At 37.0% G+C, this 57,343-nt stretch overlaps 5 protein-coding genes across 5 annotated transcripts; 3 read left to right on the top strand and 2 right to left on the bottom strand.

Annotated features, from left to right (window-relative positions):
* Positions 1-1,863: 1,863 nt before the first annotated feature.
* Positions 1,864-19,076, bottom strand: LOC131021556 (BTB/POZ domain-containing protein At3g49900). Its single transcript, XM_057950789.1, has 10 exons — positions 18,641-19,076; positions 18,294-18,345; positions 17,846-17,916; positions 17,595-17,684; positions 15,182-15,475; positions 13,937-14,922; positions 13,773-13,842; positions 12,612-13,133; positions 10,552-11,023; positions 1,864-2,231 (listed from the first exon to the last, which is right to left on the bottom strand). Exons 6-10 carry the CDS (start codon positions 14,095-14,097, stop codon positions 2,194-2,196), a joined length of 1,263 nt encoding a protein of 420 aa, XP_057806772.1. The 5' UTR covers positions 14,098-14,922; positions 15,182-15,475; positions 17,595-17,684; positions 17,846-17,916; positions 18,294-18,345; positions 18,641-19,076; the 3' UTR covers positions 1,864-2,193.
* Positions 19,077-21,550: 2,474 nt separating this feature from the next.
* Positions 21,551-22,369, top strand: LOC131021552 (60S ribosomal protein L26-1). The gene has a single exon (XM_057950787.1). The coding sequence runs from the start codon at positions 21,763-21,765 to the stop codon at positions 22,201-22,203; it is 441 nt and encodes a 146-aa protein (XP_057806770.1). The 5' UTR covers positions 21,551-21,762; the 3' UTR covers positions 22,204-22,369.
* A 2,963-nt stretch (positions 22,370-25,332) lies between these two features.
* LOC131021551 (mitochondrial outer membrane protein porin 2-like) lies at positions 25,333-27,716 on the bottom strand. The gene is made up of 6 exons (XM_057950786.1): positions 27,507-27,716; positions 27,351-27,418; positions 26,492-26,602; positions 26,306-26,392; positions 25,991-26,199; positions 25,333-25,873 (listed from the first exon to the last, which is right to left on the bottom strand). Exons 1-6 carry the CDS (start codon positions 27,553-27,555, stop codon positions 25,567-25,569), a joined length of 831 nt encoding a protein of 276 aa, XP_057806769.1. The 5' UTR covers positions 27,556-27,716; the 3' UTR covers positions 25,333-25,566.
* Positions 27,717-35,096: 7,380 nt separating this feature from the next.
* LOC131021553 (protein BRICK 1) lies at positions 35,097-37,064 on the top strand. Its single transcript, XM_057950788.1, has 3 exons — positions 35,097-35,443; positions 36,487-36,662; positions 36,769-37,064. The coding sequence occupies exons 2-3, from the start codon at positions 36,530-36,532 to the stop codon at positions 36,894-36,896; spliced, it is 261 nt and encodes an 86-aa protein (XP_057806771.1). The 5' UTR covers positions 35,097-35,443; positions 36,487-36,529; the 3' UTR covers positions 36,897-37,064.
* Positions 37,065-39,261: 2,197 nt separating this feature from the next.
* LOC131021546 (calcium-transporting ATPase 2, plasma membrane-type-like) lies at positions 39,262-43,718 on the top strand. The gene is made up of 7 exons (XM_057950780.1): positions 39,262-39,721; positions 40,236-40,290; positions 40,362-42,304; positions 42,377-42,535; positions 42,606-42,777; positions 42,847-43,148; positions 43,229-43,718. Exons 1-7 carry the CDS (start codon positions 39,548-39,550, stop codon positions 43,475-43,477), a joined length of 3,054 nt encoding a protein of 1,017 aa, XP_057806763.1. The 5' UTR covers positions 39,262-39,547; the 3' UTR covers positions 43,478-43,718.
* The last annotated feature ends 13,625 nt before the right edge of the window (positions 43,719-57,343 follow it).

The raw sequence follows: 57,343 nt of genomic DNA, 5'->3' as shown, positions 1-57,343 counted from the left end.
CATTTTTTAGACAATTTCACTTCAAACTATTGATATAGTATATGATTGGTGATTTCATGTCACTTACAATAATATATTCCTAAATTTATACCACTTAAAAAAAAATATTAACTCATCACAATTACATTATTTTTATATAATATATAATTTAATACTAATATAAATAAAAAATATAATAATTTTTTCTAAAAATAAAAATAAAAATTATAATATCTAAAAAAATATAATACCCGTGCATCGCACGGGCAAAATACTAGTATTCTCTAAAGTTTAGGATTTTCTTTTTCTATATATAAAATATAATAAAAATTATACCTGATGGGTGTTAATTTACATTGATATAATTAATAATAAATGTATTACTTTTTGTTTATTTGTGATATATTTTAATTATTATGTCATTATTATATTTGTTAAATATTATTCATTATCTAAACATGTTTTAAATAAATAAGTTATCAATTTTTTACCGTATTGAATTTTTTCGATTTTGGTAATACCGATTATTTTGGTATACCGTTAAAGTGCGGTATACCGTGAAAGTACGGTATACCAAAATTCAGTAAGGTATACCGAAATAAAGGTACGGTAAAGGTTTTGTATATTCTTCATACCGTACTTAAGGTATACCGAACTAAGGTATACCGTAGATAAAGGTAAGGTAAAGGTATGAATTTTCTCCACACCGGAGGTAAAGGTAAGGTATAAGGTATGGTCGATTTAATAAGGTATACCGTACCGTCCCACCCCTAATCAATTCATGTCCTACCCATTTTTAGTACTCCCTCCGTCCCACTTTAATTGGTACACTTACATTTTTTGTTTGTCCCACTTCAATTGACACTTTCTAAAAATAGCATGTGGTCTCTACCTTCTCTACACACATTAAATAAATGATCCCCACCCACTTTACACACTCAACCCTTTATTCTTAATCTCCGTGCCCAAAGTAAAAGTGTCAATTGAAGTGAGACGGAGGGAATAATTATTTATATATTTTTTAATTGGTGGGTCTCAATAAACAATACATTTTTTCTCCACTCAACTAATATAATAAACAATACACTTTTTATTAAAATCCGTGATTCCTCCCCTGAGTAATGAATTAGTGGACGGAGGAAGTAAAATGATATACTTTAATAATGACATGCTAACGGTAGAATATTTTAAACTAAATATATATAATAACAATTGTGTCGACAATTTATCGTTAAGCATGAAAACTTAATGACAAAAGGTCGTTAAATTTCCTAGCAAATTGCGTCTTTTCTTGTAATGTAAAAGTTACATAAACATTTGAAATTAGGGTTAATGGTAGTCTTTACCCTATTTGAAAGACAAAAATAAAAATATACCAACTATAAAAGAAATGTATAAAATGTACCCATTTTAGAATTGAAAGGACCAAGATACCCTTAAGAGAAAAAGAAAATACCAAACAAATCCCCTTGCTCGCCACGCTCGACATCTCCACCTTGCTCGACAGTTCAATGCTCAACGCCTTCGCCTCGCTCGACGGTTCTTAGTTGCTCGACACGCGATGCTCGAGGTGTCGAGCAATAGTTCAATTTGAACTATTGCTCGCCTTGCTCGACAGATTAATGCTCGACGCTTGACGCCTCCGCCTCGCTCGACAGTTCTAAATTACTCAACACGCGATGCTCGACACTAGATGCTCGACACCTTGATGCTCGACAGTTCAATGCTCGACGCTCAACACTTGAGTTCTCGATGCTTCAGTGTCGAGCAATGCGCGAATTACAAATAAGGGTAAAAATATCATAAGTGAGTATATTTTATGTTTCATCTTTCAAAAATGGTATATCTCATTTTGTCTCGAAATTATCTATATAAAAATTCAAATAAAGTAATAAAAAAGACAGTTGATTTCTTTTCACTTTTAATTCACTACTACATTAATTCTACTGTAATCACAAGATTGAAATAGATACTGAACTGAAACTAAATGCATAACAATGACCTCTTAATAAAGTAGATGATGATATGTAGTGAAAATCGTAGGTAGTTAGACTTGAGAGCGACTGCGCTTATGAAATGCGTGATCTTTTCTTATTATCACTATATCTTTCTCTCCCAAAACATCACCATTTCCAATCGCCTCTTTCCTCTCAGACTTCTTCTTCTGCAAGCCGAACGCGTTCTTCAATCCGTTGATCAGCCTTCGCCCGAACTTCATCTCCGACGGCACCTCCGACGACAAGTCGCGATAACTTGATGTGTGTATTTTAGTTACTTAGTTTAGTGCGTGTTTTGCCGTGGTTTCATGTGATTTTGCATAGTTTGCAATGCTTTGGCGCAGGAATTCGAGGAATTGAAAGTCGAGGCTCGTGGATGGAAGAGATGGTGGAAATTCAAGAAATTATGAAGAATTGCATGGAAGATGGAGGAATTTTAGAGATTGGGCTTGAAGATAATTGTTCCAAATTTAATTAAGTCCAAAACTCATTTTTTATTAAGTATTTTTGGGTTTGATTTTTTTTAAGGGCCGAAGCCCGTATAGTTAAGGTTAGGCGGTAGCTTAAGGGAATTTTAATTCCCTACTTTTGTTTCCATAACAGCCGCGTATAGTATTTTTATGAGATTAGGACTCTTATTAGATTAGGATTCTTATTTTATTAGCAATATACCTAGCCGCATGGGTGGACAATTATTATTAGGTTTTACTTTTGATTAGTTTTTACATACAATTTAGAACTCAGCCGCAACTTTTGATTTCTAATATAGGAGTTGACTTTTGTTTTCTTATTTTTCCATGCATTCCTTTACTTTTCATGCAATTGATTCCATACGTCCTCTTTAGCAATTAAGTACTTGTTTTAATTTCATGCGAATTAGTCATTAAGTTTCATAGTTCAGATTGTTTTAATTCTTGCTTGGAGATTGAGAAGATTGCGGCTGGACTGGAATCAACCTTGGAGCAGACGAGTTCGTGGATTGGTTCAAGGGTTTATTTAATTTCTTGCGATTTATTTGTTAGCTTTCGTTCTATTAATTATTTATGTTTAATTTTATTTGTTTGATTGTTTTTATTTTAAGCATGAGTAGCTAATTCTTTTAATTCGGCGAGAATAATGAAACTCTAATTTAATGATCTGTGAGACCTAATTGGTTTAAAATTGATTCCTATTAATTCCGATTAATTTCTAGGTTCCAAGATAATTCTGATTTTATTTAAGCCTGATCAACTTAAGTTTAATTGGATTACAGTCAATTAGTTCCTGCCAATCCGTAATTGTTGGAATTGGACTAATTAGTGATACAACTACCATGTTCGTAGGGGGAATTAATTGGTATATTAATTATTACTAGCGTCTCTAGGATAATTGGTATAAATTGGGTTCCTTTATCTTAATGCTATTAGAATATTAAATCTAGGTCTGGCGTCTCCAGCTAGGTTATATTTTAATAAGGGAAATAAACAGGTCTGGCGTCTCCAGCTGTTTATCGACACAGTAAGTAGGAATTGGGGTACGTCCGTTGCGTTTCACGGTATCCTATAACTGGTTGGTTGATAGGGATTGATTAATTATTGCGTCGAGGATCAGAGTTGAATTAGAGTGGATTTATTTGAGCCGAATTACCCTTTTCATATATTTACTTCAAGCGTATTTTATTTGATTTAATTCTGCATTCTTAGTTAATTAATATTTTCTCAAAGTTAAGGCGTGGTGGCATCACCAAAAATTTAATAGATTTAGGGAATTGAATGATTTTATCTGCTCTCTGTGGGATCGACCCTGCTTATCACGATACTAATATATTTTGATAATTCTGCAGGAATTATTTTGGTGGGATACGACGTCCACCAAATTGGCGCCGTTGCCGGGGAGCGGTGTTAATTAATTCTTTTCCCTTTGTCTATTTTTCTTTTTTTTTTATTTTCTTTGTTTATGAGTAGATCGTCCAAGCCAAACCTCCTCTTTGATAGTGAAATTGAGAAGACCGCGAAGAAGCTAAGGAAGGAGGCGAAGGCGAGGAAGCTACTGGATCTGCTGGATTCGCAGGCTGACCTTCCCGTTCGACCGGAGCAGTTTGTCGAGGAAAAACCCGGTTCTGTCGCTGCTGAAGAGGTTCCGTTTGCCCAAACAGACCACGACTCAGAGACAGAATCAGACTTTGAAGAAGAAACCGACTCAATTTCGGTTGCAAGTACATAGAGCGACATGGCTGACGATCCTAGATTGTGTGATCTCTCCAGCCACGAGGCCGATGACCCACCCACTCCCATTCAGATGCCGGCAGCTGCTACCGGTATTGAGATCAAGCTTGGACTGCTTAATGTTCTCCCGAAATACTATGGCAAGAAGGGAGAAGATCCGTACAATTTTTTGAGCGAATTCATCAAGATTTGCAAAGTCCAGAAACGCCCCACGGGGATTACGGAGGAGCACTTTAGATTGGCGGCATTCCCCTTCACCATGACAGCAGAGGCGAACTCTTGGTTCGCGAGTCTTCCTCCCAATTCTATCACTACGTGGGCAGAGATGAAAAAGCTATTCTTGGAACATTTTTTTCCGCCCACCAAGACGAATGCGCTGAAGAAAGAAATTAGTGGAGTGAAGCAGGAGTACGACGAGTCATTGAGCACCTACTGGACTCGATTCAGGAGATTGGTGGACAGTTGCCCCAACCATAAGTTTTCGGATGGGGATTTGCTGCAGTACTTCTATCAGGGGATGACCGTGGATACTAAAAACCTTGTGAATTCATCGAGTGGAGGAGGGTTTTCCCAGAATACTGTGAGTGAAGCCAAACGATTGATTCAGCACTTGGTGGATGCAACGAGGGAGTATGATGAGCCACGCATTCAAATGCTCAAGAAAGCTGCGCAAGCAAGCTCCTCAAATTTGGATGACAAGTTCGAAGAGAGATTGGGAAGGATAGAGAGAATGCTAAGCACTGTGGTGGAGAAAGTGGCGAGCGCTGGACAACCGACGGAAAAACCATGTGGAGCGTGTGGAAACTTTGGTCATACGAGCTTGCAGTGCACAGGGGGTGAGGAAGAATATCAAGCTCAAGCGAATTCTTCCCACAATTTTTACAGCTGTGACGCGCCACTGCCCCATTTGCCCAAACGGGACCAGTACGCGAACAATCATAATGCTCCTTGGAGAAACCATCCCAATTTCCGATGGAGAGATCCCGAGCCGAAGCAGCCGCCAGCGATGCAGCAGCCACAGCAGCAAAACTACCGTCCTCCACATCAAAGGACGGGGTATCAAGCTCCACAAGCTCAGCAACATCCTCCCGAGAAGCAAGGCAAGTCGCTTGAGGAGATGATGGCGGATTTGATCGGCAACCAGCAATTTCTGCAAAATAATGTGCAACAGCTTCAACAATCCCAAGCCGAGCAAAAGGTGCAGATTGAGGGGCTAGCCCGTCAGATGTCTCAGCTTGCGACATCCGTGAACCAACTCAAGGGCTATCAAGGTAAATTACCATCACAAGTCCAATTGAATCCAATGGAGAACGTTAACATGATTACTTTGAGGAGTGGAAAGGAGTTGAGTGAGCCCACAACCCAGAATTCAAAGGGGTGTCCGAGCAAGGATTTTGGAGTCGAATTCAGCTTGGAAAAATTCGAAAATTCTGGAGCCAAGGTGGATTCTGCAATCCAGAATGCAGAACAGTCCGGTTTGGCCAAACAGAACAGTGAGCCGACAGTTGAGCAGAAAGGAAAGGGAGCAGCAATTGAATCCAACGAAGAGGAGCAGACCAAGGTCTCTAAACCGTTGAGCTTACATGATCCCAAGGTTGCAACATCATTCCCTTTTCCAGGAAGATTGGCGAGGAAGAAGTCGGAAGAGGAACTCATCGATTTTGTGAAGATCTTCGGCAAACTTGAAGTGAATCTTCCATTCTTGCAAGCACTGAAAATTCCTTCCTTTGGGAAATTTGTGAAGGAATTCATAGCTGGAAAGTCCAAGGCAACTGGAAAGATTGTGATGGGCGAGAACGTTTCAGCTGCACTCAAGAAGGAGTTACCAGCCAAGTGCAAAGATCCTGGTATGTTTTCTCTTCCCATTTACATTGGTGATACTAGGATCGAGCATGCTATGTGTGACTTAGGAGCGTCTATCAATGTTATGCCTCTCACTGTTTATAATAGATTGTCGGGTGTAGAATTGGTAGACACTAGAGTGGTCATTCAGTTAGCTGATGGGTCATATGTTCATCCTGAGGGTCTTCTAGAGAATGTTCTTGTAAAGGTGCATGATTTTGTTTATCCTGCTGACTTTTATGTGGTGAAGATGAGTGGTATGCAATCGAGAAAGTCAGCTGGTGTTCTGTTAGGCCGTCCTTTCTTAAGGACCACTAGGGCACTCATTGATGTTTATAGTGGTACTATTTGTTTGGATTATCATGGAGAGAAGTTCACTTTCAATATTGATGATACCATGAAAAATCCTCTTGTTGTTAAAACTGTTTGTGCCACTAACATTACTGACCCTTCTGTCCAAGAACATCTTGAGACTAAATCTGTGCAGGACAAGTTGGAACCGACCTTGATCAAAAGAGCAACTGGTCTTGATGCTCGTGGGATGAACAATGAAGAAGTCAAAGAATCTACCAAGGCTCTTCATGCTCACTCGAAATTGGCAGATTCTGGAAATACGTTCTGTTTGCCCAAACAGGACAAAATTCTTCATGATGACCCGAAATTCACAGGTTCTGGACATACGGTTCGTTTGCCCAGACGGAAGCCACGTTATAGAACTCTGCATTTTAATGTGGAACCACCCGACTTAAAAGATAAATGTGAGGAGGAGCTCCGTTTGGAAGCCTATAATACCAACATGGGGTATGCAGATCTAATAGCGATAGCTTATCACAAGCATCGATTCTGGAGAACATTTGAAGTCGGTGAAAAGGTTCGATTCATGCTTGGAAGGCAATGGATAGGTCCTTTTGAGATACAGTCTGTTTGGCCAGACGGACCAGTGGAGATTAAGAGTTTGGCTACGGCAAAGACGTTTGTAGTCAACTATCACAAGTTGGAGCCATATTGCGATGCATCTCATATGACAACAGTGGAAGAAATTCCATTGTCACCTCAGACGAGATTCTGATTGCATCAATAGTCGAGCCGACGACGTTAAATAATGGCGCTTATCGGGAGGCAACCCGATTTTCTTTCCCTTTGTTTCTCCCGTTTTGTTTTTCTTTTTCTTTATTTCCGTTTCGTTCAGTTTTAATTCCCTTTCTTTAGATTTACTTTTTGCTTCAGTTTATTAAAAAAAAAAAAGAAGGGTGCTGCTGATCGACGGGAACGTGGATGCACTACAGGAAAGCCTCACGAATTTGAACGCCACGATCAGACAGGAGCTGCGGCGGCAGCGCGCACGGTGATTCCCTTCCTTTTTCTTGCTTTGTTTTGCTTGTTCTTGCGTTGTTTTTATGTTTTGTGTTTCGTTGTGTGTTTTCATTTTCCCTTACTTATGCTTTATTTTGTTTGCTTGAGGGCAAGCAAAATCTAAGTGTGAGGGGGGCGTCTTTGAGTTTGTGTTTCGTTGAGTCAGTTTTTTATGTTGAGTCTTGTGATCTGTTAGCCTTAGGATTGTTAAATTGCTAGTGATGAACATGCTGCTGAATTGAATTTTTGTGATGAACTTAAGATTTGATGCTTGAGAATTAAGAATTGGAAATTGAAAATTCTGTGTTTTATTGGATGACATTTGGGATGACAAATAAGAGCAACAATGAGTAAAAAGCCACATATAAGTGAGAATTGAGCTGATTAGAGTAGAGCACTCTCTACTATTTTTCTTTTTTGAGTGGTTTGTTATTCATGAAGTTGTGATATGTTGTGAGTCATTGGTGATGCATGATAGAAGGCACTAGGGTAACCTTTTGGCCTGCTTTTGAATTCCTACCTGAACATTAACCCCTAGTGAGCCCATTGCAGCCTTGACCTTGTTCTTTGTTATGAGTCACTAAATAATTAAGCCAAGGCCTGTTTTGGACTCTCTCTTGACCCTATTGTGCATGTTGAATTTGAATTACGTCCTATTGGAATTCTGGAGGAAGTTGCATCTGTCTGCCCAAACAGAATCCATACCGAAAAGCATTCTGAACCATGGAGTATAGGATCTGTTTGGCCAAGTCAGTGACCGTTGTTGATGGATGGGCTATTATTTCTGTATTGAGCTGAATTGTGAAATAAATCTCTGTATGTGGTTTGAAATATGTGAATGAAAGGTGCTGAAAAAAGTGCAGAATAAAAGAAAAAGAAAAAAGAGAAAAAAAAAAGTAAAAAAATTGCACCAAGTTGAATTAGTTGAGCATACAGTTGATTGTGATGATCTTGTTGCCCAAGGATGAGTTCGTGTTTGTTCCTCATATACTTAGTATTTTTGGATGTGATTCAGTTCTAATATGCACAATACTTGATCTTCAATGTTTGAGCTTAGGACCCTTAGGATCTTGCCTACATCATTTATAGTCCTTAGCCCCATTACAACCAAGGAGAAAAGTCCTTTTTGAGTTACTGTGTGACCACGACATATCACAACAGATTGGATCTTCCTTCTTGAGTGTGAAATTCCAAATACATCTTTGAGAGAAGAGCGAATCTTGAGAGGAATTTGTTGTTGCTTGATTTGGACTGAATGGACAATGAAAACACTTGTTTGATATTACCTCTTCTTGATTCAAGAGCTGAAAATTGATTGTGAGTTGCATGGTTTGATTTGGCAGTTGGTTTGTTGCTAGTGTTTGATGATTCTTTAGCTACAGTTTCTGTTGAGTTTGTCGTTGTAGTGTCTTCGTCTTTCCTGTTCTTTTTCCGTTTCGTCGTTGAGTCCGTTGTTCGTTCCTTGTTTTAGAGTTTAAGTGTCGTGTCAAGGAAGGGAGTTGCTTCTAGTGGCTGAATTGCACCTTTAAATTCTCTCTTATGTCATACTTGAGGACAAGTTTGAGCTAAGTGTGAGGGGGTTTGATGTGTGTATTTTAGTTACTTAGTTTAGTGCGTGTTTTGCCGTGGTTTCATGTGATTTTGCATAGTTTGCAATGCTTTGGCGCAGGAATTCGAGGAATTGAAAGTCGAGGCTCGTGGATGGAAGAGATGGTGGAAATTCAAGAAATTATGAAGAATTGCATGGAAGATGGAGGAATTTTAGAGATTGGGCTTGAAGATAATTGTTCCAAATTTAATTAAGTCCAAAACTCATTTTTTATTAAGTATTTTTGGGTTTGATTTTTTTTAAGGGCCGAAGCCCGTATAGTTAAGGTTAGGCGGTAGCTTAAGGGAATTTTAATTCCCTACTTTTGTTTCCATAACAGCCGCGTATAGTATTTTTATGAGATTAGGACTCTTATTAGATTAGGATTCTTATTTTATTAGCAATATACCTAGCCGCATGGGTGGACAATTATTATTAGGTTTTACTTTTGATTAGTTTTTACATACAATTTAGAACTCAGCCGCAACTTTTGATTTCTAATATAGGAGTTGACTTTTGTTTTCTTATTTTTCCATGCATTCCTTTACTTTTCATGCAATTGATTCCATACGTCCTCTTTAGCAATTAAGTACTTGTTTTAATTTCATGCGAATTAGTCATTAAGTTTCATAGTTCAGATTGTTTTAATTCTTGCTTGGAGATTGAGAAGATTGCGGCTGGACTGGAATCAACCTTGGAGCAGACGAGTTCGTGGATTGGTTCAAGGGTTTATTTAATTTCTTGCGATTTATTTGTTAGCTTTCGTTCTATTAATTATTTATGTTTAATTTTATTTGTTTGATTGTTTTTATTTTAAGCATGAGTAGCTAATTCTTTTAATTCGGCGAGAATAATGAAACTCTAATTTAATGATCTGTGAGACCTAATTGGTTTAAAATTGATTCCTATTAATTCCGATTAATTTCTAGGTTCCAAGATAATTCTGATTTTATTTAAGCCTGATCAACTTAAGTTTAATTGGATTACAGTCAATTAGTTCCTGCCAATCCGTAATTGTTGGAATTGGACTAATTAGTGATACAACTACCATGTTCGTAGGGGGAATTAATTGGTATATTAATTATTACTAGCGTCTCTAGGATAATTGGTATAAATTGGGTTCCTTTATCTTAATGCTATTAGAATATTAAATCTAGGTCTGGCGTCTCCAGCTAGGTTATATTTTAATAAGGGAAATAAACAGGTCTGGCGTCTCCAGCTGTTTATCGACACAGTAAGTAGGAATTGGGGTACGTCCGTTGCGTTTCACGGTATCCTATAACTGGTTGGTTGATAGGGATTGATTAATTATTGCGTCGAGGATCAGAGTTGAATTAGAGTGGATTTATTTGAGCCGAATTACCCTTTTCATATATTTACTTCAAGCGTATTTTATTTGATTTAATTCTGCATTCTTAGTTAATTAATATTTTCTCAAAGTTAAGGCGTGGTGGCATCACCAAAAATTTAATAGATTTAGGGAATTGAATGATTTTATCTGCTCTCTGTGGGATCGACCCTGCTTATCACGATACTAATATATTTTGATAATTCTGCAGGAATTATTTTGGTGGGATACGACGTCCACCATAACTCAACGAAGAAACGGAGCCGACCTGGCCTCTGGCGACCTTGCTGGCGCCGTCGGAGCTGAAGCGGAAGCTAGCGGACCGGCCCGAGTCGATCCGGTTCTTGAGGGTCTCCGGTTCGGCGAGGAGCTTCCTCATGCCGCTGAGCTCCTCCTCAAGAGTCTGGATGCGCGAGGTCGTGGCGGTCATGACGGCCTTGAGCTGCGACACCTGACGGAGAGCTGCATCCCTCTTGAGGATGGCCCCCAGGGTGGCGGCGGGGCGGGGCTCCTTCTTGTCGCGGCGGTCGGCGGCGGAGATGATGGAGTGGCGCGTGTTGAGCTGCTGGAGGAACATGGCTTGGACCACGAAGCGCAGCGGCATTCTGGGATTCTGGACTGCGTGCATCAACAGCTTCGCTGATAAGATGCTGCAGTCTATGTAGTTGCACATTTGAATCTTCTCCTCCTCCGACAACCACGCGATGTTTTCCTGCACTAATAAATCACATAATGAGTTTATATAAAACAACTACGTGCTTTCATATTGTCAAATAAAACGGGATCGGATCACAAAGATAAAAATGAGAAAAGTAGTTATTTTTCTGCACAAAAACTTGGGTACAATTGGGTGTACCGTACAACCGAATTGCACTTGCATTCAGATCCTGACCCGAACCCTCATTATGATCCAAATCGTGTAAATGACACTATTCTGACTGCGGGTGTAACCCTACGGTACATTTAATTGTACTCAAGGCCACCTATATTTTTTGGCTTAATTATTGTCTTACCTGATTGTGATTGTGAATGGTAGATGAAATGTGATGAATTGACGACTAAGAAGTATTTTGACCATGAATTGTAGGTCAAATAATGTGAATTTACGACTTAAAGCATTTTGGTCAAGAAATCACGCATAAAATAAGATGCATTCAAGACTAAGATCACTTGTCTTGAATTGTGAGCAAGATAAGATCAGTTCATGATTAAGAAATTTCTTGATTATAAATTATCACTCCTGTAGTCTCATTACAGATGTTTTATTATTTTTAGGCACAAAGATTAATAAATGCAGTAGATAAAGTGAGTTGATAAAGAAAGATAAATAAATTGAGATTTATAAAAGTAGGCATAAAGAGAGAGTAAGTGGTGGACCCATTAGTTAATTAATCTCTTAATTATTTGCCAAAAAATAATGAGACATTTATAATGGGACATCTCATTATGGAAATGTCTAAATTAAGACATTTGTAATGAGACGAATGTAGCATATTAGTATTGTAAGAGTGATTATTTTTATCTTTTTTTATTTTAATTGTTATTTTTTATCTTTACGCTTACAAATTAGTTGTTTTACTAATTCACACTCGTATAGTTATTGTAATGAATTAGATAAACACTAATTTCTTTGAGTAGATAATTAGTTGGAGTTTAAATTCGAAAGCAGATCGACATAATTCTATTTTTCGAAACCAGATAAATTGAGACAAACCTTGACATAGGACCTATTTTAATTGTGTGCGTGTGTTAGCCGCCAAAAGGTAAAATGGTTATTAACGTCTAAAATCAAATCAAAATTTTGAATTTAAGTTCATAGTAGCGCAAAGGTCATTTGACTTTCAGCTAGACAACCTTCCTATAAGTATTTTGAAATTGAAATAACATGTGGAGGTGATTTGACTTTCAGTTAGACAACCTTCCTAGAAGTATTTCGAAATTAAAAAAACATGTCGAGGTCATTTGACTTTAATTAATTACTTTCACACATGGAAGGAAAAAAAATTATTTGATCATTTACCTACAATCAGTTCATGGTATGTATTTTATCATTAACAAAATTATTTTCTCCATCCCATTATTATTGTCACAATTTTTTGGACACCAAAATTTTAAAAAAATGTAAAGAATAACTAAAAGTGGTAGAAAAAAAACAATAATAATAAGACAATCAATTTTCAAAAAAAAAAAAATAATAGGACAATAAAAAATGGACAACACTAATAAGAGTATAAATTATGAATTTTATTTAGAATTTGTACGGCATCAATCATTCAAAAAAATGCAGAAAATGAGCGTACCTTGAGATAGATGTCGATGATTCTGTAGAGAAGATCGTGACAATCCGTCAAACGCTGACTCACTGATTCCAATATCAATTTCAGATCATCCATCCGTACATTCTTGAACCCTTCCAAACAGCTGCCGTCCCCGTCAGCTTCCGACGCCGTCAGACTTAACGCCTCGATGCATCTGCTCACGAGGCACGCCGCCACCTCCGCCTCCGGAAGGAGCGGGAAGCACGACTGCAGCACGATCGAAGCGCACTCCTTGTTAACGGCCACGACGCGCCGGAAATAGGCCTCCGTTATCTCCTCCAAGTTTTCGCCTCCAGCGCCGCCGGTCCCCGTCATGCCGAGCAGCTCCGCCGCCGTCCGGAGCGCGGCGACGTTGAACGGAGTAACGGCGACGTGCGTTCCGTAACAGAACTCCGTTACCGAGGCGAACGTTTGAGCCGTTATGCTCAACGGCGGGGAGAGGGTTATTTCGGGGAATTCAGCCAGCTGCCGTTTCAAATAGGCACTCTTCGCTATCAATGCTTGCTGTTGAATTGAGTAAATGCACCATCACTTTTTTTAACACCATTGAGAAACATCTCTCTCATTGCACATTTATTTAGGTTAACGAACTACTATTGAAATAAATACAGTAAAAGTTACTATTACGTTAAAATGCACCAAACTTGTCGGTTTTTTATTTTACACAACAACTTCAAAATAAGTATAAAAATATACGAACTTTATAATTATTGTAATTTTATTACTATTGAAATTTTCATAAAATTTAAATTTAGCATTGCAACTCGATCAATGGTCATAACCAAGGACATTTGTACAAGTAATGTTTGTTCAATTTGAAGCTAAATATCTTATGATGATAGCATGCATCTCAACAACCAAATTAATGTTATAATTGAAAAGGACACATGTGCAACTAATGTTTGTTCAATTTGAAGCTAAATCATTTTCCTACTTCAAGCAAAGGACTTTGGTATGACTAGGGGTGTGACTTTGTCCATATAAGTGTTTATCGGACACTAAGCAAGAATCCCAGAATTGAAAACAAATCTAATAAAAGATTCTAACAACAACTCACACCAAATTTTGAATGCTTTTAAGGACAAACTAGGTTTTGCACTCGTGCGATGAAAAACAAGTGGAAGAAAGAAACGGAAGCAGTACCTTGTGAAGGCGAAAACATGAGCCCTGGACATGTATAACCACATCCGGATCATGCCTCCTTCCTGATGCCCTGTGCCAAGAAACCAAGAGATCCATCTACAAATTGGGTGAAATTTGGGCATTTATAATATTAAAGAAATTAAAAGGGAAAATGAAATATGTACCATGGTGGGTCTTGCCTGGAGAGCTGTGGTGTGTTTGAAGGGGAAGATTCAAGGGAAGGAATAGTGGAGAATGATGATGATAATGCAGAATTTTCATCTTCTTCTTCATAGATTGTGCCAACAACCCCCAATTCATTCCACCCCTTCATTCCCAAATCCATTTCCAGCCCCTTCTCTCTCTCTCTCTCTAAAGCAAAAGGGTTTTGTTTTGTTTTGTGTAAACTCTTGAGAAGTATTGTGGGTTTTTTTTTTTTCTTTTTACCTATTTCTTGTTAATGTGTGGATTAAAAAGGTATTGATCTTGTTTCCATGTACGAAATGTTTGGGTGTTGGTGCATTAATTGTGAGCATGTGGCGAATCATAAATGCTAGCCTCCCCACTCTTGATTGAAATCATTCATTTCTCCTGTTACTCTGAAAATTTAATTTAATTTCCTACGGGGTAGGGTCGAACCCTCAAAGTGGCGGGAGCAAAAACGCTCGTTTCAAAAATATAAAACTTTTATTTTGTTTGATTTGATTGATGAACGATTTACCGTGTGTCGGTTTGCAATAACAAAATCTCCAATCTCAGAAGTCAGAAGGTTAAAACAGCAATGCTTGGGAAAAGGCCAAAATATATTTATCAGCTCGACCGTAGTTGATGGTTTGAAATTTGTGAAGTTTGTAGTTTTATACCCAAGTCAAACTTCAACAATCATTCTACGCCAGATTTCCACAAAAATTCCTTGTCTGCACGATTTATTAGATAAGAACAATCCTAGTGATGTATTATTGAATCAAATTTTCATTAGATAAGAACAATCATAATCATAATATATATAATAATATAGTACTCTCTCCGTCCCACGAATCTTAACACGTTTTCCTTTTTGGGTCGTCTCACGAATCTTGACACATTTCAAAATAAGGTAATAATTATTATCTCCTCTCTCCTACTTTATCACTTATATTACTCCTACTTTATCACTATTATACTTTATTAACTACTCCCTCCGTCCACTAATTCATGACCTAAGGAGCAAAACACGGGTTTTAAGAAAAAATGTATTTTTATTAGTTGAGTGGAGAAAGAGACCCACAATTAATGTATTGTTTATTAGTTGAGTGGAGAAAAAGTGTATTGTTTTGGGACCCACCAATTAAATATAAATAAAAACTTACTAAAAATGGATAGGCCTTGAGTTAGTGGACGTCCCAAAAAGGAAAGAAGGCCTTGAATTAGTGGACGGAGGAAGTACATACTTATACTTAAAGCATTAATCTACAATTCCTTAATTCCCGCGCCAAAACCAAACGTGTCAAGATTCGTGGAACGAATTGAGTATTATTTAACACACGCACATAACTCTTATTTTGATTTAGATATCTAGTTAAGTCAGTTAGTGCTCAAAACATTGAATTCGAAAATTTGAGTAGTTGGATATAGCGGCTTCGTTCTTAGTTGGTATGCTTTGGTATTTTTATAGTTGAATGCCTGAAGAAATTGGGCACCAAGAATCCTGGCCCTCATGTCACCATCATGGTACAATCTGCAGACTGCAGTACAAAAATGTCAAAATGATTACGTCAAAGTTTGGGGCCGAGCTCAACAGAAGAAAGAGCGGTTGGGCTGCAAAAAGTTGGGCCTCATGCAGCCTCAATTTGGGCTTTTAAAGTGTTGTTTTCTGGCTGAAGGCCTAATTTTTCATGTTGGGTCGACCTTAAATAATGGGTCTAGATAGCTTACCTACAACAAGGGTGATTCTATACATAACCCCCATTTTACTCCCTATAGCCTCTCATATTAAATAATAATAAAAAATAATTATAAATTTACAATTTTATCCTATAATTTATATAGCCTTAAATTATTTATATAATTCATTATAATTATAATCAAATTAAAATCCAAATTATGTATAGCCCCAAACTACATCTAATTCAAGCAAGTCACGAATTCTGCTATGCTCTGCAACAAAAAGAGAATGAGAGTTTCTGGCAAGGACTTTCAATCGAGCATTGTTGAAAACTACTCCAGTTTATGAACATCAGGAAAAGCAATGCTTTAACAGGAGCACATCTAACGCCAAGGTCGACATCCTCACAAAGCGAAGTGGTAGTCGGCGACACTCCTTCGCACCACAAACAAAACCTTACGGGAACAGTCCTTCGCTTACTTCTCAACGATGCCGCTTTTCACATCTTGAAAGCCACGGTGAACCATAGCAATCTTCACATACCTTATTAATATAGACACTTGTATTTTTCATTTGGTGTATGAACTATAACTATATAGACAAAATCTTTATATCTTGCAAAAGTTGGTCCTTGGTTTTGGCCGTTGTTGTTGGCCGACAGCATCGGTGGCGGCTTTGCTCACCGTTGTTGCTATTTGGACCATGAGGGGGTGAAGGCGGAGGCGGTCGCGAAATCGAGGAAGGAGGCACGATGGAAGAGAACGAGAGGCCAAGAGGCTCTGGGTAACGTGAGGCGACCCTAACGTGAATCAGAGAACGAGAGGCGAAGGGCTCTGGGCGTTGACGACGGTCCTGCCGCTGCTGTTCATCGGAAATCTAAAGGGGGCGGTGGGTCACAGTGGATTTAGGAAGAGGGGTGGGGCAGTGTCTCTTTGTGTGCGTGCGTCAACTGGGTCGCAAAAAAGAGATGGTTAGAGGAAGAAAAGAAGAGGGCCGATGGTGGTGGTCGAAGCAGCGACGATCTTCGTCGGAATATGAGACAATTACAGTAGATTGAAGAAGATGAAGGGGGTTAGATTGGGGGCTATACACCCAGGAATATGATTAAGAAGATGAAGGGGGTTTCCTCTTAGATTGGGGCTATACAATACACACGAATTTGATTAATTTAGCTAAAACAATAATTATATTTAATTTAGAGATTATGATTTATTGGGTAAAATAGTAAATTTTGTAATTATTTTTTATTATTATTTAATATGAGAGGGTATATGGAGTAAAATGGAGGCTGTGAATAGAATTACCCCTACAACAATCTCAACTCAGAATCTGAGATCCTTTCATCACTGAAAAAGATGGTGTAGAATTAGGGCATCTACTATTATTGTTATCCCAAAATATTTATTATGACAATCTTTTTTGGGATAATTGTCCACAAATTATAGATATAGGATTGTGAAAATTGGGGTACTTGAAATATTGGGATAAGAGCAGAGGTAATTCTATTCATAGCCCTCATTTTATTTTGTATAACCCCGTCTAAAAAAATAATAATAAATACTTATAAGTTTACTATTTTATCCAATTATAGCCCCCAAATTGAATACTTATTGTAGCCCTCTAATCTGCACCAGAGTAGAGAGCTTGAGAAATGTGAGATTGACGAGGTTGGAAATTTGCAATGAGATTTCACCCTAGAAGAAATTTGTATTGAGATTGATCTGAACCAGAGCATAGGTCGCCGATAATAGGAGGCAAAGCCCCTCACAGAGGTGGTTCTCGGCCAGATCTAGTTCTTGCAAGTTGGAGATTTTTTTTAAAGTTGCAGACTTTTTTCTTTTTTTATTGTCAGAATGTTTGTTCCATAATGGATTAAAATGATGCGAAGAATTATATCATGAAATTTTGGCATGCAGAGTTATACGGGAAATTTTTTCTGCATTTCAGTAAATCACAACCTGATTTTCTCCTCTCCTTACCTAAACCGAAACAATTTGACTTGTTATATAAAATCCTCCTCCTCTCTCCTTTGTCGTCGACTGAAACAAACTGAAAGTGGAGAAGAAATTCTGGAGAGACAAAGTGAAGAATATGCATAAAGCTTTGAACAAAGAATCACATCACAACTTCTTCGGAATATTTAGTGCTTACAATGCTTATAGTGTTTTCGGTTCAATCAAAGTTTTGTTTGGGCGAATCGGCTCAATCAAAATCATGGAGTATATAATACCTCTCTCTCCCCTTTTATGGACTTGAAGAAGAAGCTTCCTGTATCGGTAAGTACCCAAAAAGCCTTTCAGCCTGAAAAGAAAAAAGTTCAAATGAAGTAAGCAATTATAAGAAGAAAAAAACTCGATGATTAATAACATGAAGAAAAATTGCAGCTTTTAATATAAAAAAGCTAGAAAAACTACACCCAAAATGTAGCAGAGCAACGAAAGCAACACTTGAGAAGTTATTGATCCTCTAAATAATGCAAGAATAAGATACCTAGACCATCAGTGACTGCAATTATATACGAAACAATAGCACCAACACATCAAGATCAAGGAAAGTTGCCTTCTTAATAAGAATTTTTTAAATATTTTTAATATAAAGTTTATACCAAACTTCTGCTTGCTAGAATTGTACATGTTCAACTCAAAAAAAAAAAAAAAATTGTACATGTTACAACTTACATGTATTATGGAATTATAGGATTGCAAGCCAATGGTCTACGAATGTATCCACCTAGCAATTAACACAAAAATGAGCGAATGTCAAATTCAAAAAAATATACCTTGAAATCTTTTTTTCTGGGCACAGAAAGAGACAAAGAGATGGCATTAGAGTGGACGCGGCAGAATTTAGTTTAAGGTGAACTAACGAGTTCATAACTAAAAATATAGGTTAAAAAGTTTCCATTGTTAAACATTTACCTAAATGATTGTATAAATTTTTATAATTTTCAAAATCTGTTCTTTCTAAAGTTGAGCTCTAATTATTCTAAATTTACAAACATAATCTTTGCTAATAGAATACTTACCATGGCAGACGAGCCCGACAGCGACGATGATGGCGATTTCTGGCCTGACGGCTGAGTGGCGGCCGGCGAGAGAAGCAGACAGAGGTGAGGGGTGGATTTTGCGACGACTGTGCCCTGAAATGGAGAAGCTCTCGACTTTCAGCTCTGTAATTTCTGTAGCTGCAGAGAAGAGTACTCTGCGGAAAGGGAAACGTATTTTTGTTCGTTGAGAGCGCACGTCTGCTCGAGAGTTATGGAGGCGGCGCCGGCCTCCGCCTTCACCGTCTCTATCTGATTGTACAGTCCACAGCTGAAATCGTTCGCCTTCTCCGCAAAAGTGCCGCATCGTCCATAGCCATTGGCGGCGACTGTAGCAGCTATTGGAGGCGAATAGAGAAATGGGTGGGGACCGTGGGTTGTTGTTTCTGATGTGTCTTAGGGATTTTCTATTTTTTGGGGTAAAAATAAAATAAAGAATGATAAAGCCACGTAGATCTATATGATTAAAGCTATATGCTTTAGAATTACAGAAAAATAAAATAATTATGCTCTAGAATTATAAAAAAATAAAATAAAAATTCCTCATGAAGCCACGTAGGATCATAGATTAAGGAGACAAAGAATCCCAAATCATATTATATAAATGCTCTAGAATTATATAAAAAATAAAATAAAAATTCCTTCAGGTAGAATCATAGATTAAGGAGAAACAAAGAATCTCAAATCGTATTATATAATGATGATATGCTAATACAGTTGAGTATTTAATAATTTCATTCTGTGTATGTAGATAAAAAGACGAAGACAGATAAAAGTAAGAATATCATCATCTAGGGTTAGTTTTTATTTCTTTTTTCTTTTTAAATTTTGTTAAAATGTAATTTCTGTAAAATAACATAAACATAGGCTATGTTTAAAATGATTTATTTATTAAATATTTAATCCGCGATTATGAATAATAGTATGAAATAATAAATATATATTTATTATTTTAGATAAAAGGCTATAATAAGTAAAAGGGTGATTATATTTATATCCCCTTTTTTATTCTTTATAATCAATTATTTAATAAGTAGTAAAAGCATTAATAATAGCCCTAAATTAGAATAATAGCCTTTTCTTCATAGCCCCAAAATTTGGAGTAATAAAACACACACGCTTGTTCATATAAATTTCAAGAAGTAAAAAAAGTGAATTCCTTCGTACCTACTCGTTTTCTTTTGAGGAAATTCTTGACATTTGCAATGCTTGTTTACTGGAATATTGTTGCAATGATTCTTCTAATTTCACTCTTCGGGTAGAAGCCCAATTTTTTTTACAGCAAAATGCATTAATCGTTTGCAAGTTTTTGGCTTTTTGTGATTAACTTCACAATGCCAACAAAAATCAGTAAACAAGAGAAGAATGAATAAAATAGATATTAACATCCAAATATCATACTAGTTGTAACAGCCCGGCTCCAGACTTGACGGCTGTCCCCACAGACCAATACGAGTCTTTTCTAGCGTGTTTTGTCCTCACTCGCACGCTCCCTGAGAAACTTCCCAGGGAGTCACCCATCCCGGAATTGCTCCAAGCCAAGCTCGCTTAACCTTGGAGTTTCTTCCGTCTGGGCACCAGAAAAGAAGATGCATCTTATTGATATGAGTAGCACCTATCAAATCACTTAAGCTCTCCTCGAATATGCAGTCCCATACCTGCATATTCTTGGAATCCCTCTCGTTCGGGTGTGTTTCGGTTCATCCCTGCGCCCCTCCGCTTGGAAGTCTTAACCGGAGCCGCTCCTTGTCCGTGCCTCTTTTTGCACCGGCGATCACTCCGCACTTCGTCCCCGGGCGTCACACTAGTGCTGAGTTTATTAGGGTGAACATTGGTGAAGACAAAGGGCATCACCCCCTGGGCTCAATATTTCGACCGTTAAAGTTCAATATTTGGTGATTGTAAACTTCATTTCGCTTATGCAGTTCTCTAGAATGTGATTTTATTTGAGAAAAAATATAGTATGTCATTTTGAAATTAATGGAGTTATGCGTGTTTATTTGTGATTTTTGAATCTACGCATATCAATCATTTTGATTTGGGGTTATAGAGTATAATAATACATTTATAAATATTTTTTTATTATTTTCTAATTAAGAGGATATGAAGAATAAAAATGGGGGTACGAGTAGAATAAGGGTAATTTTAAATACAACCACCAATTTTTTCACTATAGCCTCTTATTTTAAAAAATTATAAAAATAATTATGATTGTACTATTTTATCCTTATAGCTCCTAAATTAAATTTTTAACATAAAACTTATTATTATAGCCTCTAAAATTCACGTCTTCTATTATCCGCTTCATGTTTTGGTTTCTTCCTCCACAACAGAGCACAGTATTTCGACAATCAGCAGAGCCCAAAAAATGTAAACAAAATAGAGAACTGATGAGAATTTTTTGCCGTATCAAACATCCACTCATATCCACAGGACAACATAGAGAACAACTTTTCAAATCATTAAAATAGGTGAGAACCAAGAACAATACTTTTTTTTTTGTGCACAAAAATATGAGAGTTCACCGGCATTTGATGTCTGCTAAATATAATACTAGTACTATACTCTCAAGATTTCAGATAGAAAAAGTATGCCTCATAATTCTTGAAGTTGTATTCACTAGAAAAGATGAGTAATTACATAGTTGAAGAAAAAGAATAATTAAAAATCCAACATGAACACAACACTATGGAATGATGAAAAGATATCATCAAACAGAGAGAGAGAGTTTATTTCGAAATTTGGGGAAATATGTATAAAATCGTTTAATTTGGGGGCCGTAGCATGTAGGCAGAAAATAGTCCTATTATTTTATTAACAAGCAGCTACAATGAATAAAATAGGGGCTATGAATAAAATTACCCATAGAATAATCCTAAATAATATTGGGACTATGAAAACAATTACTCAAAAGAGGCGTAGTCCACAATCACAAAATATAAAGCCCTAAATCAAACTCCAAAGCCCAAACCAAACCCTGATTCCTCGAAACGACGCCGTCAGGAAATCCTAGATATATATAGTCCCAAACCCTAAGCTTCTGAGCCTCCACTCTCCCCACCACCCCAAATCACCGATCACAGCGGCGGAGACAGAAAGAGAAGATGAAGTACAATCCGCGCGTCTCGTCCTCCCGGCGCAAGAGCCGCAAGGCTCACTTCACGGCGCCGTCGAGCGTCCGCCGCGTCATCATGAGCGCGCCGCTCTCCGGCGACCTCCGGTCCAAGTACAACGTGCGGTCGATGCCGGTGCGCAAGGACGACGAGGTGCAGGTGGTGCGCGGGACCTACAAGGGGCGCGAGGGCAAGGTTGTCCAGGTCTACCGCAAGAAATGGGTAATCCACATCGAGCGCATCACCCGCGAGAAGGTTAACGGCTCCACCGTCAACGTCGGCATCCACCCCTCCAAGGTCGTCATCACCAAGCTCCGCCTCGACAAAGACCGTAAGTCGCTGCTCGACCGCAAGGCCAAGGGCCGCGCCGCCGCCGACAAGGAGAAGGGCACCAAGTTCACCTCCGAGGATATTATGCAGACTATTGATTAGAAGGTTGGTCGATTTTTAGATTGTGATCTTTTTTAACGGTTGTTAATTTTGGATCTATGTCAATGAGAGGAACCGGATTATGTTATATTGCTTTTGATGGATTTTGTTTCGTTTCAGACTCGACAATATTAGCTATATTGATAATTAATGTTTTTGGCCATGGATCTATGTGGTGTTCGAGTGGCGTTATTAAATTTGGTTTCTTGATTGGCTTGATTTGACAATGGGATTGCATTTATATCTAATTCGTATTGCTTATAATCTTTTTTTTATGCGATTAGTTTCAACTGGAGTAGTAGCAGCGTTGTTTATTGTGTAGAGAGGGTAGTGGTAGTGATTTTCCATTTCTGCATTATTGATAATTGAAGATATTTGGTAGTTAACATCTAAAATTTTATTCGCTCTATTTTTAAGTTTCTTAGTTTCAAGTATTTTGGAGTGAATTTGAGTTGTATTTTTTATAATTATTTGTTTGTGACCGAGTTTAACATCGTCTGGTTCTTTGCATCTGTTTCATCTGAACACAAATAAAATCTATCTTGTGTCTATTTGAATTTATTAATGTTATGTGAAATCCCTGCATTTTGATCTGTCTGAAAAAATTGATGTTTCTTCGTTTAGTAATGTGTTACCCATGGCTTTTGGTTTTTGGACTGTGTTTAGCGTATTATTTTCTGCATATTTTTCCAAACCTTTCAACACCCTTGATGATGCAGCTTTCTATTTTTCATTTGTACGACTTTTTTTATTTTCTACGTTGGAAACCATTTTTATTTTAAACGACGAAGCCACTTGAGTGTGATTTTGTTGTCTGTTTTATTTATTTACTTATAAATAAGTAACTTTTTTTTTGTTAAAACATGTATTTGTGAATTGTAGTGGCATATTTTGAAGAAATTGTGCAAAACAAATTAAATAAAAAGTTCTCTAAAAAATTGTTGCACTTCTGAACTAGGAAAAAAGGAAATAGGCTCATTCTCTAAAAAAAATTTATAAGTTCTGGGACAGACTTCGCGCTTAATTACCTAAATCTGCTTGATTAAGATATTAGTGAATTACTTGAAACATGGATTCAAATTATATCAGACTCTAAATCTGAATAAATGAAAACTCTTTAGTCTTTACCAGTGACGTGCACAATTATTTTGGCAAATACTTATGATATTAATATTTGCCATTGTTTTCATTGTTTTGATATTTCTATACAAAAATACGACTAGAGTAGTTCTATTGCGAATTGTTGGAACAATTAAAAACTTCACTAGAACTCTCTTTAAACAATTCGGTTTTATATGAGACAATAAAATCATAAATTCTACGAATGCTACCAAAAAACTACTAGTGATTGCAATTCTAAAATTAGATGGGTAAAGGTCACTTTATGTCCCATCGTTTTAGCGAATTCTCAATAATGTCCCAACCTAACGATAATATCAAAACGATACCCAACCTACCAAAAAAATATCGTTTGTGTCCTATCACAATTTTCCGGCTCCCGGAAACTGACGTGGATTGCCGGACATCCAGCGTGGATTGCCAAGGTGGATGTTAAAAAAAAAAAAAAAAAAAAAAAAAACAAAACAAATATACACCTAATACTAAACGTTGTCGTTTTATTTCTTCTCCTACATCTCTGCAATGAATTTTCCACACCTTTGAAAACGCATATGGCAGGGGGGGCGACAGAGGAGATGGCGGTGGGCAGTGGTTGAAACGGCGGTCCGCCGCCGCCTCTGAAATTCCGATGACACTGATGCCGGTCGGTCGACGTCCCTTTCTTCTGACTCTCCTCATCTCTCTCACTCTCAACCTTTTTGCCCTCTCTAACAGAAAATGCACACACACACATACACACTTTAGGGCAGATTCTTGCACCCACAAACACCGTTTCACGCCGCCACGTCGGACCATCCATGGTCTGGCGACATCGCTGCCCCTCTCCCATCTCATCGCTGTTTACGGTAACACCAACAGAAACCATCTGATTCAATTTCTCAATTTCATTCTCCCTCACACACAAATCATCTCATTCTCTCTCTCATCTCAATTTCTCAGTTTACGCTGCACCTCATCTCGAATTCTCCCTCACACAGAACACACAAATTTCTCAATTTATGAAAATTAATCACTAAAATCCCACCGCCATCTCCTCTGTCGCCCCCAACAGATGTTGACCTGCGCAAGGGCGGAGCGACCGAATACGGCTGCGGTTGGAGACGGTAGTGGTCGCGCAGTGGTGGGTTAGGCGCGAGGCAAGGTTGAAGGAGGTTGTAATAGCCGCGACGTGCGAGCGGTGGCGGTGGCTGAGAAGTTGATGAGCGGGTGCAGCGGCGGCGCGATGTGAAGGAGGTACGTAGGCGGCATGGTCTACGGTGGTGGTCGGCACGCTGGCTGGAAGAGGCGGTGGGGCAACAGGTGAGAAAGATGAGAGACGATGCGCTGAATTTGAAAATTAGGTTTTTTGTTCTTTTGTTTTCTTTTTTTTTTGCTCAAAAAAATAAAATGAGAACATAGAATAATTCCATGTAGATTAATAAATCCACCTTGGCAATCCATGCTGGACGTCCGGCAATCCACGTCAGTTTCCGGGAGCCGGAAAATTTTAACAGGACACAAATAATAATTTTTTGGTAGGTTGGGTATCGTTTTGATATTATCGTTAGGTTGGGACATTTTTGAGAATTCGCTAAAACGATGGGACATAAAGTGACCTTTACCCAAATTAGATTTAGAAAACATCGATAATAATGCACGTAGATGAAGAATTCTATTTATATGACACTGTTAAAACAATTATGAAATTATTAAATGTAATAAGCTGTTAATTTCTTTTAACTTTAATATATCATATCAAATTATTGCCATTTATTTATGTGTATATAAGAAAAATATACTCCAAATGTCCACAAAAAGATTTCATAATAGATAAATCAAATTTATAACAAATTCGCCCAACCTCTAAACTTAATAAGTTAGAGTGATGATCATCAATTACCTTTCTTTCCTTTTTTTTTTGAAAAAAATGTCATTAAAAAATAAATAAATAACTCACATACACTAATCTTTCTTGATGAAAGAGCAAATTAATACAACCAAATGAAAAAAGAAACAGAGAGGGAACTCGAAGAGTTTGTAGCAGAAAGATTGAGCAGTATATAAAGCCGAAGTAACTCAACACTTGAAAACAATACAATGTACTAGCCTAAAACAATATTCCTCATGCCAAAGAAGCCTCAACAACGATGAAAGAAAATGATAGTTGCAGAAATGAGAAAAACAACTACCCCCACATATGTAATCTATAGTTTCTTATTCCTTCAAAAAAACCAAAGAATTTGCTTCAAACTCCAGATCAAGAGGCTCTTAGGGTTTCAGAGCAAAACACACTCCAAATTTCGGCGTCTTGTCTAAGGCCTTGGTATCAAGCTCACTCGAAATAGTCACGAGAGATTTCCTTATGACTTCATGCTGCAAAACAGTCCCTAGTGTGCCATGGTTATTGAGCTTCAACTTCACGAGCGTGAGATCATCAAGGGCATAAGACCCCCCAACCGTGAAGGTGTTGTGGTTCGTGGAGAACTTTCTGGTGATCTCTCCACCAGCAGCACTCCTCTTTGACTGATCCAAGCAGTGTATGAATGATGCCGTTAGGGTGTCCCCTTTGTCACCCCTATAGGAAGAGAACAAGACTAAAATCTTCCCCCATTTTAATATCTATATAAAGCCAAACAGAACAAGCAAAAACTGGTTATCCACCTTGCAACATTATATCATTTTTAGGACTTACAAAGTTATTGAGGCGCAAGAATCCGGCTTGGTCACGGTGATGCCTGCAGTGTACTTTGTCAGCTTACGGGAGGAGGTCTCGTAGGCTGCCTCTGCACCCAAGGCGAAGGTAGGCGTGCCGAGGGTGGCAGAGAAGTTGACAGGAGGGGTTTGGTGCAGACTAACTGCTGCAGTTAAGGATGCATGAGGGTGAAAGTATTGAAACTCCAACTGCACAAGGATGCAGTTAAGGATGCATGAGGTATCAGAGGCTACTATTAAAACTAGCAAGTACTATCTCTTATTTATACATGGAAAAATTGATAAATAAAAGCACCTTGCCAGACTCAAAATTTGGATATTTCACCGATGCAACGGTCTTTGATGATGGGATGATATCTGTAACAGTTAGAGTTGCTGCAATCTGCCATGCCAAAATAGGGGGATCAGAAAGGGAAAGAATGCAATACTTTTTTTTTTTTGGACATATTTATGTTTAGTTTGATAAGTTCGAGCATGTCACATTCGATTCGGTGTCGACTTTGACATCAGCACAAGTGTTCTTGCATGCATACTGGACTTGCACATCACCAGATGAGTAGCCTCCCTTTTTCACTGTGGATGTTGTCAAGGCCTACACTCAGGGAGAAGAAGACAGAGAAAAATATCAAGTATAAAATTTTTATACAATGTAAAGAAAGGCTATCCAGATATGTTCGAATGAACAGTACAGAATTAACAAAACCATATACAATGTAAAGAAAGGCTATCCAGATATATTCGGATGAACAATACAGAATTAACAAAACCATAATAGTACAAAATCAGCACTGAAATGTTAAAAGCTCATAGTCTTCTAGTAAGAAAACAAAATATAAATATGAAGTATGACAATCATTGTTTTGTGAAACTAAATTGAGATAATTAGGTCCCCATAGAAGAATTACATAAAAAATGAGAAGATACGAAAAATTTCCTCCACAAACAACAATGCCACCAAAGCTTATTGAAGTAGTAGTAGAATAAGAAAAAGAAAGCATGATACATGAATGAAACGGCCTACTATAGAACAAGATTAGAAAAAATGAAGGAAATTGCTTGAAAATCAAGAATTCTGAGTATCATCAGCACACATTCACTACAGTTGTTGAGAGAGAACGAGGTACGCACAAAGCTACCACTTTGATCAGAAATTAAAATGGTAGCTTCTGAAGTTAATCGATATCGTAATAATGTGGATAAAATCCTGGTGTTTCACTACATTATTATTGTATAGTAATAGTAATTATCATCTATCATTAGCTCATGATTTATTAATAGCCGAAATCTGGAATATATAATTAAGGAGGCGCATTGGCAGACAATGAAACGGGCGTACGTACCACTCCAGATTCAGAGTAGGTGGAGACAGAAAATTTGTGATCGGAGAGGTAGTCTCTCGTTAGAAGATCTGCAAAAAACCGAATTAAATATCGTCAAATATCCCAACACAAAATGAAGGGAGAGAAGAGAAATGATGGATCGGGTTGAAAATAAACCTCGGGCTTTCTTGCCGATATCGGAGAAGAGTCCCGGTCCCTTGCTCATTTTCGTTTATTGTGCAGATAGAGAGATTTGGAAGAAGAAAACGCAGAGGATTTAACTGCTTAGTAATGTAGCGAGTGATATGGCGAGCCCCAGGCCCAGGGGAGGAGACTCATGGCCACTTGGCTTCTCCATATGCAACTGCCATTTTGGGGGCTTACTTTTGCTCATAAATCTATTTATTATATGAAAACTAAGTTTGTGGCAAAATTGTAATTAAAGAATCAATCAAAGGGTATTTATAAAACTTAACAAATCTCATATTCCATATATTTTCTCTCTCCTCTCCCCTCTCTTTCATCATACACATTCTTCAATTTTCTATTCTCTCTCTCTCATATTCTGTTTTTCATATTTTGATGATTTTTAAAAAAAAATCAAATTTTATTTATAAAAAATATTCTATATATATCCTAAATTAAAGATGAATGCAAGATCTTTGCTTTGGTATCAAATAATTATTCAACTCTTTTATTAGTATTCTAATAAATTCTAATAATATAATTTATTTTCTTACTTATCAATTGAAGCTTTTCTAATAAGATGACATAGGTAATGAGCTAACTTAGAAAAAATTAATTTTATGCATGATTAGCTTATTGTGATGTGAAAATTCTTTTTTTATTGTTTCTTCGTTTCTTTTAATTTGAATGATGTGTTTATTCTATAATTTTAAGGAAGAAAATAAAGTTTTCCATCAAATAGATGGAAAATTAAAAATGATACTTTTCAAAATTATAAAATAAAATTAAGGATCTTTACTGAGTAATTGATGTAGATTATTTTATTTTTTAAGAAAAAATAATTTACATTTACTTATATATATTCTAACTATATTTAATATTTATTTTTTATTTATTTGATACATCATTTAATTTATTTATTTTTTATAAATTAACATAATTAAATAAAAAAATTTAAAGGTTGCGCCACAGGGGCTCGAACCCAAGACCTTCGGTTCTAGACATTAACCTCTAATCGCTTAACCGATACACACGCTACATCGTTTAATTTTGATGCAAAACTGTGTTCGTCGTGCATCGTACGGGCGAATGTACTAGTTTGAATTACAATACCATTAAGTATTAATAATAATATTTCGCTGTTGTTCGGTCCATCAAAATGCAACGACATCCAATATCTCATAATTTTATGTATCTCATTATGTTACATATTTATATTTATTATTTTAATAATATTTTTTATAAAAATAAAATTTATCGTTTTTTTCCATTTTATATTTTAGTATATCTATCTTTTCATTTTAGTCTGTTCCAGAATTTAATATTTGTTTTTATTTTTAGTAAAAGTATTTCATACAACTACCCTATAAAATATGAGCATCTTACTCCACTTTAATCACTTTCACACTTTCATAAAGGTGACACTTTTATTTCACTCAAACACACTCAATCATTAAAATTCATATCATTCTCAAATAGATACTAAAATGATGGACGAAAGGAGTATAATACTATGAATTATACTTAATTTTTATTTCAAAAATTAAAAATTTAAGAAAGTATATGCCATAATTTTGAACTATCAACCTACAAATTAAATGATAAAAATCAATTATATATCCTAATTAGATTAAATAAATCCTAGTCAATAATCATAAAATTAAATTATAACATATGTACAAAGTTGAAATTAGAGGAAAGATATATAAGAAAATAAATAAAATTAAAAGTGGGACACAAAATGAGAAATTAAACGTGGTACGCTTAATCTCAATTTTATCAAAGTATACCTTCATTAACTTTATATTAATGTGATGATTAATTATAATTCATATCTTCCTCTTTGGCATTTTTATAAGGTTAACTGTTTGTAAGTACACAAATCAACTAGCGATGAATTTCGTTTATTAATCAAAATATATAATATTTAATCAGATAATCATTTTATCCAGAGTTTGATGGACAATTCGAAGATATAATTGAAAAATGAAAAGCTATCTATTATAATTTTCTATTAGTACCCATATTTTCGGGGGTTGATTGCTGGAAGTGGTTGGAAAATGGCTAACCTAAAAGTTTTGCCCTAACATTCTATATATTTCTTTCTTGCAATATTTTGGATTCTATCGCAAGAGCTTTCCGACAGAACCTTTGAAATCCGAACAATCAGAATCAAATTAGTGTGGACAATGGATTTTAGACTTTGGCCAAATTCAAAAAACTATAAGAATATGCAAGTAAATCTTATTTGTGAACGACGACGCGAGAAAAAAACAAGAATATGCGGTAGTACTAGAGCTTCTTTTTGGCGGTCTCGGCGCTTGATAATCGAGAATGGGGAGAGAGATAGAGATGCAGTCGAGTGGCGGCGTTGGAGCAAATCATTTTCATATATGCAACGAGAGACAGGGGAGCAATGACGACACACAGGGGAAGTGGGGGGTTTTCAAAATCCCTACTTGATGATAAAGATGTAATGTATGTGTTCGAAAATTTCTCACCTAAATGTAAGATTGATGTGAGAATGACATGTCAGAAGTGATTTGGAATAGGCCACAATATAGTCATACAGAGAATTGCAAGAATGAGGCAGTAGAGAAGCCTTAGAAAGTTCCTATAAGTGAACGACTTTTTATAAATATTATATATAATTTGTTTGTTTGTAACTAATAAAATTAATGGATACAAAAAAAGGGAGAGAGACTAAGAAAACATCCAATTACTTTCTTCAGATGAAAGAGTAGAAGCAACAAGATCAATTGTAACAAATGGTGGATCTTCATTTTCCACAACAAAGAAATCAATAAAGAATAAGATCACAAACTATGAGATGATTTGGTATACTACAGAGTAAAGTAACAGGAAACATTTATTTGCATGTAAGTAGGGATGTCAATGCAGCCCGAAACTCGTGGGCCGACCCGAATAACCCGACAAAATTAGAGGGTTAGGGTTGAAAAATCGCAACCCGAAAAAACCTCCAGCCCGATTAGCCCGCACCCGACTAACCCGGAATCCGATAGGGCTAGCCCGAAAACCCGGTGGGCTGACGGAATTGTGACTGATGCATCCAGTTACAACTTCTGCTATGTTTAGATCTATGGTATTTGCTTAAATATATATATGTAGCCTCATTAAAAAAAGTGAAATTAATTAGTTAGAATATATATATGTGTGTGTGTGTGCGCGCAATTTCATTACAAAAAATGAAATTAATTACGGATTTTTTTGTAGAAATTGATTATACATTAGATCATTAGGAATAATAAAATACAAATAATAATTTTATTTTTACGTCTTTAACCTGATTAGCCCGATGGGCTAGCCCGAAACCCGAAAGTTTAAGGTTAGGGTTGAAGATTTACAACCCGAAAAAATCTCCAACCCGATTAGTCCGCACCCGACTAACCCGGAACCCTGTAGGGCTAGCCCGAAAACCCGGTGGGCTGGCCCGATTGACATCCCTATATGTAAGTACTCTTATCTTATTTGAATGTATGAGCTCACCTCTTTGTATTCTGTAATAGACAACGATGTTGGGGCCTGTTGTCTATCATGGAATAGATGACGGTCAAGCTGACTGTTGTCTATCAGCGAATAGATGACGGGCTTGCTGATCGTTGTCTATCAGCGTCCCTACATACACTATACCTTCATTTAGGACAGACATTTTTCTAATAGACAACGGTTTTGGCCTGTTGTCTATTAGAGAAATTCTTGTAGTGGGTTCTATGTGGGCACTGCAAATAGGTTTAACTTTGTGCCTCCTAGACAAAGGGAAAATGGTAGACCAAGAGGGAGTAGGGCCAGAGGTGGAGAAAGGTCTGAAGACTCAAGTGGTGGAGGATCAATCATAACAAAGTTACCAACGCAAGAAAGCCCAGCCTAATTTTTGTGGAAAATCTAAACTGATGTAATAGGATGAACTATATTTTTGGTGATCTAGACATTAGCTTTTGTGGTACTGTTATTAAATCAAGATATACATATCAGCTTTTGTTGCACTTTAGTGATTTAAGTGTTATTAAGTGTTTGTTTTGTCTTGATGAACTCATAGCAGGTGCAATGTAGCTGGTGTTAAGTTTTGTCTTAATGATTTAAGTGGTGTTACATAAATTCATAAGGTTGCCAAATTCAATGATTGATTCAAAATATCATTACATAAATTCATAACGAGGTTTATTACAACATATTCATTTTAACTCTTCCAAATTCCTAACAAGGTTTATCACAACATATTCATCTCAACATTTTCTTTCAATTTTGAAGCTAATAAATGAAAGCCATAACAAAAAGTATATACAATGAAATAGTGTTGCACTAAAACCTCATTCTCCAACTTCTTGTTCAAATCTTCTAAATTTGAGTTCTTAGCTTCAAGTTTGTGAATTCTCTTATGAAAACACTCAATGTGCCCAATACACTTGTGACTCTCACCAATCCAGTAATTGAGTTTGTTTGGACAATCTTCAACAATGTAGCCACATCTTTCAACTTCTCTATATGCTTTATCCATCCACATAAAAATAACACACTAAAAAAAAAATCGTAGAATGCAACAAATTAACCTCAGCAATAAAATACAAAACAATTAAAAAAAGCTTCACATATAGCTCATAAACGACAATAGTAGAAAGCACGCCCATGATTCTTTGCGATCTTTGACGTTTCAATCTTTGGGGCTTTTTTACACCTGCAAATAATGATTTATGGATTCAAGCCTAAGGAAAATGAAGGAAAAAAAGACATTTTGTGTTCTTCTCGCTTGGACAAAGAATGAGAAGAATAACAAGAATGTTTCCACTAGTTGCACAGACACGATGAAGAAGATAATGATAATTTAGGGTTCTGATTTTAATTCAATGGATTGAGTGATAAATATGCACAAAACGACATAATTTTGTACTCTTACCAAACATTGTGTTAAGTTATCGGAAAAAAAAATTGTGACGCGTGCCGGCGAGCCACATCACTGTCACATTGATTTCAAATTGGGGAAATTAAAAAATGGTAGTAAAAATGAACAAATGTGAAATTTTTTGATAAAAAAAAAAAAGAAATTTTCAAAATTTTTGAACAAAATATATTTCAACCAAATTTTTTGATTTTACATGCATTTAACTCATTTATGAATTAAAAGGTAATGAGATAAACAAATCCACATGAATGGATTATGGATATACATATAATAGTACGTATACCATTCATTTTCATAATTTTAATAAGAGTTATTAACGATTAAATACACCAATTTTGAGGGTAGTGTGGTTTTGCACATGAACTTTAAAATGAGTCAAAAAGTACATGAACTTTAATATTGTAGCAATTTTATCAAAAATCCAATTTCTACATATTTGAACTCTATAAAAACCCTACGATTTTTCAGGTTTAAAGATGTCTTACACGATATTCTTATAAATATCCTATACGATGTCATTTTTTAAAACGTCTGATGAGTAAATGTCGATATTTCGATTTACCAAGTCAACTTTAATTTGAGCAAAAAATAAATTTGTGCCAAAATCACTATAACATTAAAGTTCATATATTTTTCTTCCTTCTTTTAAAGTTTATATACAAAACCAACTCCTAGAATTGATATATGTAGATGCTAATAATTTTTTTAATAAAAAAATGATAGCATCTCCAAAAAAACACCAAATAGTGTGAACTCCTATTTATAAGAGCATCCGCATCGCTTACACGATGCGGCCTACTTGTGTAAGGCCGCTATCGTGTAAGCCGATGCAGCCGTTGCCTACACGAGGGCTACACGTTCTAACGTGTAGCCCATTTACCCATTGATGAAAGGCGCGTGTTTCACACGCGCCATTAAAAAAAATAGAAAATTCTATTTTTGAATTTTGAAGGCAGCTTTGACTGTCTTGGTTTGCGTGCAAATTTGAACGTTCGATTTTTTTTCTTCTCTTTATATTCTTTTTTCCTCATTCTTCTTCCTCACTTTCACTCCACAATTCTCCTCTTTCAATCTACACCTTTCAAGCCTTTTCTTCTTTTTTCTTCCGATAATGGCGGAATCCGACCACGGTTCTTCGTTTGATTCATCCGACGGTGTAGCTCGCGCGATCATGGAGGAGATAGAGTTGCAGAAACAATTGCTTGCTCAAATCTACACCCAACCGGCACCGGAGTCGGGACGTGTTAAACGTCCCCGGTCTTACGTCCACCGTGATCGTGAGGATGCCCATCTACGTCTTATGCAAGACTACTTCAATGACAATCCGAAGTACGGACCTATATTTTTCCGACGGCATTTTCAAATGCAGAAGGAGCTGTTCTTGCGCATCGTCGAGGCTGTTCAAGGTGAAGATACTTACTTCCAGATGAGCACTGATGCAATAGGTAGGGACTCTCTCTCCCTTTTGCAGAAATACACGTCGGCTATCCGTCAATTAGCCACTGGCGTCAGTGTGGATACTTTTGACGAGTATCTCAAAGTCGCCGACTCTACCGGGCGTGTATGCCTTAAGAAGTTTTGCAAGGCTGTCATCCAGGCTTTCGGAGCCCATTATCTGTGTCGTCCAACGCCGGAGGACATCACACGCCTTACTCAGATGCACGAGGTGCGATATGGATTTTCCGAGATGCTCAGGAGTCTTGATTGTATGCATTGGGAATGGAAGAATTGCCCTAAGGCGTGACACAACGCATATACACACGGTGATCAAGGGGAGCCAACCTTGATCTTGGAGGCCGTTGCATCCCACGATCTGTGGATTTGGCATGCCTTCTTCGGTGTCGCTGGTTCGAACAACGACATTGACGTTCTCAACCAGTCGGCTCTCTTTGCCGGCGTATTGGATGGAACGGCCCCGCCTGTGCTCTTTCAGGCGAACCATCGATACTACCAGATGTGCTACTACTTGTGCGACGGTATATATCCGGAGTGGCGTTGCTTCGTCAAGAGTTCACCGATGGCGACAAATCAAAAGGAGGCGAGGTTCAAGAAGATGTAAAAATCGGCACGAAAGAATGTCGAACGTGCCTTTGGAGTCCTTCAAGCTCGGTGGGGAATCATTTGCAGTCCCGCGCGTAATTGGTACCTGGAGCACCTCAAGGATATCATGTTGTGTTGCATCATTCTCCACAACATGATTGCGGAGCACGAAGGTGAAGGAGCAACCAATTGGAGAGATGACGACGCGGGACATAGGGCATCTAGCAATGACTCGAGGGAGAGTGGTCGAGCAACCCCAGTTTCCTTCGAGGAATATGTGCGAAGAGATACCCGTCTCCGAGATAGGCAGTTGCACGCCACGCTCCAATATGATTTGATGGAGCATGTTTGGGCACGTTTCGGACCTGTAGGGCCGGAATAGTTATTTGTAGGATTTGTTTTTATTTTAGTAAGTTTTATGTAATTTTTAAGATTTCAAAATTAATGCAATTTAATTTTGAAATAATTGTATGATTTAAATTTATGCAATTAAATTTAAATGAAAAATAGAAAAATCAAAACTAAAAAAATTATGTAGGTTATCATGTAATCCCAATACAACCTCTCATTCCCCGACTCAAGAAAAATACAAGAAAATGGTATCACACTCCTTAACTTAATAAAGAAAAGACAAGTATTATTTCTCTAGTGCGCTGAACGGCTGAACTATCCTCCCCAAATTGACGTGCCCTAAGTTCCTAACCTTCCGCAGAAACCTTCCTCCCACTCCACCGTCTACGTCTTCACCGTCCAAATCCGCCGCTCCGTTCGGCTCTGAGTCGCCGTCTCCATCGTCCGAGTCCGTCGCACCGTCAAGCTCTGAATCGCTCTCTTCCATCTGAGTCTGCCGTGTCTTCGAGCTCCCTATTCGCATCGCCTGGCCCGCCGTCGAGCTGGAATCCCTCTCTACGTTGTTGCACTAGTTTCTACTTCTCTTGTTTTTGCCTCCAACCCTGCGCTCGCGTTTAAGGTAATTCTTCTGATGTTAGATCCGCTGATTTGCTCGGGCAGCCATGCTTGCATTTTACGGCATCAGGTTGCTCACATTTGAGCTTGAAGATTAAACAAAAGGAATTCATCTTAGGTTTTATATCTGATAGTAAATCTATTTCATATATCACATAAATTGACCTTTTTTGCCTGGGCTTTCTATCACTGATTTATTTTAGTGGTAAAACGTTTCATGGAAAGCTTCCCCCTCCCCCCCCCCCCCCCCCCCCCCTCTTATTTAACTATCGAATATTTATTTTCTGAAAAATATTTTAATGCTTGTATAAGTAAAACTTACTCCTCGTATTGTGGGGTTTGGATCGAGAGATATGTTGATTCTATTGTCATCCTTTTTGTAATGGGGTCGATTTAAGAATGGCATTTGTAAGTATGGGGATGATGAATTTGAGAATTAAAGAGGAAGCTTAAATTTTTTTTTTTTTGCGATTCATAGAATTTCTTGCCTTGTGACTTTCATCCATGAGTAGAAACTTTGTTTTCTTGGTTCACTTGGTAATTCATTGTCAGCATATGATATGCATTGTTAATGATGCTTTTTTGGACACCTCCAATCAACACAGCTTTGTATGATGATTACCATAATTCCACAGTTTATGAGAAGTCTTTGGGCGATGTTTGCAAATAAGTTTTTTGGCTATGTTTGCACAGATAACCTTAAATTTGCGGAAGCGTATGGAGGGGAAGGGAACTGTGATGCTTTCTTTCTTTCCCTGAAAAGCTTTCTTGAGTTGTTTGTTTTAGGATTTGAATGGGAAATATGTGGGATGTGTTAAGGAAATGTAGCAGTGTGTTGTTTACATGCAACACAAAAAATCTAAATATGTCTTCTCCTAATTTTACCACAATGAATGAAGCAATAAAGCTGAGTGGAGTTCCATTTCTTTCTTTGTAGTCTGCGACTCTTTTAAGTATAATTTTCATTGCACAAGATCAAATTGGAGCTTGCTGATTTTCATAATACATGGATGAAGCTTTTCAATCTAATTACAATCGTTTTGGCAGATCCAAGCAGCAGGGATCAAAGTATAACTCTCGAGTCTGAAAGATGGCTCGAGCTGGGGGGATAACGAATGCTGTCAATGTGGGAATTGCAGTACAAGCTGACTGGGAGAATCGTGAATTCATTTCTCATGTCTCCCTTAATGTTCGACGCCTCTTTGACTTCCTCGTGCAATTTGGTATGCCTGATTTCCACTTGAATTCCTTTTAGTTTTACATTCTTCTCATTGTAATTCATTCTGATCTTGAAGTTAATTCGTTGTAATCTTTTCGTTTAAATTTCAGAATCTACTACCAAAAACAAATTATCAAAATTGAATGAGAAGTTGGATACATTGGAGCGGCGTCTGGAATTGTTGGAAGTGCAAGTCAGCAATGCCACATCTAATCCTGCTCTCTTCACTTCTAGTTGATTTACTCTCGCCTTCTTACGCTCTTGTGAAAAATTCAAATCATGTGGTTAGTTTGCTGAGCTACTGCATCTTTTATTTCTTATACCAATGTATATCGAGATGTGAAACAAATATTGACGAATGTGTGCTTTCTTGACCTGAATTATAGAATATGGTGGTTGCAGCTCATTTTATCTGCGATTTTCATGGAGTCTTTTAACTATTAGTTCCAACTAAGAGGCATGGTTTTGGTATAAACTTAATATTGAAGTTTGATACAAGAATATAAATATGGGTAGTGGATCTTAGCTTCTAAGATAAGCATATCATCACGAACCTAGTGCACCTGCATGCCACTTGTTGAAGGGAAGCTACAACAATAACAAGAGTAAGATACACTCCATCTTCATTTTCAGAGTAATCTGTTTGTACCTTGTATTTTTCTATCTGGACGCTTGTACTATATATCGCTTCTTCATCAGAGAATGAGTAAAATTCTTGAGCACAACAATTCCCTCTCTTCAACATTTGTAGACATTCTTCGCTCCAGATGCCGATCTAGAGATGAATTCACCATAATTTTCATTAATCTTGCCATTGATGGTAATTTCTACCAAGTGCCATCAGATGAATTCACCCTTTCAACATTCAAAAATCTGCTCCAGGTGCAGATCTAGCCATTGATGGTAATTTCTACCAAGTGCAAGCATGATTTCAACTATCCACCGATTAGAATGTTTCAACAAAGGCAAAAATCTGTGTGCATTTGAGTGTACGTTGCATTGTTAATCTCCAATTAGGATTTACTAATCTCAATAAAAAATTAATTTGGGTTGATGCGTCGTGCATCCGAATCAGAATGTACATAAGTCATTGGGAGGATTTGTGAAACAAATAAGACTCCCAATGAAGGGAGCATTTTCCAAAACGCAATTGGTGCATTTTAACTTATGTTGATTCCAAAAGAGATTGACTGAAGAAGTCAGTGGGGATATGCTATGAACTTTAACCACACGTGGTTCTAACATACGTGAAAATCAGACGCATTTGACATGCTAGAAGACCGTACTTTGGATTCACTCAGGAACCGTATTCAAGTCGTTTTTGTAAAAATATGCTCCATTCCCTTACCCAACCATCCAATATTTTTAATACTTAATTAATTTCTCTCTTCCACATTACCAATATCAATCTCAACCCATTTCAACCATCCAACCACAATATTTTATAAGATTATTATATTTTTTGAAGTATAAAAATTACATATAATAAAAATAAAAAAATAAATTATATTTTTAATAAAAAAATGCTAAAATGTGAAAAAATAAAAATGAGCAATAAATAAAAAATATCATTATTAAAAAACCACAAACTAAATTAATAACATAGAAATACGAAATTACAAACAAGCAAATTGTGTTTCAAACATATTTGCGAAAAATTAAACATTCCATTTTCAGGGCCAAATTTTTGTCAAATATGTTCGATCAAGTCATGTTTTAATATCTATAACAAACGAGGTCTCTATTTATAGAGAAATTTAAATTATAAATTTTGATATATATATATATATATATATACAATATAAAATATATAATAAATATTAAAATTTTGTCTCAATATCTAAATTAAAACATCCAACCAATAAAATAGTGACACATCATCAAAACTTTAATACTTTATCACAAAAGGTGAGACAAAAGGTCTCAATTGGGCTCCCAGAAGACCGTGGTCGGTCGATAAGTGTTGCTTCAATCCCATTTTTCATTTTTTTTTTACTTCTATTTGTGGATGTGGCAGGTTGACCAAGGGTGCTGAGGTTGCCGTTAATTACAGTCTTAATGAGTTGAGAGTTCGAGTCATTTAATATTATTTATTATAAATATATTGAAATACTATATGACTCTAAAAAAATCTACTATAATAGAATTAATATACAAAAAAATGTAGTGTAGAGTGTAGAAGATGAACTTCTTGGGTCGTTCCAAAGCGTGGGAGTAGGACATACCTCCTTTACTAGGAAAAATCATGTAAACTAGCTCCAAAAATCTCTCCCAACCCCAATAGTAAAAGTACCTACTTACTCCGTGTGCTTTTTTTGAGACCGTGTACGAAACGCGTAAGACATTAAGAAGCAACGAAAAGAAACGACTCTTTCTTTTACTATTCTTTAATGCTACAATCTCAACGTAATGAATTAATTAATTCCTAAATAACAAACTAGAATTGATTTCAGTCCTCGCGCGTATGTTAAAAAAAATAAACAGAAAATTTTGTGGGCACGTGGCAGAATTATATTGAGTGGAAAGGAGGAGCAGCAGCGGAGCGCACTTGTCGTACTAAACTACCAAAGAGGGAAGGAGCTCAAATATCTAAATTCGTTATTAGCCATTAATTACTACAAATATATTTTTTACACGCCTTTAACCAATTTACTTTCCAATAAATTCGGATCATTGTTTTTCACTCTCTCTCTCTCCTCCGTCTTTCGCTTTTGACGAAGATGCTACGAAACTTCGTTGTGTGTTGCCGGTTGTTTCCCGTCATTTTTATTTTTCTGAAAGTTGATCAGCAAGTTCCGTTGTTTAAAGCGCTTATATATTAAGTTGAAACGCAAAGACTAGTTCCACGGAGAATCGTGAAAAACAGGAATTTGAATTTAAATTGGCGAAATGGAGAGTTTACTGTGTGAGAAATGGGAGCTGCAGCCGAAGCATTCGTCGACGGAGGTGTTGCAGCGGTGGCGGGATCTGTGTGGGGTCGTCAAGAACCCCAAACGCCGATTCCGCTTCACCGCTAATATCTCCAAACGTCACGAGGCTGCTGAAATGCGCAAAACCAATCAGGTTCCCTTTCGTTCAACCCAATGCGCAATGTGTTTCTTCTCATTTAATGCATTCAAACTGCAAAACCATCACTTCTCTGTGTTTTTGCATCAAAACAAGCGTTAATATATGCAATCCGGATATATATTGCTACCCAATTTGACTATGCAACACTAATTTCTCTCATGACTAGGATTTCTACACTCCCACATTTTCATTGGGGTAAGAATCAAGCAAAACTAATTTATATTTATATTATAAAAATAATCAATTCATCAAAATAAATAAAGATTAGCCATACTATTTTTTATCTCAAGGTTAATCGTAAGAAGTAAAAGCCCCTTTAAGAGTTATTATGTCTCCGTGACTCTCCCCTTCTTCCCCTGTTTACTGTTGCCAAAATTTTTACATTTTTCATGCATCATCTTATTCAAAATGCATAGAAGAAGAGAAAATGCATTTGGGATCTAACTATTAAGACATTTCTTCCCCATGTTTATCTTAGTTTTGCAAATGTGGTTTGTGATGATTTCAGGAGAAATTGAGGATCGCGGTCCTTGTCTCGAAAGCTGCATTCGAATTCATAAAAGGTGGAGTATAAATTAAGAGTTTATTGTGTTGGTATAATAAATTGTTAGTAAGCATGGTAAAATGGTTGCAGGTGCCAAGACAAGCGAGTACAGTGTCCCCGACGAAGTGGAAGCCGCCGGTTTCAAGATTTGCGCGGAAGAGTTAGGAAGCATCGTAGAAGGACACGATCTGAAAAAGCTGAAGCTCCACGGCGGAGTGAGCGGCATTGCAGATAAACTGGGCACGAACTCCGCCAACGGGCTGTCGACGGGGGACCTGAGGCGCAGGCAGGAGGTGTATGGGATCAACAAGTTCCAAGAGAGCGAGCCCCGGAGCTTCTGGGTGTTCGTGTGGGAAGCCCTCCACGACATGACTCTCATGATCCTGGGCGTCTGCGCCCTCGTGTCGCTGGTGGTCGGCATTGCAACCGAGGGCTGGCCCAAGGGTGCCCACGACGGCCTCGGCATCGTGGCCAGCATCCTGCTCGTGGTCTTCGTCACGGCCTCCAGCGACTACCGGCAGTCTCTGCAGTTCAGAGATTTGGACAAGGAGAAGAAGAAGATCTCCATCCAAGTCACCAGGAACGGCTACCGCCACAAGATGTCCATCTACGAGCTCCTCCCCGGCGACGTGGTGCACCTGGCCATCGGCGATCAAGTCCCCGCCGATGGGGTCTTCCTCTCGGGCTTCTCCGTGTTGATCGATGAATCCAGCCTCACCGGCGAGAGCGAGCCCGTCATGGTCAACGATGAGAACCCCTTTCTATTGTCTGGCACCAAGGTGCAGGACGGCACCTGCAAGATGCTGGTCACCACCGTGGGGATGAGGACTCAGTGGGGGAAGCTCATGGCCACGCTCAGCGAAGGAGGCGACGACGAGACCCCTCTGCAGGTTAAGCTCAACGGAGTGGCCACCATCATCGGCAAGATAGGCCTCGCCTTTGCCGTCGTCACATTTGCGGTTCTTGTTCAGAAGCTCGTCACCCGGAAATGGACGGCGGGGACTAGCCTGGTGTGGTCGGGCGATGACGCGCTCGAGCTGCTCGAATACTTCGCCATCGCTGTCACCATCGTGGTGGTTGCAGTCCCCGAGGGGCTGCCCCTGGCGGTGACGCTCAGCCTGGCCTTCGCCATGAAGAAGATGATGAACGACAAGGCGCTGGTGCGGCACCTGGCGGCGTGCGAGACCATGGGATCCGCCACCAGCATCTGCAGTGACAAAACGGGAACTCTCACCACCAACCACATGACTGTCGTCAAATCCTGCATCTGCATGACCGTCAAGGAGCTCACCAAACCGGAGCACGCCTCCGCTTTGTGCTCCGAGCTCCCGCAGTCGGTGCTCAAGACGCTGGTGCAGTCCATCTTCAACAACACCGGTGGGGAGGTGGTGGTGAACAAGGAGGGGAAGCGCGAGATCTTAGGGACTCCCACTGAGGCCGCCATACTCGAGTTGGGGCTGTCTCTTGGCGGGGATTTCCTAGCCGAGAGGCAGGCCTATAAGCTGGTCAAGGTCGAGCCCTTCAACTCCACCAAGAAGAGGATGGGGGTGGTGCTCGAGCTCCCCGGAGGCGCCCTTCGAGCTCACACCAAGGGGGCCTCCGAGATCATCCTCGCTGCCTGCACCAGAGTGCTCAATTCCAAAGGGGAAGTCGTGCCCTTGGATGATGCATCTTTCAATCATTTGAAGGAAACTATAGAGCAGTTTGCTGGTGAGGCTCTTCGGACTCTCTGCCTCGCCTACGTCGAGCTCGAGCACGGCTTCTCTGCTCAGGATACTATCCCTGCCTCTGGATACACTCTCATAGGCATTGTGGGGATCAAAGATCCTGTGCGCCCCGGGGTCAGGGAGTCCGTTGCCCTCTGCCGCTCTGCCGGAGTTACTGTCCGCATGGTCACCGGAGACAACATCAACACTGCAAAGGCTATTGCAAGAGAGTGTGGGATTCTTACAGATGATGGCATTGCCATAGAAGGTCCCGATTTTCGTGAAAAGAGTTTGGAGGAATTGCACCACTTGATTCCCAAGATCCAGGTACTTCACCGTCATCATCTTCTTCTTCTTACATAACAAGACAGCAGCAAGTTTTAACGTTCATCATCGCAGGTGATGGCTCGTTCTTCGCCCCTAGACAAGCATACATTGGTGAAGCACTTGAGAACCACGTTCAACGAAGTTGTGGCTGTCACCGGTGATGGAACGAATGATGCTCCCGCGCTTCATGAAGCAGATATTGGACTAGCTATGGGCATTGCTGGGACTGAGGTGACTTATCCATCCAACTCCTTTGAATGTTATTACATCAACAATTTTGTATCTGATTGACTCACTTCAGGTGGCCAAAGAGAGTGCTGATGTTATAATTTTGGATGACAACTTCTCAACCATCGTCACCGTAGCCAAGTGGGGTCGTTCCGTATACGTAAACATCCAAAAGTTTGTGCAGTTCCAGCTGACTGTTAACATTGTTGCGCTCATTGTGAACTTCACCTCAGCTTGTTTGACTGGTAATAAAGCATGCCTCATCATATTTCAGTTGTACACATACATTTATAGTAATGTTTGAACAATTTCAGGGAGTGCTCCCCTGACTGCTGTTCAGCTGCTGTGGGTGAACATGATCATGGACACGCTGGGGGCGCTTGCACTGGCAACGGAGCCCCCAAACGAGGCCCTGATGAAGAAGGCGCCCGTTGGAAGGAGTGGGAACTTCATCAGCAATGTGATGTGGAGGAACATCTTAGGACAATCAGTGTACCAGTTTGTGGTCATATGGTTCCTTCAAGCATATGGAAAGACATATTTTGAAATCGAAAACCAGCCCAACTCCGACCTAATCCTCAACACCATCATCTTCAACACATTTGTCTTCTGCCAGGTAAATTTTCTTACATACATCATGATACACACATTTTGTTTACCTGGTCTTTGGCATGAATGTGTGGATGGTTTGTGCAGCTGTTCAACGAGGTGAACTCGAGAGAGATGGAGAAGATAAACGTGCTCCAAGGGATATTGAACAACCACGTGTTCGCCTCCGTTGTGGGTTCAACAGTCCTCTTCCAGATCATAATTGTTGAGTTCCTCGGGACATTTGCAAACACCACTCCTCTCACAATGAGGCAATGGAATGCAAGCATATTCATTGGCTTCTTAGGCATGCCCATTGCTGTCATCTTGAAAACTATCATTCCCATGAGAAGTTAATTAACTACCAACTTCTCCAACATTCTTCAAGGAAGAAGGAATCATCAACACTCGACATTTTCCTCCTGCAACTAGAAGAAACACATTTTAGTTATCTTAGCCTCTTGACATGTAATAATTTTGTTTAGCAGCTTAGGAATTTATATTTTTCTTTGTATAGTTTCATTTATTTAAGTGATGATTTCTCTATTGTAAAGTCGGAAGATCTATTGTTCAATCTACGTACGATGCTTTTGTACAACCTTTTTTTTTTTTTTTTTTTTTTTTAAGGTTTGTTTCCACTAATTCTACTTCTACTTTTCACGTGAGATGTCATCAAATGTAGGATTCTAGCAAGAATTAATCATTACTTGTGGTGAAAGAAAACGAAGAGATTGGCTTTCTTGTATATTTGCTATACTAGGACAATGAATATGCAAATAGAACTGCGGCTAAAAGTTGAAGAAAATGAAATAATGAGAGCTATTTTTTGAATGGCTTTCTCAACAAGATCCTTCAAACATTTTTATCGGTGAAATATTTGGGATGTTACATGTTTCTAGCTAGTAGCGTCTCTATCATTTTGCAACCAAAAAGTTACAGTTTCGATTTGTACAACTTAATCCAGAAATTATGATAAGAAAACAACCTTTATTAGTGCTTCGAGAATGGGCTTTGTTCATTGAATCGTTCCACAAACACTCAACTTATCTTCTTCAAGTTTGGTACGAATTTGGTCGCCATGCACATGGGATCCTCTGTCCCACAATTTAGTGTGTACCATCGTGTACCACTCCTAATTTATTATAATTTTTAATTATATTTTCTTCAATTTTAATTTATTATGCTTTATTAATATAATAAGAAGATAATTAACAAGGGTTCACTCATTCAATTAGGATTTATAATTATTTTTTTATATTTATTTGAATTAATAATTGATTATTTGGGTTAATTAATTCAAAGTTAGGAACTTAGGATATATAATTTTTTTTAATTTCAATTTTTAGTTATAAATATTAATTAGAGTTCATAATATAATAATATTTTTTATTTTTACAACAAATAATTATAAAATACACAAATTAAGAGTGGTACACGGTGATACACACTAAATTGTGAGACAGAGGATCCCATCTGGTCGCCATGTAACTAATGCCACATAGAAAGCAGATGAGATCTTATGTCCCACTATTTTGTGTGTACCACTATAAACCATTCTTAATTAAAAATTATAACTAAAGAAAATATAATTAAAATTTATAATAAATTAAAAGTGGTATACACAAAATAGTGGGACAGAGGATCTCATGTGCATAGAAAGTGGAAATTAAACAATATGACCAAAATATACCGGACAATTCGCACAATATTTTCAAGGCAATTTTTTTCTTTCTAGAATTACAAGAGGTATACATTATATAATCAAATAAGTCATTCGCACGCATGCGAGATCTCTACACCACACAAAAATAAGAAAATAATTACACACAGAACCGCTCCCACACAAAGATGGAAAAATTACACTGCACGCAGACACCACACAAAATCGAGAAAATAACCACACAAAAAAACGAAAAAACTACACCTACACCACACAAAATTAAGAAAATAATCACACACAGAACGTAGACACCACACATAATTGAGAAAATAGCCACATACAAAGATGAGAAAACTACACCGCATGCAGATAGGATTGAACCCAAAATCTCTCACAAAAGAGAGCCTTTGGGTCCCTTTGCCACTTGAGCTATGCATCATTAGTATATTTTCAAGACATTTACGGGAGTTTATTTTTAAAAATTAGCATAAATAGATCAAATAGTACTTCTAATCTCATATTTATTAAGATGAATGATTTTGATAATTTCTATCATTGAAAAAATCTCAATTTTCATGATAAAAATGCATAATATTATGTATCTTATTAATAATGTAAAGTAAACATCCTTAATAAGATGATTCATTTTCATTTGCACGTTCAACTCAAATTCTCAGTCGTATCATAATAATTTCTTATATTTGTTTCAATAAACACAAACTATTTGTACATGTTATAATATTTACTACTCCCCCCGTTTCATTATAAATGTCTCAATTTTCAAAATGAAATGTCTCATTCATTTTTTGGCAAATTGTTGTGTCCAAAAATATCACCTATAATAGAAAGCTAGAAAACACGTGAAGATTGCGAAAATATAGAGAACTTTTGTATTGAATATAGCGTAAGACTTTAAGTAATTGAAAGCTTGTGAATGATGATTTTACAATAAGGTTTTACATGTATTTATAAGCAAAATACTAAGAATTCTAGTAGGAAAATGACTTTTCTCGACTTATAATTGGACTCTAACTCTATATCTATCTTGTATTTCTGTTATAATTTTGATCTTGATCTTGAGTTGACCGAGTGTTGAGAATTCTTTAGGATAAGGTTAGGTCCGCGAAATCAGGACTGTTCAGTTGAAGATAACATTGTTTTAGGCCGAACAATGTTGTTTATTGAGAGTTCACCTCCCAATTCGTTGTATTCTTCCGATCTTCTAGGAATGCATATTTTTATTCTCATCACAAATAATTAAGGAACTAATTAAATTAATTAATTAATGAGTCCACCCACCCTACTCTCTCTCTATACCTATTTTTTACGAATCCAAATTTGTTTTTCTCTCTCCGTCAGCTCACTTTATCTACTAATTACACATTTATTAATCTTCGTGCCTAAAAGTAATGAGACATTTGTAATGAGATGGATGGAGTATATCAATTGACTCTTCTATTCAGATTTATCCTCGAACCATCTTCAAAGAACATTTGAGATTTATGGAGAAAATAGGCTCATGAGCCCATGTTTGTGCTCGATTTTCGTGTCTGTCTAGGTATAGATAGAATTTTTTTTCCTTTTATTTTGTTAGAGTCTTGTGCCTGGAAGGGAATAGTTCTAGGGCATGCCCGATCTTTGGGCAGAAGGTGCTTGTAGGGCATAATGTTGTTGCATTCCGCAAAAGAGGCACGGATTTGATGCAGAGGTATTCGGGGCACACAGTAACCTGACTTGAAGATCAAAAGTCTGAGAAGACGGTGGTTGGACAAACCGGTCCTTTGCCCATAAGTACCGCGTGGGGTCCAGCAAGCATCAGGTGAAAGGAAGGAAGGAAGTGGCGCAGCAGACGAACGAGGTAGGATCTCAGTGTGGAGGCTTGATATGGGCAGAAGGTGGTAGCACCCAAGAAGAGGCCGATGAGGTTAAACCAAGACCTTGTCCAGATAAGGAAAGAAATCTGCCAATTAGGTTTGAAGATTTGGGTGCATCTCCACAAGATTCTGGATCCAGCTGCGACATCATGGGTTGGGCCTTCTGTCACCCGAATCGCCTCTATTAATACTCGAAGGGTTTCCTGGGGGCAATGCATTCAGTGACAGGCTGTTGTGCTTTGTTTTATTTTCGTTTTGGCTTAACCCAAGCTGTGGGCGTAATACTCTGTTTTTAATTTTATGCTTGGAACGACACTTTTAGCCGTAAGTACAATTTCGTTTTAGTTATTTCAATTCAGTACTTTTTTTTATGCCTTCAATTATGTCTTTTACCTTTGCTATTTCATTTATGTCTAGCTAAGTCTATATTCTGATTTGGGCAAGATAAACTGAACATGAACACTTAAACTCGAGAGGTCTAATTAGGCATAATAATTGCATGAGTATATTCTCAATACACTAGGTTTGATTAAAATATTGGGCAACTTGGTTAATTAACTGATCACTAGTTAACTAGGGAGTTTTGGTCACAAGTAAACTTTGGGCACAAGGCGAAAGGGATTTCGACCTCCGAAGAGTACAACTGGTGTTGGAGTCGTGACTAGTGGTAAAAAACTCACGTAAGGGTCAAATTGGGTCTATCTAAATGTGAATGCATCTTGGGCATAACACTCTCAAGCGAGAGGCCAGCGTGGGGAGTGTCTGTTGACCGTGGTAATTAATTCCATTAACTGATAATTTATGGAGTAATAAACTGAAAGAATAAATTGGACATAGGGTTGTTGCGTGCGTAACGCGTGACAATTGGGGGACGTAGCTGTCTTGTGTCTATAACCAATTGGTATACGAATATGGTAAATAACTTTAAACCAATGACCGAGTGACAAGTTCATGTTTAGTGAGTCGAACCCAAGTCCAAATCATTTTATCTATTAACCAAGTTACTTGTTATTTCAGTCTAGTCCGTTTACACATTTTGCCCAGAAGATAGTTGTGACCAGAACAACCAGAAACAAACCTCTTTTTAGTGACATCCTTACAGGAGAGATTACACTCAGTTCTCCATGGATTCGACCCTGGACTTACTGCTACCTAGTGTAGTTGTGGGCAAAGGTTTTATTTGCGCGAAACTTGAATGACGGCTTCGTCATAGGCATCTTTGAATAGCATCTTAATTTTTTTTTTATTATTTTAAAATGAATAGCATCTTAATTTCCCACGTTTGTTTTGATTTGGACAAAATTGAAATTCATGATAAATTTTGAAATAGGCTAAAGTTTATGTATTTACGTTATAACTTTATAGAGTTGGATAAATAGCGAAATTAAAAAAAAAAGAATATTGTGGAATACGAATTTATAAAAACAATTAAAATTTCTAAAAACTCTATCAAGATTAATAGAAAATTTGGAAGTGAAAATATCTAAATATATTGGTTAAAATTTTAAGTAGACAATAATGATCATTAGATAAAAATAGATTTCATCAAGATCTTGGTCATTCATTTGATGCATCTTCAATAATAAAATGAATTCATCTTCATTTTAATGCTACTATATTGATTCATTAGAGTTATTTTATACAATATAAATAAAGCTTTTATTAGAGAAGAAACAAAAAAGGAAAAACTAACCAAACCCTTGAAAGCACAAGCGCCAACTAAGGGTCAAGCCTTCTCAAACCCTTTCTGACAAAAATCAAAGGGAAAACGCCAATAAATGAAAAAGAATACTCGTCTATTACCCACAAAAAAAAACAACTAAACACAAAAATTGACATCAACGAAGAGCATCTGACAAAGCAGACCACTCCAAGAACCCTGCTAAAACGAAAAACGGGAACCAAAGGGGCCGAGCCCACTAAGGCCTAGACCCTAACAAATTCGACTATAGTTATATATAGACGGGGAAACTAGATAATGATAAACTATACAGAGCATGCATGGCTTCCGGCATGCTAGCTGGAGTGATATTAGGAAGACATGCGAAGGGGTTGCTAGACTCAACAAGTTGATGACTGAATGGTGACAAAGGAATCTGTCCATCGAAAGGGTGATCTGCCTGCTATGGTAAGCTCGTCCCAGGTAGGGGTGGAGCAAAATACCGAAAAATCGGTATACCGCACTTACCGTACCGAAAAAATACCGAAAATATCGAAATTTTGGTATACCGAAAATTTCGGTACGGTATTGTACCGTACCAAAAATTTTCGGTATGGCAACGGTATCATTTTTCCCATACCGCGGTATACCGATATATACCGATACCGCGGTATATGCCGAAAAATCGGTATATACCGTTGTTTCGGTATATACCATGCTACGATATATACCGTATATCGGTATATACCGAAAAAACCCATATACCGTCAGAATAAATTATATATATATATATAGGGGAGGGCTACGGTAAAAACACTTCTTAAAATATAAATATAAACGTTTTTTAATGTACGAATTTTATCCAACAGGGTTACGAATTCATCAAACATGGTTACGAATTGTGAAAAATAATTTTTTGCTACCTTTAGGATTCGAACCCAGGACCACGAATTCATCCAACAGGGTTACGAATCAACCGTAGATCTTGATGATCTAAGGGCTGAAAATCATTTATATTTTATGCACTTAAGAGTGTTTTTATTCTAGCCCTCCCCTATATATATATATATATATATATATATATATATATACATATATATAGGGTTGCGCTAAAATAAAAACCAATCTTAATCTATAAAATAAGACCAAAGATAGACCCTTGATTTGAATTAAATGGACGGACAGATTTTGGTGATATATATTATGGGTATTTAATACAGATTTATGGATGAGGATAAGAAAGTAATTACCATTTTTAATATAACTATCTTCTCCCTAAATCAAGGGATCACGTTTATGTCATTATAGCATTCCATAACTATAATACTCAATATTTTTCACGTCCAATAGCAAATCTAAGAAAAAAAAATAGAATTGTATGAATTTTTATAGTTTAGACGATAAAATTGGATAATCATTTCTGTACACCATACACAACACCAGATCATCTGTGCAAACATAAATAAATAACACACTGCTATTATTCCAAAATTCATACATCAATTAGAGAAATTCATATTATAATAACTAAATGTACATACAACAACTTTTAGAAATAAAATGCATACTAGGAAAAATTCAGACTTAGTCCTCGCACACAAGTAAAAATTCATACTACACTGGTTTTAGTTCATACTACAATGTTCTATAATTCATTTCTATACTCCATGCACAACACTAGATCACCTCTGCCAAAAATATATATATTATACCTAAATTCATACATCACGCAAAGAAAATTCATTAGAATTATGTGTTAGCTAAAATAAAGTCAACAATTCTTAATCTTATTCACATACAATACAGTGGTTCATAAGCAAATGAAATTTAATTCAGACATAAAAGAACTTAATTCAGACAACAACTTTTAGAAATTAAATGAATACTAATAAAAAATCAGACTTAGTATGAGATATTGTTGAGATCTATCTGCAGAAACCGAGGGTCAATCATTTCAAATCTTAACTTCCATAATTAATTGGAGTGATAATCGGAACCGTGTGATTGTAGACGTGGAAGGTCAACAGCTAGCATATGTCAATAATACCCTTCAACCTTAAATTTGTATGAATTTTTTAATTTATTTAATGAACTATAGATTAGTCAAAAAAATGAATCTCAGCCGTTAAGTCCCATATGATCTACGATTATAAATTAGTCTTATTTTATAGATTAAGAGCAGTTCATTGAATAGCGCACCCCTATATATATATATATATATATAATTAGTGGTAAATTATTAAAAAGTTTTTTTCATAATTACTAAAAAATTAATGACAACTTATAAAATAAACATGTAAATAAATTGAATAAATATAAAATAAATTGCATCTATGTTATTTAACTAAAGGACTTTGAAAAATATACAAGTATATTATATAACTACACAAGTATGAGCTACATATATATCTATATTTATATGTCTACATACTATAATTCTAATTCTAGAATAACTATATCTCTAGAATAAGTTACATTCATGTTATATATTAAATTAACTAATAGATAATAATAATAAGTCATAAGTAAATTTTGAAAAGTAAATAAATTGAGTAAATATAAAACTCAAGCAATAATTACAAGATCTACTAGGTTATTGATTAAACTAGAATATCAATATATAGTCAATTATAATATATAACTATATAAGTGTGAGCTATATAGTTATATTATATATGTAGACTATAACTATAATTTTAGAATAAGTTAATTTTATGGATGTAAAGTAAACAAATCGAATTGAAGCGAATATTACTGAATTTGATTCACATTCGTAAAAATAATTTCATATTCCAATGGTTACTCGAATATCTTTCAAATTTTATTTGCTATTCATATTCTATTCGTACACTGATTCGCGAATATTCGAATATAATCAAATATCCGTTTCAATTGTTTACAAGTATATTTTAAACATTATAAATCGAAATAGTACTTCCTACTATTTCATTTGACTTCTTACTATTTAATTCAAAATATGAAATACTTTCGTATGAATTGAATTTGAAATCAATGTTTTTAATGCTTTGATTAATATTAATTTTTATTTAAGTAAATATTATTTTTTTCTTTATTTTTCTTTATATCTATTTTATTCTTTATTTTTAAATACTTAATCAAGAATTATGATTTTTGAATCATATTTGATAACTAATCAAATCAAACAAAATATTCATATTTGTATTCGAGTTAATAACAAAATTTCGTATTTGAATATCAAAAATTTGAATTGAATACCAAACTGAACCAAAAATATTTGATTCATTTAATTAAGGGAAAAAATATAATTATGTCATTTTTCTAATATAAATAAAAGCAATTAATATCAAACAATGAAATACTTACTATATTTTCATTAAATTATTATTCAATACTCATTAAATCCTTGAATATAAATAAAAACAATATAATGCATTATTTAACAATATATCTCATAAAAAGATAAATAATAATATAACTATTTATTAAGTATTAGATACATAATATATATAATTTCATTGTTATGTAAGTTGATAATTTAACTTAATTATAGTGTACTAAAATAATTTTAAAAGTTATAGGGTTACGTATATATTATGTGTAGAAGTGTAATCTACATAAACACGCTTTTAGCTGGGGGTTTAAGTGAAATAGCAACTTAAGTCGAGGGACTTTGCTGAAAAGGGGATCTATTTCCTGTTATGCATGAAGACATGCTTTCAAGAGAGCTGATCTGATTTGAAGTGCAGTTCACGATGGTGATTCAATCCAGCTGGTAGCTCTTATGTTTTATATAGATTAGCAGTTACTTTGTTAAGTAGTTAGTTCATTTTCTATTCTGTGATTGTATTAGAGATTGAATGAAAAACTGAGAGAAGAGGTAGGAGAGTTTAGAACCGCGAATCAGCTCGGTTTTGAGTGTGTGTTCTTGCCTACTGTTGTACTCTTGTAATCCTTCACAGATTGATCAATAAACATCGCTGGTTAACCCCCATGGACGTAGGCTCAATTTGAGTTGAACCACGTAAACGATTGTGTCGTGTGTTCTTCGTTTCTTGTTCGAGTTTTTCGATCCACAATTGATTCAATTGAATTAAGAATTGGCGCCGTCTGTGGGAATTTGGATCGAATCAAATCACGGCGAAGACGAGGATGGCGATGGCTAAGTTCGAGACCGAGAAGTTCACCGGCAAGAACGACTTCGGTCTGTGGCAGATCAAAATGAAGGCTATTCTTACGCAGCAAGGACTTGCTGGCGCTTTGAGACCAGAAAATCAGGGCGATGACACCAAGAAAGTAGACAAGATGGAGATGTATGAAAAGGCGCACTCTGCAATCATTTTATGCCTCGGTGACAAAGTTCTCAGGGAAGTTGCGAGAGAGAAAAGTGCAGCGGATGTATGGAAAAAGCTTGAAGATCTTTATCTGCAGAAATCACTTGCAAGCAGGTTATATCTTAAACAAAGGTTATACTCTTTTAAAATTTCTGATGATAAAGATATTTCTGATCAACTAGATGATTTTGGTAAAATCTTAGATGATCTTGAAAGTGTTGATGTGAAATTAGACTGTGAAGATAAAGCTATCATACTACTGAATTCCCTGCCTAAATCTCTTGAAAATTTTAAAGATACTATGTTGTATGGGAGAACCACTAACATTACTGCAGATGAGGTGATAAAGGCTCTTAAGTCTAAACAATTGCAAAAGGCTTCAGAGCATAAACAGGAATCGACTGCTGAAGGTCTCTATGTCAAAGGTAAGCCCAAGAAGAAATCAAAGAAGAATCCATCTGATGATAAGAAAGAAAATCAAACAAAGGGAAAGGATTTTGAGGAGACTAGGAAGTGTCATTACTGTAAGAAACAAGGTCATCTGAAAAAGAATTGCTTCTCTTGGAAGAAGAAGTAGAAGGAGATGGGAAACAAGCAAGAATCTGCAGAGATTACAGAACATGTGGAAGAGGCAGAGATGTTAAATGTGGTTAATCATCAGGTTGGTGACAAATGGATTATGGATTCTGCCTGTTCTTTTCACATGTGTCCTTATGAAGATTGGTTTATAGATTTACAACCAGCAGAAAAAGGTTCTGTAATATTAGGCAATGATCAGCTGTGTCCAGTTAAAGGAATAGGTAACATCAAACTGAGAATGTATGATGGAGTTGTGAGAATTCTACAAGGTGTGAGGTATATTCCATCTTTAAAGAGAAACCTTATCTCTCTTGGAATGCTAGAGTCAAAAGGATTTACTTTTAGGTCTGAAAATGGAGAGTTACTTGTTAACAAAGGTTCAGTTACAGTTATGAAGGGAAATAGGGAGAATAAGCTGTATTATCTAATTGCAAAGACTATGGTAGGAGAAGTGGAAGTAAATGTTGAGAATGAATCACTCTTATGGCATTCAAGGCTTGGACATGTTGGAGAGAAAGGCCTAAATGAGTTACTCAAGCAAGGCATTCTCAAACATCCAACGAAGTTCAAACTTGAAAGCTGTGAAGAGTGTATTTTAGCTAAGAGCAAGAAGCTGCCCTATCCTACCAGCAACATGATATGCAGTTCACCCCTAGAATATGTACATTGTGATCTTTGGGGAAAATCAAGGACTGAGACTCTAGGTGGAGGAAGATATTATCTCTCACTTGTTGATCATTATTCTAGGAAGTTGTGGATTTACATCTTGAGAAACAAATCAGATGCTTTTAAGAAATTTGAGGAATGGTACAATGAAGTAGAGACAGAAAAGGGTCTTAAACTAAAATGTTTAAGAACAGATAATGGCCTAGAGTTCCTGTCTGAAGAGTTTCAAGAATTCTGTAAATCAAAAGGGATTAAGAGGCACAAAACTGTACCTGGGAATCCTCAGCAAAACGGCTTGATTGAAAGAATGAACAGGACCATCCTTGAGAGGGTCAGAGCAATGCTTGCAGAGAGTGGATTGCCTAAAAAGTTTTGGGGAGAAGCAGCAGCTACAGCTTGTCATTTAATAAACAAATGCCCTTCTTCAGCTATTCAATTTAAAACACCAGATGAAATGTGGAATGGGAAGATTTCTGATTACTCATATCTCAGAAAGTTTGGTTGTATGTCATATGCACATGTTAAACAGGATAAGTTAGAGCCAAGGGCTCTGAAGTGTGTGTTTATTGGCTATCCAAAAGGTGTTAAAGGCTATAAGCTTTGGTGCTTAGAGCCTGGGATGCAGAAGCCTATCTTGAGTAGAGATGTTGTTTTCAGAGAAAACAAGATGCCTTTCCTTGAAAGAAATCAAAATAATTCACAAGGAAATGATAGTATTCCACTGCAGGTGGAGTTAGAAAGAATAACTGAAGAAGAAATTGCTGCTGAAACAGGTGTTCCTGAGGAAGCAATATCAGATAAAGAAGATCAGACTGATGAAGACTCAGGAGATGATTTGTTTAACTATCAACTTGCAAGAGATAGGACGAGAAGATCTACACATCCACCTGATAGATATGGTCATGCAGACCTCATATCATATGCTCTTGCCACCGCAGAAGAAATAGATTACAGCGAACCTAAAAGTTATAAAGAAGCCATGAGCAGTTCAGAGAAGGATAAATGGTTAGAGGCAATGAAAGAAGAGCTTGATTCACTTCTCAAGAACAAAACATGGGTTCTGGTAAAGGCTCCAAAGGGCCACAAGTGTGTGAGTTGTAAATGGATATTCAAGAAGAAACTGGAGGCTGATAATAGTATCAGGTTTAAGGCCAGATTAGTGGCAAGAGGTTTCACTCAAAAGGAGGGGATAGATTTTAATGAGGTATTTTCACCTGTGGTAAAACATTGTTCTATTAGAATATTACTGTCTATTGTGGTGCAACAGGGTCTAGAGCTGCAGCAGCTTGATGTAAAAACTGCTTTTCTTCATGGAGATTTGAAGGAAAGCATTTACATGCATCAACCCGAGGGTTTTGTGCTGCCTGGAGATGAAGGAAAGGTATGCTTACTGAAAAAATCTCTTTATGGATTAAAACAGAGCTCTAGACAATGGTATCTAAAATTTGATAGGCACATGAATGATATAGGTTTTACCAGATCCAATTATGATAATTGTGTGTATCTTAGAAAGAATGACAATGATGATTATACTTATCTCTTGTTATATGTTGATGATATGTTGGTAGCTAGTAAAAGTATAACTGAGATAAATAAACTGAAAGCTGATTTGAGACAGAAGTTTGAAATGAAAGATTTAGGAAATGCTAAACGAATATTGGGTATGGATTTGATTAGGATCAAAGAATGTGGTCAGCTTTGGCTTACACAACATGATTATGTGCAAAAGATTCTTAAGAAATTCATGATTAATGACTCTAAAGGAGTTAGTACCCCTCTTGCACAACATTTTAAACTCTCAAAATCTCAGTGTCCTAAAACTGCTACTGATAGAGCTTTTATGCAAAAAATCCCTTATGCTAATATAGTGGGTAGCATAATGTATAGCATGATTTGTACTAGGCCTGACATATCTTTTGCTATAAGTGCTGCTAGTAGATTTATGGCAGATCCAGGTAAAGAACACTGGTCTGGATTGAAATGGATCCTTAGATACTTAAAATCAACTGCAAACCATGGTATTTTGTTTGAGAAAACTGATGCAGGTTGCAGAGATGTATTACATGGCTATGTTGGTTCGGATTATGCAGCTAACATAAATACTAGAAAGTCTCAATCCGGTTATGTGTTTACATTATATGGAGCTGCTGTAAGCTGGAAGTCAGTGATGCAATCTGTAGTGGCCTTGTCTACTACTGAGGCAGAGTTCATGGCATTGACAGAAGCAATAAAGGAAGCTATATGGCTTAAAGGTATCATTGCTGAATTTGGTATTAAGCAAAAGTGTGTATCCATTAAGTGTGACAGCCAGAGTGCGATTCATTTGGTTAAACACCAAGTATTCCATGAAAGAAGCAAACATATAGATGTAAGACTTCATTTCATTAGGGATATTGTGAGCAAAGGTATAGTACATGTTGAGAAGGTGTCCACAGATGAGAATGCTGCGGATATGTTAACAAAACCATTGCCTACTGAAAAGTTCAAACATTGTTTGAGCTTGATCAAACTCATGGAGAAATGATGAGCTGAATGGAAGCCCTGTGGTGGGGCTGAATTGGTGGAAAGCTGGCATATGGTGTTTATTTGATTAAGGTGGAGAATTGTAGAAGTGTAATCTACATAAACACGCTTTTAGCTGGGGGTTTAAGTGAAATAGCAACTTAAGTTGAGGGACTTTGCTGAAAAGGGGATCTATTTCCTGTTATGCATGAAGACATGCTTTCAAGAGAGCTGATCTGATTTGAAGTGCAGATCACGATGGTGATTCAATCCAGCTGGTAGCTCTTATGTTTTATATAGATTAGCGGTTACTTTGTTAAGTAGTTAGTTCATTTTCTATTCTGTGATTGTATTAGAGATTGAATGAAAAACTGAGAGAAGAGATAGGAGAGTTTAGAACCGCGAATCAGCTCGGTTTTGAGTGTGTGTTCTTGCCTACTGTTGTACTCTTGTAATCCTTCACAGATTGATCAATAAACATCGCTGGTTAACCCACGTGGACGTAGGCTCAATTTGAGCTGAACCACGTAAACGATTGTGTCGTGTGTTCTTCGTTTCTTGTTCGAGTTTTTCGATCCACAATTGATTCAATTGAATTAAGATTATGTTATATATAATAAAAAACTATATACGTATTATATATTACATATATTGATATTAATACACCAATAATTTCGATATACCGTAAGGTACGGTATACCGACTTTCGGTATGGTATACCGCACTATCGGTACGACAACGGTATGGAAATTCTTATACCGAAATATTCGGTATGCCGATCTTCGGTATACCGAAAAGTACGGTATGACAACGGTATGGAAATTCTCATACCGCAATTTACGGTATGGTATACGGTATGACGGAAAATTTTCGGCATACCGTACCGATCCACGCCTAGTCCCATGCCCCATGGAGTAGCCTCCAAGGTGAATCAGGCCATCAAAAAGAATCAACAACCTGAACTGCTGA

This window comes from Salvia miltiorrhiza, chromosome 4 (assembly GCF_028751815.1).
Source record: "Salvia miltiorrhiza cultivar Shanhuang (shh) chromosome 4, IMPLAD_Smil_shh, whole genome shotgun sequence".
In the NCBI taxonomy this organism is placed as follows: Eukaryota; Viridiplantae; Streptophyta; class Magnoliopsida; order Lamiales; family Lamiaceae; genus Salvia; species Salvia miltiorrhiza.
Note: the sequence above shows the minus strand (reverse complement) of the source record. Positions and strands in the feature narration are given on the sequence as shown.

Excerpts from the sequence above, each read along its gene's own strand:
- LOC131021556 (XM_057950789.1), bottom strand. The coding sequence starts at position 14,097 with ATGGATTTGGGAATGAAGGGGTGGAATGAATTGGGGGTTGTTGGCACA. Across the intron at positions 13,134-13,772 it reads CATGTTTTCGCCTTCACAAG|CAAGCATTGATAGCGAAGAG; the intron begins GTACTGCTTCCG and ends TCAATTCAACAG. Across the intron at positions 11,024-12,611 it reads TCATCGACATCTATCTCAAG|GAAAACATCGCGTGGTTGTC; the intron begins GTACGCTCATTT and ends TTATTAGTGCAG.
- LOC131021552 (XM_057950787.1), top strand. The coding sequence starts at position 21,763 with ATGAAGTACAATCCGCGCGTCTCGTCCTCCCGGCGCAAGAGCCGCAAG.
- LOC131021551 (XM_057950786.1), bottom strand. The coding sequence starts at position 27,555 with ATGAGCAAGGGACCGGGACTCTTCTCCGATATCGGCAAGAAAGCCCGA. Across the intron at positions 26,603-27,350 it reads CCTACTCTGAATCTGGAGTG|GCCTTGACAACATCCACAGT; the intron begins GTACGTACGCCC and ends CCCTGAGTGTAG. Across the intron at positions 26,200-26,305 it reads CAAATTTTGAGTCTGGCAAG|TTGGAGTTTCAATACTTTCA; the intron begins GTGCTTTTATTT and ends ATCCTTGTGCAG.
- LOC131021553 (XM_057950788.1), top strand. The coding sequence starts at position 36,530 with ATGGCTCGAGCTGGGGGGATAACGAATGCTGTCAATGTGGGAATTGCA. Across the intron at positions 36,663-36,768 it reads TGACTTCCTCGTGCAATTTG|AATCTACTACCAAAAACAAA; the intron begins GTATGCCTGATT and ends TTTAAATTTCAG.
- LOC131021546 (XM_057950780.1), top strand. The coding sequence starts at position 39,548 with ATGGAGAGTTTACTGTGTGAGAAATGGGAGCTGCAGCCGAAGCATTCG. Across the intron at positions 40,291-40,361 it reads TGCATTCGAATTCATAAAAG|GTGCCAAGACAAGCGAGTAC; the intron begins GTGGAGTATAAA and ends AAATGGTTGCAG. Across the intron at positions 42,536-42,605 it reads TGGGCATTGCTGGGACTGAG|GTGGCCAAAGAGAGTGCTGA; the intron begins GTGACTTATCCA and ends GACTCACTTCAG.